At 36.6% G+C, this 72,089-nt stretch overlaps 2 protein-coding genes across 2 annotated transcripts in view; one reads left to right on the forward strand and one right to left on the reverse strand.

The window, feature by feature from the left end:
- Positions 1 to 1,351: 1,351 nt before the first annotated feature.
- Positions 1,352 to 52,064, reverse strand: ANLN (anillin actin binding protein). Its single transcript, XM_032482949.1, has 25 exons — positions 51,729 to 52,064; positions 45,755 to 45,908; positions 43,437 to 43,751; positions 41,095 to 41,243; positions 39,257 to 39,643; positions 37,854 to 38,082; positions 35,753 to 35,943; positions 35,361 to 35,480; positions 29,445 to 29,571; positions 26,930 to 27,040; positions 25,965 to 26,203; positions 25,116 to 25,261; positions 24,689 to 24,836; positions 23,649 to 23,784; positions 22,831 to 23,013; positions 21,409 to 21,535; positions 20,738 to 20,786; positions 20,589 to 20,645; positions 19,947 to 19,985; positions 19,649 to 19,670; positions 18,638 to 18,741; positions 12,150 to 12,236; positions 7,544 to 7,651; positions 3,789 to 3,961; positions 1,352 to 2,708 (listed from the first exon to the last, which is right to left on the reverse strand). Exons 1-25 carry the CDS (start codon positions 51,744 to 51,746, stop codon positions 2,585 to 2,587), a joined length of 3,543 nt encoding a protein of 1,180 aa, XP_032338840.1. The 5' UTR covers positions 51,747 to 52,064; the 3' UTR covers positions 1,352 to 2,584.
- Positions 52,065 to 65,726: 13,662 nt separating this feature from the next.
- Positions 65,727 to 72,089, forward strand: part of KIAA0895 (KIAA0895 ortholog) — a 25,726-nt gene continuing 19,363 nt past the window's right edge. The window contains 1 exon segment of the mRNA XM_032482950.1: positions 65,727 to 66,274. Coding sequence (XP_032338841.1) covers positions 66,250 to 66,274 — 25 coding nt within the window. The 5' untranslated portion in view covers positions 65,727 to 66,249.

Below are 72,089 nucleotides of genomic sequence, written 5' to 3' on the forward strand. Positions count from 1 at the left end.
CCTGGTCTGTCACTTGCCTATGGCCTTAGAAAAGTTACCTAAGTTCTAGGTTTCCTCATTTGATGCCTATTTCATAAGGTCATGTGAAGATTATATGAGACAATGCATGCAAAATACCAAGAGTATCACCTGGTACATAGTAAATGCCCAAAGGATGCCAGCCAGTCATAGGAGCGCTTCATATATTTTACATATTAATTTTTTGATTATTGAATACATTGTGAATATTTTCTCCTAGTCTGGTGATTATGTGTTAACTTTGCCTAAATTTTGTTTAAATTTGTCTGGAAGGAAATCTCTCATGCAATCAAATCCGTCATTCCTTCCCTCTGTAGATTTTGTTATAATTCATTATTCATCCAAATCATTTTATTGATTTGACGACTCCAGATTTCAGTTGTTTTCTTTAACCTGCTTTGTGATTTTTGCAGTCGAATCCTAAGACCCTTCTTTGGTCTCAGCAGACGTGACTCTTGTATTTCTCTCATAGAAGACACTCATCAGCCACTCCTTTTTCACTTTTTCCCTAAAGATCATGTTCTTTCTGTTCTTGCTTCTCTTTCCACATCATACTCCCTGGATGATCTTATCAACTCTAATGGTTCCAACAGTCCCCCTAAGCAGACGACACTGAAATCTTCAGAGCAGTATTTCCCATTGTTTACAAGGTATTTCCAACACATGTTCCACAATCACCTTAAATTTCTTCTAAAACTGAGCTTTACATAAAGCCTCTATACCTATACTAAAATGCAATGTTCGCTAAGGGATACGGTTGTGCTTTTTTTCTTTAACTTACAACAAACAGTATGTATGGAATTTTTTTAATGAACAGACGAGCTGAAATATGTTGATGTAATATGCATAGAATCTCTCTAGGAAGACACCCCAAAACTGGCAAAAGTGGTTGTGACAAGAGGAACACACTTTTGACTTTAACTTCTTTGCTCCGTGTCTTTCGAATTTTATATAACAACATGTAATGCCTGTTCAAAAATAAACACAAAGCTACAAATAGGTAAAAGGGACCCTCTCTCCTCAATCCCGCCAAGAGACCTAGTCCCTATTTTGGTGATGATACTCATCCACTCAGTCTCTGCTAAGCCCTTGGGAACCACCCTCCATCTCCTCAAATGTGCATCCAAGTACCTTATTCTGTTGAAATGCCTTAGAAATGGATGCTTTGTCCACCTCCTCATTTGACAGTGACTCTAAGAACACACAGTGAGCTGAGCGCTGGGCTGGAGGTAAAGAGATGAATGAGACACAAAGTCGTACAGCCCCCTCGAGAAGCCCCTAGGGGTGCAGGGAGGCACAGCGCACATTTTAATACTATTTCTTAAGTAGCTGATTCCTTAGGCCATTTGCAAGTATTTATTTAGGTAAGAGATCATAAAATATACTTCTGTAATACACATACGAAAAAACACATTTGAATGAAAAATAAAATGACAGGAGGTGACAGTATTTAGTGTTTATAAATGAGACCATCAATAACTTTAACAATTCAGAGAAGAAATTCGAAGTGTTCTTAATGTTGAGACCATGCTTTACAATATTTTATAATTAAAAAAAAAGTATTAGGCTTTTAAATGTAATACATGACTTTACAGCTTTTCAAGTGATTTTCTTAATGGGTTTCTAGACACTGTTGTATGTGGATGTGGAAAAAGAAAAGACAAGAACTTTGGCAAGCAAAGTATTAGTCCATAGCAGCTTGGTAAAGTTCAGTTTTCTTACATAACGATTCTTCAGTTTATATTTGTTCTTGTTACAGGAGCAGAAAGAACTAACTTGCCATGTATATTTGAGGAGTCTGTAAGCTATATAGCAAAAATAGTTATTTTTAAAAGCCTGTATTCCATGAAAATGTGCACCACACAGCATCTAAAATAACTGAGTAAATGTAAACCATGTGATTATTAAGTCTTCTAAATAAAATATTCAACCCCAAATCTCACACAATATCCCATATGTCCACATCTCTTATCTGAAGGCAGCCTTAAGCTTTAAACTAATATATATTTGCTATTTTGAAAAAGTTGTTCCCTCCATTACTAAAAATGCTTCTGTGAAGTCCCTTAGAATTTTTTTTTCAGTCCTCTAGTAACAAGATGTATCATGATCAATAAGTGACCACAACCTTAGAAAACAGTACCGAGGCCAGAGAAAGGATGGTCAAGTTGGAGGTTTCTGTCTCCAATCCTGGAAGACTCTTCTACTTTGAGACCCACAGCTCCAAGAAGACAACTCAAAATTCCTTATTTAAAAAAAAAAAATTTTTTTATCATGAATAACTGAATAATTAGATTTCTAGGAAAATGAGGTTTTTAAATTAAAATTTAGCAAAATTGACTACAATAAATTTTTTCTTCCAATCATTTAAGAATAATAACAAAAGAGAAATCAGGTGAAATTTTACATACAAAAGATATAAATACTGCATAAAATGTAGTGAATGAATATTGGCACATACCCTTTCGCATTTAAAGCATAAAATGCAAGTCAGCAAATTTGATGCTCTTAACATACATTTATGACACAGGTCAGAAAACCTCTATGTGACATGGAAGTGTCCCACACTTTAAGGCTTTCCAATAGGTTTATAGCAAGCATCAGGTTGCCAGAGGCGAATATCAACAAGAACTTGATTGAGTTTTTGCATCCAGAGATCCCGCTCTTCTTTGGTATCTGCAGACAGCCAGTTCCTACAGGAATAAACAAAAATGTCAGGAACTTTTCCCCTATCCCATACCTCCATGTATGTTTGCTCAGAGGGAGCCTAAGTAGTAAAATGAGTAACTCATTACTATCTTTCTTTTTTTTTCATTACCGCCTTTTAATGGATGCTTATTAAGCGCCCCATAGTGAGGTGCTTCCCCAATTACAATCAGATTGGTTAGCTGAACCATAATTCACATTGATGATATTTGGGAAATGATGGACTTTCACACCAAAGACAGTACCTATCTTTTACAGGTGATCTGGCTGGGCAATTTGGTGGTGCAGGACAGCCACTGGTGGGCCCTTCCTAGAAAAGCAAGTGTGCCCCAGGCCTGAATGTGGGAGCCCCCCAGGCACCTCAGACTCGGGCTCCCTAAGAGCTGGAATCACAGGCTCATGGACCCTCACCTGGCTTTATAGGTAATACTATTTTGTACTGTCTCGCCTTATTTTTGTCTCACTGTGTTAGCAGAGCAAGGTATTTACGATAAATGATCTGAAGATCCTAAGGTGTCGCCTATCCTAACCTCTCTGTTCACATCAGGACTCTCTTCTTTGTATCCTTATTTAGCTACATCTTATATCTAAGTTTAGGTTTAACCAAAAAAGTGACACTCCCAATAGTTTATTCTGTTCATCTCCAACCATAAATTTGCAGAGAGAATGACATTGTTTTTTATAAGTCACCTGATAAATTGAGAGCATTTTGGGGATGGCAAGGAAGGGATGTGTCAAGTCCTAAGTAATACTTGACTTCTCAATTACACATGAAATCTTCAAACTTAACCCAAAGAATATTAGCTAAACTGCCTTGAAAAAGGCTCCACTGTGAGTATACGGGAAAACAGGATTAGCTAAGATATAACTTGAATGCCATGCTTTTCTTAACTATATTAATATAGATATTAGATTGCTCTCTGACTAATGTGTGTGTGGTTTGTTTTCTCATTCAGACCATACCCTCTTTGAAGACAAGGACCATCTCTGATATTTCTTACAGTGGTTAAGAACATAGTCGGCAATCAGTTACTTAGCTGACAGAAAATGTACAGCCTAATACATACTTGGTGACACAGAGTGTGTCCCTGCATTGGCTGACCAGAGTCTCTCGGTCATCTTCTCTTTGTGGTCGGACAGTAATTAATTCAAAAGTGTTGCGTCTCGCACAAAATTCTCTGTTGGCTGGTTCTATCTGACGACTGGTACAATTGGCCAAATTTAATCTTCCTATGGGATTCTATGAAAACAAATTTTTAAAAAACACAATTAGTAGAAAATAAACAAGACCATTTAAGTCAGTAAGCATCAAGCAGTATTCAAGTTGGCACAAACTGAAAGTTAAAAAGCCATTAATTTAAAAGTTAAAATCTAATTATGTGAGTTTAGAGAAACATATTTAATATTTATTATTGTTCTTTTGCTGGACATAAAAATAAAACCAAAAATGTTAACAGGAGATCTCAGCCAACTTACAAAACAAACTCTTTGTTATGGAAAACTTTAGATTAAAAAAAAACAACAGCATAATGAACTTCTCTATATGCATCACTCACCTCCAAAAATGAGAAACACACATTCAACCACCTGACAGCCCACTCACTTCCTCCCTTTCTATGAACAGAAACCCAGACATCTTATTTCACCTCTAAATATTTTCTATGCATCTCTAAAAGATACGGCCAAGCAATTACTTTGGATTTTCAGAAGCTACATGATTCCTAAGGGACAAGAGTTGAAGATAAAAATTTGAGACTAAATGATCCTGAAAAATGGGAAAAGGGACATGTATGGGCACAAACAATTTAGAGACAGCCAACAGAAGTGTAACTCTGTTAGTAATTTAAAAAAAAATTAGAATGAAATACACCATTTTAAAACCTTAGATTGGCCAAGTCTGGAAAGAATGGTAATAACTTCTGTTGATTGGTTGGGAGGTAACAGAAACTCTCATACACTGCTAGTCAAAGCACAAAATGATCTATTACTGGTAGATAATTTGATAACAACAATCAAAAAACATTAAAAAAATGTGACAATGAATATATGTACGTTCATGTATAACTGAAAAATTTTGCTCTACACTGGAATTTGACACAACATTGTAAAATGACTATAACTCAATAAAAAAGTGTTAAAAAAAAACATTCAAAACGGGCATATTCTGATTCTACAATTTCACGTAAAAGAAACATGCTAAGCAAATATGCAGGTGCACAAAGATGTTTAGATAGGTGTAGTCACTGTTTTTTCATAATAGTAAAAAGTTTGAAACAAATAAACGACAGTAATAGGGGACTATTTAAACAAACAGTAATGTTTCCAGAAAGTACGGCAGACAAACAGCCTGAAAGACCTCCCATAACCCCCCAAATGCTAGATAAGTAAACTCACAAGAACGTAAAAGACACCTTCAAGGGCCAAAATCAGCAAGGAAGAGAGAGTGCAGGGTGGTGAGCTAGCCTGAAACATGGCTTCACAGGGGTATTTACCAGGGTTAGGAAGCAGCAACCTGGACTCATACGGGTGAAATGATATAATATAGTCTGATATCAGCTTTAAAACAGCTCAGCAAAACAAGAACAAAAGAGTATGCATGTTGCGGAGAGATAAATGAAACATGAAAATTAATTATTGTTGAAGCTAGGAGTCTATTATACTATCTCTCTCTGTCTTGTGTACATTTGAACATTTCAATTATAAAAAGTTAAATATATGGGTACATATATTTCCCTACGTGCACACGTGCGCACGTGTGTGTGTAAACAGCAAGGGCCAAGAATAAGTAATATATTATTGAATGAAACTACAAGTTAAGAGACTTGCCTTACCAGACATTAAGATTTATTTTAAAATTATGGTAACTGAGACTGAGAAATAGAGACCAAAGAAAACAGAATAGAAATCTAAACCTAGACCTATATATATAATGATATTTTGATACATGCCAGAAACAGCATATGGATTAGTGGGGAAGGGATGGACCATTCAATGGTGCTGGCATAACTGGGTTTTCAAATGTGGGGGTGGGGGGTTGGGGAAGGATCAATTCCAGGTAAATTAAATGAGAAATGTAAAATTTTATAACTAGAGTAGGGATGGTTTTCTTATGTAAGACTCAAAAAACAAAATGATAAAGCAATAAATTGACAAATTTGATTATCTTAGCATTAAAAAAATCTGTTTATGAAAAGATACTATAAAGATAAATTAAAACCTATGCCAAGCAAAAGAACAGGGAAATAAATGGCCAAAACACATAAGAAAAGATGCTTACTCTTAATTCATAATCAAGGAAAATCAAAATAAAAACATAGTGAGATAACATTTCACACCTATCATATTGACTGAGTTCAAAAGGCTGACACACCAAGTGCTGGTGGGATGTGGAACACTGAGAACTCTCATATACTCCTGGTGGGAATGGAACATCGTACAACCACTTTCCAGAATCACTGGACAAAATCTAGCTAAGTTGAAAATGTGCGAAACTCTACAAACCAGCAATTCTGCTACTACACACAAACCCAAGAAAGAGCTCTAATTCATGTTATGTAAGAAGCTAAGTCATAGCAGAGCTGCTTATAATAGCCACAATTTGGAAATAATCTAAGTGTCCATAAATAGGAGAAGTGGATAAATTAACTGTGACACATTCTTACAGCGGAATACCTGAGTACAGAGAAAGATGGCTGGAGCTCTATGAACTAAAGCTACATGCACCAATCTAGCCTAATTTCACAAACCATGGTGATTCAAAACATGCAAGTTGCAGAACAGCATATGCAGTATGATATTATTTGTAAAATGTTTCAAAATACGCAACTGCAGTAACATATACCACTTAGGAATATGTACATATATAACAAAAATTTAAGGAAATACATGGGAACAAAACTATTTCAGGATAGGAGTTATCTATGAGGGAGAGACAATTACATAGGGAGCATCAACTGCACTGATAACACAAAGGCTGACAGAAATTACTTGTTTTTTAATGTCTTTTTGAATAGTCTAAATATTTCACAATAAATTTTTAAATAAAATTTTACATGGCTACAGTGTAATACACATAGATATTTAATGCAATATCACAGATGAATTTGTATTGATGTGAAAAAATGTCAGGATATATTATCAAGTAAAAATCAAGTTATAAAAAATGATACTTTATTTTTTAAGTTTAAAGAAGATTCATAAATGGATATATAATTATATATTTTAAAAATTTAGAAGGATACACAACCAAAATATAACAGTAATTGTCTCTGTTGTGGATGATTTTACTTTGTAATTCTGCTTACTTCTATTTTCCAGTTTCTGGATTAAAAAAAAAACCACCTGAGCAATAACATTAAATTCTTTAAAAACTAGATGCAATTTGTTACATAAAATCTTATCAAATTTTAGAAACAAAATCAAAACCACTATGTTCCTATGGTAGCTTTCTATTACTGTTTTATCTCAGATTTAGGTAAATCAACTGTTAAAATACAAAAGTGAATGTAACGTATTTCTGACTAAAAATGTCAATTAAAAACATTATGAAACTTCCAGGAAAAAGAAAAATATATGTCTTAAGGTATTTTCAGAGTGGTCAAATCAAAGGAAATGGATAAGATGTAAAATTTTTAAACAAATACACATACATGCACACCCACACTCATTCACTAGTCTTGCAACAAGAATGTTTTTAATGGTTCAGTAAATATACTCAAAGGGGAATTTGGGTGGGTGATGGGGGCCACAGGGAACACTTGCATAAAACATTATCTGAAAGTCAATCAGGGTTTTCACTACTGATCAACAATATTAATATTACCTTTCGTTTCTCATCATCTGGGTAAGTCCAATAAGAAATACAGTTTCCAGAAAGAACACACCATCTTCGATGCCAGGCACCAAAACCACTAACATCTTCAAATATGGTCTGGAAAAGTCAATGAAATACTGACTTCAGAAACTTGAGGATCAATTACATGTTTTCTATACATTAAACTTCAGTATGCTGACATATTTCATACTTCAAAATCTACTTGCATGCTTTTCATCATCTGCTTTACCTTAGTAATGGAAATCACTGGTTGCTCATATGCAGAAATTTGCCTACATTTTCAACATCGTCTATAAGCATACAGCATGTAAGAACTTTCAGATATTAACCAAATAAAGACTTTAGACTTTTTAAAGCATGGTGTCCCTAACCAAATGCTCCTTAAATAAAAGTACTTCAAGTTTTGGAAAGTAAAATATCAGAATATCATACCTTATATATTGGGAAAAAACTAATGATAGCATGTTAAGTTAGACTTATCTTAATATGGAAGATGGTATTTAATTCAGGAGAACAAAACAGGATCAGAAAAGAGTCAACTCATGATTGTAAGCCTTGAGAGAGCACTGTGATAAACATCAGAACTCCCCATCTCCTGCTGAGCCTTCAACCACATGAGGAAGTAGCAGTCAGGTGGTCAGTCAGCTCATGCATCTGGAATGTAAGTTACATTCTAACTAATGGAAGGCGAAGCAATCCTTTTGTTAAGGACAGGATTCTGGAATAGGTAACTAACAACATGTGTTTTTTCCATGGAAGTACTTTTACTTAAGCCATATAAGTAGAAGCTGCTTTTTCCTCCCACTATTTTTTAGTTGTAGTCATAATGGAGCCCTAACTTATATGAAAGTCCTTAGTTTTAATTTAAAAAAAAATTCCTATTAAGAACTGTTATGTTACAGAATGAGGCAAGGTAAAAATGTAACAATGCTATAGATTTGGCGCTGGCAAACTTTCTGTAAAGGGCAAAGATTTGAGACTTTGTGGGCCATACAGGTCCTGTCACGGCTATTCACTTCTGCTGTCACAGTGCAAAAGCAGACAGAGACAATATGGAAACAAACGGGCTCAAGTCCCAGTAAAATTCTGTATAAACAAGCAGCGGGCCATACTTTGCTGACCCCTATCATAGATAATCCAAAGGCATCTTTGTGTTTGGTTTCAGAAAGCATTAAGGCTTTTCCACCTTCCAATGGCTCAACTAAGCCTTACACCAACCCTCTGATGGTGGGAAGTACACTCTTTCTGTGTGAATTTACCACTAGGTGACTTGAGTTAGGAGTGCAATCGCTGGCCATGGGGGAAGTTACTTTGTGTGGAGAAGTGCTTCCACCATAGAATGAAACCTCAAATTTGTTAGCCTGATTAATTAGCTAATGAGCTTATACTCCATGTGTCCTCTTGCCCCACCTTTTTTTTCTCCTCCTGTTCACCCTCTTTCCTCCCCACCAAATGCTTTCTCTAGGCAACATTACTCATAGCCACCCAAGGGAGAAAGATAGGAATCTTGTTACTTCAGGCTCAAGCACAAAGTCAGTATAAATGACTCACCAGCGCCCACATGTGTTTATATTCACCTTTTACATCATACAGATAAATAGAAAAGGAAAAATTTGATGGATAAAGATAATACAAGTTATGATTACACTCTATTATAATCAAAGAAGAATCACAAGAGGATGGTGTTTTCATTTTTACAGCTGAGAAAACTGAGGGCCAAGGAAATTAAATGACAACACACAATCACAAAGCAGAACTGGAATCTTCTAGCTAATCCAGAATGTACTTCTCTTGCTGCTCATCAGTCTTGGCAGAGCTAGACTAGCACCATTTTAGCATCATTTCGCTAGTTTCTCTCGTTGGTCGTCTCCTTTCCAGCTGTTCCTGGCACATCAGGAAGGAAAACTGAACCAAGCGACTTTAATTTCAATGACTACCTCTATTTTTTATAGAGGTTAGAAGTAATTAAAAAGCGTTGGTTAGACAGGGGACAGAAGTCATTCTGGGGAATCCTGAGCAATTTTTTTGCCACATTTCTGTAAGTGTGGATCGTGACAGGAACACTCTATAGGATTCAAGACAGAGTAAACCTGAAGAGATCTCTCTAAACTAGTTAATAGCCCAGCTCAAAAATTAAATAGCTCAAACATTATAGGCAAATGAACCAGCTGCCCTAGGTGCTAAAGGTATCTATGATAAAATACGGAAATACTTACATTAAAAGAAAAGATCAGGTAAACAGTGCCTTCAAGTCAGAAATTTATAAAAATGCTTTTCCAAGAATATCTAGTGCCACCTGCTGGATTTACATGTGAAAAAAGTCTGATTTACAGTCACCTTGGCCACCTGAACTTTCTGTACAGTCTAGCTCTTCTTTCTGTAGCCTTTGACAGCAATGGCAAATTGCTCTGTGGTCTCCTTTGTATAGGTCAAATTCTTGCCTCACAAAGAAAATCAAAGCTATTAGATTTTCTCTACTTCTCGCACCACACCCACAATCTTCTGCGTATTCTGCACACATACCTTTCTCCTCTGATAATGGAAAAGGTAGAATCTGTATAAGATCAACCCCATGAACCATGACACGGGTCTTATTTGTTCTCACTCTCATGACCTTGTTCCACGTATTAGTCCTTAAACCTAACGCTCGTTCCCCTCTACTTTCCTCTCCTTTCAACCTCTTTGGCCCTACTAAAAGCTACCCATTTGAATGTAAAAATGCTCAAGTCTCTGTCTTAAAAGTGTCAACAAAATCCTTCTTTCACCCTACGTGGCTCTGTAAGTACCACACTCTTTACTCCTTTGCGGCCAAACTTTGTTTCAAACAGTTGCTGTACTCCCATTCCTCACCCTCCACTCCGTTTGTAAACATTTGCAATCTAGCTCCTGCTCTCACCAAGACTAGAATGACCACCTCATAAATAGTCTGACAGTCTCTAATAGATCCTTACCTAACCTGACCACTCCCTCTTTCAGACTCTCTTCTCCTGGCAGTCATGACACTGAATTCTCCATTGCCCTCCCTGTAGTCTCCCTCGAGAGCTTCTCCTTCTAGGTCTGTGGCTTAAGTGTTAAGTGTTCTCCTGGTTCTGCTTTACCCAACTTCGCCTAAGCTTCTATTACTGTCTCTCTGCTGCAGATTTCCAAATCTTCATCTTATCTCAAATGTCTATCTTGCGCTCCAAACTCGAACCTTTGAAACATGTCTTTTGGCATCTAAAATTCAAGTTGTTTAAAACTTAACTCATTAAAACTTCCTATCTTTGGTGGGGATTGACTAATGAGAGGCATGAGGGAACTTTCTGGGGTAATTTTCTATATCTTAATAGAAATTTGGGTTACATAGATGTATGCCTGTGTCAAAACTTGGGGGATGTACACTTAAGATTCAAGGGAACATGCTAATGTCTACAGTATACTTTTAAATTCTTCCCCCCAAATATGGTGTTTCAGGATTGGCTAGAAGGATGGCTAGGTAGTAGACACACAATAAAGCAAGGATAGTAAAAAATGTTAAAGGCAAAATCTAGATGCTGGGTATATAGGTGTCCACTGTAAAATTCTATAAACACTGATGTATGTTTGCACTTTTCCACAATAAAATTTTGGGGAAAAACACTTTCCACCCCAAACACAGACACTTGCTCCTCCCCTAAGGTGCCTGATCTCAGCACAATCACTGCCACTCAACAAGTTGTGCAAGGCGGGGATCTGCGTGACATCCTCACTTCTGCTCCTCCACCCCTACAGTCAAACCACTAGGGTCTGCCCTTCTTCATCTCTCCACCCTGACTGCCAGTCCCCATCCCCTCTCTCACGGGGTAACTCAGTCTCCTCACTAGTCTTCTTCAGGGTCACCACTCCTCAATCCACTTCTAAGTGTCAGTCAGAATGACTTCCCTAAACCCCATATTTGATGTTATTCCTCTGCCTAAGATCCTGCAAGAGTATCCAGCTGACTACAAGATAAAGTCCAAATTCCTTAAAAGGCCCTCTAACACTTGGCCCCATTTCCCTCAACCTCACTTTTCTCCCCAGTCACTTCCCTCACTTCCCCACCTCCACGCACAGGCTCAAACTCTAAGCTTAGCTATCTTGAAATGTCTGCCACTATGTAAATGTGTCATCTTTTTCTTCGGTGGGGGTGAGAGAGGGAAGGGCCCCAGGCCATTTGTACATGCTTTCCCCTTCATCTGGAACACCTCTCCCTCCTCTTTCCCTCTGGCTAACTTATTCAGTTAGCAGTTTACAAGTTATTTCCAGTAGCTCTCTTGAAGCCTTCCCACCCATACCGAAGCCCTGGTGTCCCACCAATTTAAACCCATGCACTGCATGCTTTCTCCTATTATAGTACTGTGTTGTATTTACCCGTTCACTTATAATCCTCCTTTTTAAACTAAAAGTTCCTGAGTAGAGGGATTATTTTTCATGGCCTATTATATTTCCAGCACTAGCACAGTGACTGGTATGTAGTGGACATGCAACAAATCTTTACTGAACCAATTTATCACTTAATCACATAGGATTTATTCCTAAGGGAAACAGTCTATACTTCACAAAATGCAAAAAAGAAAATATAGATTTTGTTACTTACTAGAAAACCTCTTTCTTCAACACTTGAATTCACTTGACACTTTATTTTTAAATAAATATGACCTTCCAAAGGAGATAGAAAGGGCACCTGTGAAGAAAGAGAGTAAATTATTTGTAAAACAGTTTCAAGGTGTGATGTTTCTTGATAAAACATATATAAATCATGAATAGAGAATATTATGCCTTGAAAATAAAGTATTTTCTAAAGCTGGAATATAACATAGGTGGCCAAAAAGCCACTAGTTCCTTAGCAACAAATGCTTTTGAAGAATAAATTCAGTCAAGGTAGAGTTTGATTAAAAACAGAACCCTAAGCCCCAAATTAATGTAATAAAGAAAACACAGATTTAAGAAGAGAATACATATGTTTATCCATTTTCTATCAACAGAATATACTTGACAGAAGGTGGGATAAACCAACCGGTATATCAATACAATGTAATATTATTCAGCAATAAAGGACAGGGAACTGCAGAATGGAAAAGTTGATCCTCAAATTCATATGGGATTGCAAGAGGTCCCAAATAACCCACTCTTAAAAAAGAAAAACAAAGTTGAAGGAATCTTACTTCCCAATTCCAAACCAATCCAAAGCTACAGTAATCAGAACAGTGTGGTACTGGCATAAGGAGAGACACAGAGATCGCTGGGATAGAATTGAGAGTCCAGAAATAAACCCATACATATATGCCAGACTGATTTTCAACAAGGGTACCAAGGCCATTCAATGAGGAAAGAGCAATCTTTTCAACAAATGATTCTGGGGAAACTGGAGAGCCACATGCAAAAGAGTGAAGTCGGTTCCCTACTTCATATCACATACAAAAATTAACTCAAAATGGATAAGTGACCTAAATATGAAAGCTAAAACCATACAACTCTTAGAAGAAAACACAGGAGAAGATATTCAATGATTGTGGATTTGGCAATGGACTCTCAGATATAATATCAAAAGTAAGTGAACAAAAGAAAAGATAGACAAACTTCATTAAAATGAAATTTTTTTCAGTATGGAGGTCCCTCAAAAATTAAAAATAGAACTACCATATAATCAAACAATCCCACTACTAAGAATTTATCCAAAAGAATCAAAATCAGGCTCACAAAGGGTTATTTGCACTCCCATGTTCACTGCAACATTCTTCCTAATGGCTAAGAGGTGGAAGCAATCTAAATGCCCATCAACAGCAGAAGAGACAAAGAAAATGTGGAACAGTTTCCTTTCTTTCCACTTCTGCATATGAAAACTACTCTAGGCCATCTGGATCCCGCTCTCCTTAGAGTATCTGTCTTTTAGGCCCTGAAACTCCCGGTATATATTTTCTTACGTGTCCTAACCCGCAGACCAGACACCTCTGCAAAGCAGATCCTTGAGGTCAACTATTGTGTCTTTCTCATGTTTGTTTCCATATCCTATTGCCAAATCATATCTAGATATTCAATAAATGTTTGCTAAAAGAATATTATTTTGTCAAATAATACCCAAATACTCCTATTGAAAAGAAGAGGGTGGAGAATGTGTTACATAGAAACAATAAAATATTATTCAGCCATAAAAAAAGGAAATCCTGTCAAATGTTACAACATGAATGAACCTTGAAGACGTTATGCTAAGTGAAATAATCCAGTCACAAAAGGACAAATACTGCAGGAGTCCACTGGTACGAGGCAACGTGAGTAGCCAACTCATAGAAGCAGGATGTGTAATGGTGTTTCCTGGGGCTGGCAGGAGTGCGGAAAAGGGAGTTGCTATTCAATGAGCACAGAATTTCATTCATGCAAGGTGAAAAACTTCTAGAGATTGGCTACAATATTGTGCTTATAGTTAATAATACTGTACACTTAAAAATTTGTTGAGAGCAGATCTCATGTTATATACTGTTTATCCCAATAAAATGTAAACTTCAGTGTGTCAAAGCATTCTGTCAAGAAAGTAAAAAGACAATGTACAAAATATGTGAAAATATTTGCAAGTCATATATCTGATAATGGTTTAGTACCCAGAATATATTAAAAACTCTTATAGGTCAACAATAAAAAGATAACTCAATTAAGACATTCCAAACAACCTAATTTAAAAATCGGCAAAGGACTTGAGTAGGCATTTCTTCAAAGATACACAAATAGCCAACAAATACCTTATAAAATGCTCAGTATCAATAGTCATGAGGTAGTAACTGTTAGCTTGATGACAATAATGATGAAGATGAAGAGAAGGATGAGGATTCCAATGGAAATCTCAGATTGCCATTGTGCCCAGAGCCATTTAGTGAAGAATGAATAAAAAGGAATTTGACTTTTATTGGAAGCACATTGTTTTGAACCAAAATAAACATAAGCTAAATTACAAAACAAATAATAATTTATTGAAAGCAGACTTTTTAAATTATTTATTTTACAGTTGAATCACTCTGTATCTATAAAGTTTTTCTTATTCGTTAGATACAAGGTGTTTCCAACATTTATAATCCCCAAATTTATGCTATAGATTAAACCACATTGTGGCTGAAATGTGTCCCCTCCCCACCCCTTACCTAATTCACATGTTGAAGTCCTAACTCCACCACAGAAAGTGACTATGTTTGGAGATAAGAGTCTTTAAAGAAGGTTAAATTAGTTCATTAGTATGGGCCCTAATCCAATAGGATTTATGTCCTTATAAAAAGAGAAGATTAGGACAGACACTTACAGAGAAAAGACCATATGAGGACACCTAAGGGAGACAGCCACTTACAAGCTAAGGGTGAGCGTTTAGAAAAAAACCAACCCTACAACACCTTGATCTTGGACTTCTGGCTTCCAAAACTGGGAAAATATAAATTTCTATTGTTTAAGCTCCTCCAAAAAATTAGTCATTAGGGAAATGCAAATCAAAACTACAGTGAGGTATCACTTCACACCCAATATGTATAAATCTACCCCAAAGGAATAAACGTTATCTGAGCAATAATTACCTAGCAGGTTATACATAGATAAAAATAAAGTTGCCCTATGATGTATAAATAGAGAACTAATACATCTCATGATGACAATTTTCATCAAATGTTTGTGCAATTTTACTTCCAGGCAGATTTCTAAAATTAAGGATCCCATATCTAGCACAAGTCTGCATAACAGAGAGGGCAGAAAGCTGCAGACATAGACCTGACAGTGAAAGCCAATGTTGAAATCTATCTGAAGAAGATTTGTTTAAGGTCAATATGAGAAGGTCTGGAAATGTCCTAAATCCCCATGCCAGATGCCATTACTGTCATGATGCACTGACTCTTCACTCCCAACCATGGCTGATGTGCTAGCTACAGAGACATACACAAAAGTAAAGACAAGCTGAAGAGGGGATTCCTGGTCAAAAAGTATACATTTCAATAGACTAATTCTATAAAACAAACCCCCCAACTTTCTGAATTTAAAGGCATCTATAAAGTAGAATCAAAACATCATATGCCTCATTATCATATTTGTTATAAATTCTCTTGCCTTTTTCTTTTCCATACTGTCAGTGTTAAGTTCCTTAGTCTCCCAATGCTAAGTCATGGTAGTCTACTGTTTAGCCCAGAAAATGCTGCTAGTGAAAAGAATCTCATAGAGATGAGAATCTTCCTTCTACATCTACAGCTGTGAAAAGTAGACAGTATTCTTGGTGAGAAGCTTATCCTGATGAAGTGAATTGAGAATATTCACAGAAGAGTCAATGTCACTACCCCCCAGTCCAGTGTAGAGACGTGTGAAAATGTACAATCCTATTCTGTTTTCTGTTTAACGAAAGGTCCTTTTAAGATTATCAGCATCTCAAAAGGTTATTGTTAAGAGCTGTAAAATGTAGTCCCTATAGTCAGGGTGACTATATAATTTTTTATACACCAGGATTTTTCTGATAGAGAATAATTATACCTGTTAATAGTTATACCAGGCTGACAAAATCACGCCTTCTACCTAGCATAAACCAAGATAGCTTTGGACACGCCAGAACACCTACTCACTTTTCCTACAATCTCAAAATTCTTCAGTGTCAACAAAATCGGTTGTTCTACTTCATAATTGTATGCCCTAATACTGTCTAAACTGACATCTCTATTTCCTAGAAGGTATTAATACCCTTGAGGTTTAAGTCAAAAGATGATTGTGGGATATGCTTCTCTCTTTATCCATAAAAGTATAGTAAAACCTATGATTATTTTGGATTCTCTACTCAAAGAAACAATTTAAGAGTCTGTGACTCACTGAGATTCATAATTCAAATTCCAGGATGCCAGACTTTACATCAGATACCTACAACTTCAAATAAGGGAATCCACTATCAGTAGTATCCTAAATTTGTAGAGCAAACAGCCTGGGTTAACCACAAAAGAAACTGCATTCTGGGGATCTCAGAGATAATTCCGAGACTTGTCATTACTGGTCAAGGTACCAATAAAATAAGCAAATGCTCCCTTGCACTGACGTTCTCTGGTAGGATATGAGAGACTTGTCTACTCTCTCAAATTTAATCAAATAGGATTATTATGTGAGTACAGAAGACCATCCATTTTCCCCACCAATTTAAACATCTGAACCTAACTATTTTGAATATTCTCCTACATCAACTACAAGATATTAGAACAAATATTTGTTCCCCTTACCACTCAAAAAAGCACATTTGGGACAAGTTTTACACCTAAATTGTATTGTATTTGACTCAGAAAGAGATTTTAGAGTTTTGGACACAACCAACTAAATTGAGTGATTTGATTTTACACTCAATCATGTGGTTGGAAATATAAGTTATATTTCAAAAAAATTATTAAGAAAATGGATATATCATAATTTATTTTTAACTTATGTGACATTTTAAATTAAAATGGCAGCAAAAAATTTTTAAAGAGCAATCAGTCTATATTTAACATGTCATTGAAATCTCATTCATTTTAGAGATTAATAAAATCTCTTACAAATATAGAAATTGGCTATGTGACAACACTGAGTAAGGAATACAGTTCATAGAACTCCAGTTCTTATGTTTACATAGTTTGCAAATCTTATTTTTGAATTTAAAATAAAACAAAAAGTACTATACAGCATTTCGCAAATTAGCATTTCCATATACCCACAAAATGCTTGAAATGATCTTCACAAAGGTATTAAAAATCCTTTTAAAAACCTTCTAAAATATATTATATTTAGTAGAATTTTAGCATGAAATGAATTTTAATTTTGAAATTAATAAAGCATCACCTACATAGCAACATACCTATTAGCCAATTAAGATCATAAAAGTTTTCTACTTTTATGTAAAATATCATCAGCAGTTTGTTCAATAGACAGGAGGTAAACAATATTGAACAGATTTTAGTTTTAGACATAGTTATTAATTTGGCATTTTGGTACCCAGAAAATCAATGCTGAAATGACTATAGAATCTTAAAGAATTATAACATGAAAAAAAAGAATATAGGAGAAAAGCCCAAATTACCAAACATGCATGAAAAAAACTAGAGAACTTTTAAAGAAAACTTTAAAGAATTATAAAAGTAAAGAAAAAGATGTCCATCTACAAGAGTCTAAAAGAAAGAATAATGCACATAATTCCTTAATTATTCAAAAACAATCAAGAAGCCATGAGAGTGGTTAGTAAAACAAATACGTAAGCGCCAAAAATTAAGGAGTGATTTTTAAGCTCATTAGTTTCAAGCAAAGAAAATGTGGCAACCTTTTCCTGGAACATATAGCCCAGTAGCTCTTGCTCTTTTACATCATAATTTATCTAAAACAAACAAAATAAAAGACAAAGAGAAAAAAAGAGCCAGAATCACTCAATTTGTTAAACTAGCTGAATTACTAAATTAAAAGTTACATGATTTTTTAAAACATGTCTATATTCTGACTACAGAAATCTTTTATTATAATATTTTAAAATACTCTATATTATATATACAGCAGGAACCAACCCTAGGACTAAAGTTTGCCTCTCATTGTCTCACTACTTAAAATGGTCATGTTAGCTATTAAAAGTTAAGTCATATCACATTACGGTGAAAAAGTATTCAACAGTGACATTATACAGATCTAAATTGTGAAGACTTAAATTTGGAGAGGAAAGAATGGGAAGGAAATCCATCAGATTCATGAGTACTTCTCTAAGAAATTAACCTATCTTTCCCTACTCTGTCAAAACTAAATCTATAAAATGTTAGTCATTTCATAATATTAGTTTCAAACAGGCAAGAAACTACATTTAAAACTCGTAAGCTTAACATCTACATGCAAGAAGTAATACTTGTTTAGTCAGAATTGCCATTTAGAATAAACCAGTACGTGCTGCTGTGAAGACTTAACTATTAAGATAAAGAGAGAAATACTTTCAACATCAAAAAATGTATCATGCAAATAAACCTATGTCTAGTTAAAATTTACAATTCTAACAACATACATTTTCAGCCAAAGATTTCAAAGTACTGGGGCATTTCCATTGACCTAATTTTTCAATCAATCAATAAATAAATTTTGGATTACCTTGTCCAGAGCAAATTTCGTGTTTCCTATTGAAGACAATGACAGCATGTAGGATCCAACAAGGGCAAAGTTGCTGGTCCGCACGGCATTAAGACTGGCCATAACTAAAGAAAACAGAAATGAAGTTTAGTTCAGAGTGACTTTGGTAAGTATAAATAATAATTCCTCACCCCACCCAACTGCCATGGAAAAAACTGCTTCATTTTCCTCTATCTCTAAATATGGTGTGGGACGTGGGGTGGGCGGGCAGAATAAAACATCAACATACTTCCTAATGAAAGGAAGCTGTTAGGTACTTTATATTTAACTTAAGTGAGGTACAGGCACTCCTTAATATTTGGGACAGATGTGTTTCTAAAGACACAGAACCTAAAAATGTGTACATATAACGTAGCTATAAGAAGACTTCATTGCTCCAGTCTAGGATGACAATGAGCAGCGGAGACTTCATCTGCACGGTTCTTCTTAGTTACTCTCTTGAGCCAAGGAAAAAGAAATATAACACCCAAAGCTGAGTGAAATCAACTCAATCCTAATCCCCTTTGGAAAATTTAGGCCCAACGCCACTCTGGAAAAGTCCTTTCCTGGCTTACTGGCACTCCAGTTCCCAGTGAACTAGAAACGTGCTTTTCTGACATGATACAATGCCAGTCAGGAGCAGTGAAGTTAAGAGGTAAATTCCGCAGTGTGGTTAGCACAGAGCAAATCTACAGAACAGGAGAGGCAAGGGTGAAGAGTGATGCTGCCTGCGGCAGCTGTCAAGTGACCAGGCACCACAAGTGTCCTGCCTGCTAGAGCCCGAGTAATGTGATGTTTGCTGGCCTTTGCTGGTATCGGATGGCAGGCTATTCCGGCCAACAATCTTAAAAGCTACCAAAAATCATATAGAAAATATTATTCAAAGGAGACTAAGGTAAACACTCATAAATCAAGATGCCCACGTGTACAAGTATGCAATTGCTTAGTTCTTTTCCTTATTCTAGTGTTCCAGAAAGTTCAAGACCCACTTACCTGAAGAATGAAGGGTGCTTTTCTTAAAAAAAAAAAAAAAAAAAGAGAGATGTGAAGAACAGAAGTTATTTTCTTTATTTGATACAAAGATTTAAATATTAACTACAAAACTCTCCAACATTGCAAAGACTACATTTCAGAAAACATGGAAAGTATTTTTTTCTTTTTAGTATATTTTAAAGTATATTTTAGAAATTTCCAAAGCACTAAGGGCTTAGAAATGGTTAACAAACTTACAATCTTATGTGTAAGATGAAGATTTCTCAAGGAAGCTCAGTTTTTTAAAGATTCTACTTACTGTGGTTATAGATGTGAGGAGTCGCTTAGGAGTAATAGCCTAGAAAAAAAGATAACGGTATATTTCCTATTAAACATTATGATTCAGAGCTTAAACCCAACCAAACTTGAGATTCTCCCGCACAGTAATAATTCTTAAATATGAATACATTATAAATGAATCCTTTATTAAGGCTTTATCCATACTGTTATTCCTTTTTCATTAAAGCTAAATACAATTCTTCTAAATGATGATTCAGGAAAAGAACAAAAGAGCAAAGCCTAGGAAGGAGGGAAACCAAGCTCGTTCTGTTCCGCACACTTGTGGTGACCATATTATTCTTATCAGTCAGACTGAGAGGAGTTAGTGAGAAAATTGTTCAGAGGAAAGGCTTGAGAAAAGTTTAAAGAGGTAACAAAAGTTAGTTGTCAAGTAAATATACAGAAAATAGGATTATCCAGCCTGAGTGTATCAGCAGCTTATACTTAGGATCATGATCACTCACTGTAAGTTTACTCTTAATATTCATACCTACTAAATGCAGTAACTAGGAATTTGGGGCATTAAGATGACCCCAAATAATTAAAAATTATACATAAATTAAAACTGACATTATACATGCTATTTTTGATTATATTTTTACTGGGTTTCTTTCATTCTCACCTTTGACTTGTATGCCTTTTTTTTCTTATCAGTGCCTGCGGGATCTTTCTTCTGCACCTACACATAAACCCAAAGCAAAATTAACTTAAAATCTGATACCTTTAAGAAAAAGTCACTATTAGTTATTTTAGAAAGCTTTAACTGCTTACCAAGCTGTAAACTTCAATATTTATTTCAAAGTCATTGGACACATCTTGCCTGGGAAAATAAAAATGTCAAATTATGCCATTAAAAATGATGCCACAAATACTGTTCTAAGACTCAGAGAAAAGGAATTTACTGTGTTTTAGAACTAAAGACAATAGTTATAAACCATTAAAGAATATAAAAATTAATGAGAATGGTCTATTTTTTTCTGTAATACAAGTCAAACATTTTCTTCATTATTTTGCAACTCAAGATTATCAATAATAAAAGTAATTTTTTTTCACACTGGATTTTGACCCTAGTTTCAAAATAAATCTTTGACACTGAATATAAATGTCTTTCACTGAGACTGAATATTAAGTATATATAAGATTTAAAGCATATATTAAAAAATTGTGGTCCAGATTTTATGTGTATGAATAGTAAATAATGTTAAAACACTTCAAAATATTAAACACCTATAGTCACGTGGAAGAAATGCGCTACTCAATTGAAGGAAACATCAGAAACATAAGAGTTAAACCAACAAATTGAAAAATGAATTACCTGTCCATATAAAAAAGGATGAATATACTGCATTTCAAAAACTGTAAATGCTACCTGTATGCTTAGAGTGTATTAACTCTATTAAAAGAAAAATATGTTTGAATCATCAAAAGCCTAATTTACTCACAGAGTAAATGTAGTAGTGAATGTTAGAGCGTCGCCGTTAAGAGAATTTGAAGTACTTGCTAATGGTGTGGCTACCATATTTTCAGCTCCTGCTTTTAGTATAATTAAGAAATAGTAATTCGCTGCATCTGCAAGAAAAAAAATCACATTACATAATAAGCACAAGAAAAATCAGATTTAGATAATCAGCATTCTGGAAGACCAAATGAATAAAGTAATACTGCAAGTGATTTACACAAAATTTATTTAAATTTTCTAAAGTCAACTTTCCAGACACAGAAAGATAAGCCATAAGCAGGTGAGATGCAAATCCTGGATAGCATCACCAAGGTCTCTTCCTACTGTGTGAACTGTAATAACTTCACCCACATCTCTCAACTTCTGCTGACTTCAAATTTTACCTATTGACCCCAAATTCTTTAGCTAATAGTATCTATCTCAAAAGGGTAAATTATGGCTTGTTATTTCAAGACAGATGAAAATACTGTATTTCTGTGAAAGTTACTGGGAGTCTAATAAAAACATAAACTATTTCTTCACTGCCTGTCATTAAATACCCATGTATCTCAGGTATATACTAAATTAACAATAGATTAATGCCCACACCCCACCAAAATCAGACAACAGCACAAATTAGAACTTAAATTACCTCATTCCTACACTAAATGCTCAAACTTTTAAAGATCTCCATTCTTCACTTTCCCCGTATCTCAAATTCACTTCTCACCTAGCCCTCTATTCCCTCAAAGAGAACGTTTCACACAAAAATATAAAGCCATCCATAAAAAAATTATCCAGAATTTAATAAAACTTGTATTTTATTAAGCCTGCTATATGCCCTGCCCTGTTTTCAGATCCTGGTGCCATAGCCTCCGTTACCCACTTTGCTTATATGTGATTTTAAGTAGAATAGTTTAGAAAAGTTTACTTATTCAATCTAGAAAAATAAATGGAATAAAATTTCAATAGAAGTATCTATACTATGGTACTTTTCACTCCTAGAATTCATAGTCTAGTAGTTCAGCATTCATAGAACAAATTTCTATAATGGAGTGAATTTTAAATAGAACATAGTAAGTAAAATAAATTCTGTTAGATGTCCTTCCACAGTAAAGTTAATGAAAGTCGAACGATCTGCTGTGTCAGGATAACTCATCTTGGCCATTTATTTTATGTTCAATATTATGTTTAACTAGCCTTACTTTCAGTTAGAGCCATGTCTGTTATTACGTGGATCAGTAAGCCCATAGATGAAATTCCTTAGTTATTTTTATATACATATCTTCATAAAAGGAACTAAAGGCCCCAGATACAAGCTTTGCATCTTTATGCTCTACTTGTTCACATCTGCTCAATTCCAATCTAGGTGAGGTTCATAATTTAACATATAATCTAGAAGGGATGCAAATAAAAATCACCATACCTGGTTTCTGAACTGTACTGCAGACAAAATCTGCTTTTAGAGGCAAGCGGATTTCTGACAAAGTAACTGATCCCTTGGAAGGGACAAATTCACTTTGGGATATGGGACCAGCCTTATCCTTCCTCTGTGGCCCTTCATTCTTCAATTTATTCAACTCATCAATCAGAAGTGTTCTCTTCTCAGCTATGTAGAAATATGCAAATTAATATTTCAAGTAATAAAACTGTAATTGTTTCTAAATAAAACCAATTTAAGAAAATGCACTGACATGGCAATTGTACACAAGACCAAAGGCAAAATCAGTAACTCTTTCTTTACACAAACAGGTGGTAGGGAGTTGGGTAAAACTTTGATTGCCCATCTGTTCACCAAATCCTTGTAATTCAATAATTCAACTTTTGGTCAGTTTTCTTGTGTGATTAATCTCTCCATCCTTACACACCCTGTCATCCATCACCACACATACACACACACAACAAAATTCATATACATTTTTTAGCTATACATATATACATAGGTGCAGAGACAATGTGTGTGTGCGTGCGTGTAAATATAGTAATACATTCACTCTTAGCATACTCTTTACGACTACATTTCTTCAAATGTATTCCAGGTTCTTTCACCCTTTCATGCAAACTATAGTTTACTTTACATGCAGAGTTTTCACAAATCGTGTAAGAAACAAAAAATAGATCAGCTGAAACACATGATCAAAAAAGCCCTTTCTCTAAAATTCGAAATTTCTGAATATACTAGACCAAATGAGTTTTCCCTGGTTTGAAATTGTGTTGGAATTGCTTCAGGTGTATCACACATACTTGCAATTAGAAGAAGTCTTTCCGCTTCAGCTTCTTCTAGCGACCCTTTTCCATGCTCTTCATCAACACAACAGTTAAGAGCCTGGCTAGCTTGATAGATCACTGTCTGCTGCAAATTTATTTCATTATTGAGTTCCTAGTGAAACCAATGAGAGGAGGGAAAAAAACCCACATTTTTAATCACCATTTTCACCTTCCTTAAATTTTAATTATAACTTATCCAATTAGATAATTTCCAAAACCTCCAGAGAGTTAAGTCAAAATGTTACAGTTTCACTATTCAAGTTTCTAGACTATGTACCAAAAATATCTAACATGCTATAATACATTAAACAATAAACATTCTTCCTTGTGAAAAGACTTTCAACTCATACTTATTCAAATTATACTTTTATTAAGGAGCTATATCTTACAAAGTAGAGATTTAGAAATTAATGATTCATTTTATTTAAATCACATGTATGTTATAGTTTTTCAAATGCTTTCCTTAGCATAAAAGAATGCCTAAGAGCAAAATAAATGTCACATTTCACCATCACCTAATTTATAGTTATACTTTAATGATATTTATGAGAAATATTCTTTTTTAAACACCTTTATTGTGGTATGATTCCTGTACAGTAAACCACACATATTTCAGATGTACAATTTGATGAATTTTGATAAATGTAATATAACACCAATGAAACCACCACCACAATCAAGACAGCTAACATTTCCATCACTCCCTAAGAGGTGCAAATTTCAAATTCCCAATTTATCCCTTCCCACCCCCTTTACCCTCTGGTAACCATAACTTTGTTCTATGAGAAACATTCTTAAAAATAAGTATTTCAGCAATATCAAACAAGCGTCTAACTTTTCCAAAAAAGGGGACCTTTCTCAAACTGAATTTAAGCATAAACTACTGAGCTCCTATGTGTCAGACACTGTTCTAATCACTCAGGATACAGAGATGAATAAGGCGGGCCCTTTTCCTCAAGTAGATCACAGTCTCATGCCATAAACATTCCAAATCCCCTTTCCAAAGAAGTACATACCTGCATTTTCTGTTTGATGTTAACCTGACAAGGAAAGCCATTCTCTTTTTCATCCAATTTTGAAGAAACATCTTCCTTCCGAACAATCACCTGCTTTATTGAAGGACGGTCTGTTTCTTTGACTCTTTGAGATCTATATGCATCAATGCTTCAGAAAATAAGTTATACTCTGTTAGAAATCCAGCAACACACTAAGCAGTATCCCTTATTGAACATATCAGCAGAACTCGATATTGATACTGCAACATATCAGCAGAACACTCCACTAGGATAGAAAATGCCATTGGGTGAAAGCAAGGCTGACCAAAGCTATTCCAAAGTTTTATAAAGATTAACATTAATAACATTATAAGTATAAATAACACAACTTGTTATGGCAATTTAAACCATGACTTTAGTGAGTGAATGTCTTCCGAAATGTTCTTACCTATAAGGAAGATCACGATCTTCAGAACCAAGGCTATCACCAGACTCAGCTCGAGGGACACGGGGTCTCCGGAATTTTCCTGGCTTTGGACTTTCATCACTTATGCTGGTGTCTTTTAATTCCAACCTAGACGAAGAAACTAAATTCTGCAGGAAAGCACATCAGAGATTAGTAGGTTTTATGGATGACATTGATTCTAAATGAGAAATCGGAGGAATTGAATGAATTCTTATCTATTACTAGAAAATAAATATCCAGTAAGTTGACTGATTCATCATAAAAACAAGGCAAACTAAAATAAGTTCCTAAAAAGTGTATGAATAGAAGTTCAAAGTCAGCTGAAGCCTACACTGTAACTCTTTTTAAAAATATTTCTAATTGAATCAATTTCCAAGCAAAGCTACAGTTACTCAATTTAGGGTGATGGCTAATAACAGGAGTTAACTCTCAATAAATATTAGTTATCTGTCAGGTGATAAATACAAATAGGATTTAAGATTCACTTCAACCCCATGATGTAGGTATGTTTTTAACCTCATTTAACAGATGAAGGAACTGTGGCAAAGAAGGTAAATAACCTGAGCAACAAACATCAGTAAATGACAGAGCCAGGATTTGAGCCCAAATGGCTGGCCTTTTAAGCCATGTTACAGTTGGGATTTTACCTAAGGCCAACAGGAAACCACTGAAGAGTTTTAAATTCTCTTTTAAGAGAATTAACATTGGGTTTACAAAGTACCCCTGGCTACAAAGTGTCAAACCCCCACACATCAACTAGAACAAAAGGGGATCCCAACACTACTTAGTTTCCTTATGTCCTGGCCCTGTTAACATTTAGTCTTTTCTTACCTCTGGACTTACCACACCAACTGTCTGTGCTAATGGAGTAAGTAAAGACATTGAGGAGATATTCAGCGCATCCTCCTGTTCTTCGCTGCTTTCTGCGTCTGCTTCATCTATCTCCTCTTGGATCTTTTCCACATCTAGTTCACCTTCCTCTAGGACATCACTGAAGATGTCATTAATTACTTTTGAACTGTTGATATCATCGTCATCATCCACGCTCATCTCAATTTCACGTACCACTTCTGAAAAATATTTCGATAGGTGAATGCTGTGATATAGACCACTATATATGCTAACATTCATATGCTTACTCAATAAACAGGGGAGAAAACGCTAAAAAAAAAAAAAAGTACCTCCTAAACAAAACAAAACAAACAAACAAAAAAAACAAAAAGAAATAGAATACTAATAATATAAAGTTCCAACAACATTTTTAAGTAATGAAGGTGGGAACTATCAAAAGCTGATTCAGTGCTTTGGGTTTAAGAAAGAATATTAAGTACGAACTCAGACTGCAAGATAATGACCAAAAGCTTCAGCTTTACAAAAAACATTTTCAAATAATTCTTTTCCTTTTGTTGGGAACTGCCCTTTCATATTGCACTCAACAACAGGAAACCATTAATATTATTCAGGACGAGTTCACAAATAAGCTCCACGGGTCACTAATTCTTCTAACAGTACACGCAGAGTGTGGAAGGGCAGCGCATTCCTTTCTCTGTGAAAGTGAGCAATAGCCTTTATCAGATTTTCACTGGGGTCCGTCTGGACCTAAGGATAACTGTGAACAGTACTGTATCTTTGTGGAAGCTAGAGTACTTCCTAGTTGGAAAAAAAAAAAAGACTATTATAAAATCACAAGACATTCTGAAATACAGAACACTGTATATTTCAATATGTGTTTCCATTAATATACTATTTCTTATAGTGTGTCCAGAGTTAATAAGAAATAAACAATGAAAACCAACCAGTCTGCTGTTCAATCTTTGGGTCTGATGTTACTTTTAAGGACTTGTCCTCTTCTAAAAACAATGTTATTTTCAAAGGGCTAGACTTCGTCATTTCACATTCAGTAAAACCTAAAAATATTTTAAGAAAAACCATATGAATATATATAAGAACCTAGAAATTTTTGATTAAGGAATCTTATGTATCTTTTTTTTATTATAAAACTATGCATTTCAAATCTAGAGATGTACAAAGAATCCCCCAAAACACCTGCCTTCTCTTAACTTTCCCAACTCTCTCTTCTTCTCCATCAAGAGAAAGGGGACATCAATATTACCAGGTTATTCCTTGTCTTCCAGCTTTCCCCCGTATGCATACATATGTGTATATCCTTTTCTTTTATCAGAAAGTGATACTATACATGGTGTTCTGCACTTTGTTTTTCATTTTAAAAAAAAAGTATCAATACAAACACTTAACTAGCAATAGAAAAAAACTACCTCAACATAATAAAGACCATATATGAAAAGCCTACAGCTAACATTATACTTAATAGTGAAAGACTGAAAGCTTTTCCTCTATGATCAAGAACAAGACAAGCTAGAGATAAGCCCACTCTCACCACTTCTATTCAACATAGCTTTAAAAGTTCTAGTCAGAGCAACAGGCAAGAAAAAGAAATTAAAAGAATCCAAATTTTAAAAGAAGTAATATTATCTCTGTTCACAAATGACATGATCTTCTATATAGAAAACTCTAAGATGCATAATATTTTATGATACCCAAAATGGAGTATAATCTATAAAAATTTTGAATCATGTTATACACCTGAAACTAATACTGTAAATCAATTATAACTCAATTAAAAAAAAAAACTTTTGTGTATCAAAAAAGACAAATGAGGTAACAAGGCAAACTATGGAATGAGAGAAAATATTTGGAAATCATATATCTGATAAGGGGTTAATACTCAGAATGTATAAAAAACTCCTATAGCTCAACAACAACAAAAAAATCAAATAACCTTATTAAAAATTGGCAAAGGACTTGAACAGACATTTCTCCAAGATAATATACAAAAGGCCAACAAGCATGTGAAAAGACACTCAATATCACCAATCATAGGAGAAATACAAATCAAAATCACAGTGAGCTAACAGTTCATACCTATTAGGATAGCTACTATCAAGGAAGCAGAGAATGACAAGTGTTAGCAAGGGTGTGGAGAAACTGGAACACTTGTGCACTGCTGGTGAGATTGTAAATAGTACGACTGCTATGGAAACCAGTAAAATGGCTTGTCAAAAATTTTTTTAACCTTTTTTTTTTTAATGGAGGCACTGGGGATTGAATCCAGGACCTCGTGCATGCTAAGCTCTACCACTGAGCTATACCCATCCTCCTCCAAGCTTCTCAAAATATTAAAAACAGAACTATTACATGATGAAGCAATCTCACTTTTGGGTATACAGCCAAAAGAATTGAAAGCAGGGTCTCAAAGAGATATTTGCATACCCACCCGTGTTCATAATAGCACTATTCACAATAGCCAAGAGGTAGAAGCAACCCATAGGTCCATCAACAGATAACAGATAAACAAATGTGGGAGATATATAGAAGGAAATAGTATTTAGCCTTAAAAAGGAAGGAAATCCTGTCACATGCTTGACATGTGACTTGTCAATATGGATGAACCCCGTCACATTATGCTAAATTAAATATACTAGCCACAAAAAGACAAATATTTTATGATTGCACTTATGTGAGGTATCTAGTCAAGTTCATAGAAACAGAAAGCAGAATGCTGGTTGCCAGGGGCTGAGAAGAGTGGGGGATGGGGCATTGTTGTTCAATGGGTTTTGAGTTTCAGTTTTGCAAGATGAAAAAGTTCTGGAGATCTGTTCCTTAACAATGTGAATATACTTAAAGCTACTGAAGTGTACACTTAAAAATTGTTAAGATGGTAAATTTTAATAAATGCTTTACCACAACTTAAAAAAATTTTTTTTTAACTATGATATGTTTAATGTCATTACATGCAAAGCTACCTTAATCTTTTTAAGCAGCTACATAATATGTGATTACATTGATTTAGCACAGTTTACTTACAGTCTTCTGTGGATGGGCATTTAGGTTGTTTAAATCTTATTACTATTAAAAATGGTGCTACAATTAATATCTTCATACGTACATCTTTGCACATTAGTTCTAAGAACTCAACTTACAGAAACACTTGCAGAGAAGCTGAATTAAAGAGCGTGCACACTTTACAATTCAATAGATATTACTCAATTTTTCTCCAAAAAAAAAGTTACAGTAATTTATACTCCCATCAAGAGTATGAGTCCTCACCCTGGAGAGAGAACTAAGGAAGAAGCATATTGCATGGCTAGATATTTGAACAAGTACATGGAAAAGAAGAAATGAATCTGTCTTTTTACACTAGCACAGCATTTCTGCTTTCTAATCCAATTTCCAAAACCATGGTAGATTGAAATCTACACTTGAAGTGAAGTAGAAATAGAAAATGATTACCTGTAGGTTCTGTACTAGAGGGTTTTGCTGGTATCTGATTTTCTGTCACCTTTTCTGTTACTGGAAGTGATGGAGTATTTGCTCCAACTTGATGTTTTTTGAGAGGAGTGTTCTGAGAGCGAAGTTCCTGCAAAAAGCAAATGAAGAGACAAATTTTACTTCTTAAAACTATAATTTTTTTCTTTATACATGTTATTAAATGAAACAAATAAGAATTATTCTATATAAGCTTCCTCAGAACAAAATCAATAATGCACATGAACGGGTCCAGCCATGTTTAGAACAAAAGCCCGTGCTAGTTTATATTCTTGGTAATTCACAGTATGTAAAACCTTTTTTAAAGATCAGCGAGTAAGAGAATGAAAATTCACATCAGAGGTCAGCTTTAGATAAACCAATTCAAGTGAAAGCCACATATGGGGAAAAAACAATTCCCCCGAGCCACTGATCTCATCCCACACCTATAAAATGTAGTGACAGCTTCTGTATTAGGATGCACTCATCACTTATTCAGTGCGTAAAATGCAAAGAAAACAAAGGACAAAAACTGATCAGAAGGAAAGAAAAGAGAGAAGGGGGGAAAAATCTGAGTCTTTTTTAATCACTTACAAGGCTATGAAGAAAAACATTCATTGTTTGTGTGTTTTTGAAAAGGTTTTATGATTAAAGCAATAATTGCAATAAGCAAATAAAAGTAAGAATAGTAGCAACTAATATTTGGATACAGCTTATTACGTGCCAGTCACCCTTCTAAGCACTTTATATTATAAAAGCCTCACTTAATCCTCCCAATGATCCTGTAAGTTAGGCAATATTATCTCCATTTTACAGAAGAGAAAACTGAGACAAAGGAGTGTGAAATAACTTACACACACAGCTAGTAACAGGTAGAGTCAGTTTACAAATCCAGGAATTCTCGTTCCAGATCTAGTTCCAGACTACACTGTCGCTCAAGTTAGAAGAAGCGTTTGATGTACAAACACAAAGCAAACTAGCAAATGCTGTGCTGGAAACTATTTCAAGGGTAGGTAAGAAGCTTGGGGAGGAGAAGAAAAGATAGGACAAGACCATTACAGAAGAATGGACCGGGCATACCTTGAGAGTACAAAGCTTTTGTGCTTTGTATACAATAGGAACTCAAACATTTGTTGAGAAAATGAAAGAATGACTGTGGTGGTAAGGAAACGCCAACTACCCTCATTCTCAGGCTTAAACCAAAGCTTGAAAACACAATGCTAAATAAAGTCACTAAGCTCCATCTCCTTTTACTGTGGATCACTGCCTGAGGATAAACACAGTGGTGAAAGAAGGAGGCTCTGGGCTCAGGTCTGGTCAGAACCTGTAGCTTCACCACTTACCAACTGTGAATCTTTGGACAAGTGATTTACCCCCTAAATCTTAGTTTCTCACCCAGAAAAGGGGGAATTACGTTACTCCCTGGTTTACAGTGTTCATAGGAGGATTACATGATGCATTAAAAACAAAACAAACAAACAAAAGTACTTACCAGAGGCCCGGCATACTGTAGACGTTGAATAAATATTGTAATAACCTTATTATTTCTGTCTTTTCCATTAGTCTCATCTGCATACTGCTCTGTATTTTTCTCTTCCCTAAGTCAAACTCCCCGCTAACTGGGCTCTCTGAAAGCCCTTTAAAGTGCCCAAACAGCCCTCTTCCCTGATAAACAAACCCCCCTACATCCTCGTCCTCTTCACTAAATATCCCCTCCACTTTCTAGCCCTATCAGAAGCCCAGCTCCCACATACAGACACACCTTACAGCTGACTAACAAAGCTGGTTGTCTCCCTGAACCCTAACAGCATGAGGGCAACGTCCTTTCCAGTCTCTAGCAATACTTCCACATTCTTAGAAATCCTCTTTTAAAAGCTCCTTCTCCTTTGAGGCTCCAGCCATCTGATCACCCTACTTCTCTAGTCCAAGACCTGCCACCGGATGGGTGATGTTAGTACCCACAAGTACTTTCCAAACAATATCTGGGCCCCTCAGTTGCATGAACACTTCAACTCCAAAACTTCCACCACCACTGCAATCCAGCCAGCCACTGAAAATCCGTTTCTTCCCTGAAATCCTAGATGCAAATATCCCACTCTAACAGCACCTCTAATCTCTCTCTCTCACACAGGAATTCCTACCAGATCCTGTTCTTTGGCCTCATGGAGACCTCTGGTCATTTGACGTTTTCCTTCCTCTCACCCCTACCTGTTTCCCTACACTCACATCCACATTAGACCTTATGACCCTTCACTTCAGTTTTACCAATATTTTCAACCCCCCACCTCAACTGGACTTCCATTCCTCTTATCAAATCCCCAACCCTGGAACAACCCAGCTTCTCCATGTCTATACCCAGGCTCTTTGGACATACCTAGGGAAAAACTCACAAGTGTGTAGTCGGGTTCCACTATAAATCTACGCTCTCACACTCCACCTGATTCTCAGCACTACCCCCTAGCCCTTCTCTTTCGGAGTCAGGCCTCTCTTCCATCTTTCAGAGTATTTCACCTGTCACCTTCCCATCACTCAGAATGAACCAAGAGAAGCAATCAGATAGAATATCTACCAGTTTTCTGTCGCCATAGCTCTAGAACTATCAGCCCCCAAATACTGCTTTCCTTCTTCCTTTTTATCACACCAGGAACTGTGCTAATCCTGTCCTTTCACTGTGCTCTGGCATCCATCCACTCTAACCTCGTCAAAGACTCACCCCTTCCCATCAATTATCACCCCCCTCTCCTTCCCATAGACACCAAAAGTGACTTAAGTCTCCTCAGAAAGAAAAAAATGAACACAAACACAAACCATACATCACCTCCTTATCCCTCTCCAGCCCCCACCGACCTTCTCCCTCCCCCGCAGAACTTCTGAGGACTGGCCCACATGCCCGGGCTCTGCTCTTCACTCACTACTACCTGCATCCCACCCTCACCGCTTCCCTAAAACTGCTCCGCCTAGTCACAACAAGCTCCTTCTTTCCAAGCCCAGTGATCTCGGTCCAATCCACACTTGACAACAACGCTTGACAATACCAACCACTCCTCCCTCCTCTGAAAGGCTCTTTCTCCCCTTGCCTTTAGTTACACCACATTCAACTGCTTTTTCTTCCTGCTTTTTGGCTGCTCTTTCTAAGGGTACCACAGATGAGTTTTGAGGCGGGGAACTCCTCAGCTCCCTGTTACGTGTTCAGAATTTTCTTTATGGGCATATGTGAAACAGTCTAGGCAGGGATTTCACAGGTTTATCGGAGATTATTTAACACAAAAGAGTTTAAGAACTGTTGCCCTATATTTTCCAAAGATGTAGAAGGAAAATCATGAGACTGTGAGATAGTGGCAACCAAGTGAAGCAGGTTCTTCAAACAGAAGAGAATGATCAACAATGTCAGATGCTGCTAGTAGGTCACGTTAAACACCTGAAACTTGACTACGGATGATCACTAGTGAATTTGATAAGGGTATGGTCTGTGGAGCAGGTAGTGGTGAGAGTTCGAGTGGAGAGATGAAGAGAGAAGGGAGGGGAAAGACAGTAAAAGTTAAGTAGAGGCAGTGTTTTGAAAGAATTTAGATGAAAAGGAGGCAAAGGAAGGGAGGGCAATGGGGGATCAAAGGAGCTGTTTTTAAGATCATAGATAATAGCTTACTCTATGCTGATGGGAGGGATTAGAACATTCACCCCTTCTTTCAAAGATAAATTTATTGAGCGCCTACTGTGAGCCAAGCACTAAGAACGTAGAGATGAATAAGGCTCTCATAGACAGAGGTGGAAGGCAAATTAAGACAATTACAGGAAGATCAATATTCCAGTGAGGTAAACACAGGATGACATGAACCAAGGGGACGGGGGGAGGACGGCCAAGTAAACACTTGCAGAGGGGATTAAAGTGTGACCTGTTCTCAGTGAAGCAGGAGCTCACCACAGAGATACTTCATCCAGAGAGAAGAGCAAGGCAAAGGCAAAGAGATCTGAAAACATGGGGACATTGGAGAAACTGCAAATAGTCCACATGACAAGACTGAAGCACACATGGGGAGGAGCAGCGAGGAGAAGCCAGATTCTAGATATTAAGTCAAGCACTTCAGACATTTTTCTGAGGATGGCTATGGGATGCTCTCCAGGATTTTAAGCAAGTGAATACATGAATACATGAATATCTGCCTTTTAGAAATATTTTTCTGGCAGCAGTGGTTAGATGGACTGGAGAGCAGCCAGACTAGAAGCAAGGTGTTCAGTACAAAGCTATGCTATTGATTAAGGCAATGGCACAGAAAATACAGAGGACAAGGCAGCTTGGTGACATACTTGGAAAATGTATCACTGGATATGTGTGTGTGTGTACGCAAGCACCAGAGGCCAGGGGGTGGGAAGACACAGCAATAAAAGGAAGGAGCCAAGGAGGAACCCCCAGATGTTTTAGATGATGAGATACTGAGTAAAACTCTAAGCGAAGACATGACTACATGGGGCAGAGACGCCAGCAAAGTGTAGAAAGCTCCACCAGCCAACCAAAGCTCAACTAGAGTTCAGGAGAGAGGTGAGGGCAGCAGAGCATCATTAGCATGTCGGTGAGTGGCTGAAGCTAGATATAAGGATGGGAAAGAGATGTCCCAGGACAAGTGAGATAAAACAAAGGTTGAGATCAGAACCCTGGGAAACACGATTTGTTAAGCAAAGGAACTGATTAAAAACAAAATCAAACAGATCCTTCTCAAAGAATACTGGTTAAACATACTGTTCTATTTCTTGTGTTAAATATAGTTCTATTATTTTTAGCTTAAAAATATATCCTAACACAGGGAAATTAAGATGTATAAATTTCTAGTTACAAAATAAATGAGTCACAGGGATGAAATGTACAGCATGGAGAATACAGTCAATATTAAAATAATATCTTTGCATGGTGACAGATGGTAACCAGACTTATCATAGTGATCATTTTGTAATGTACAGAAATATCAAATCACTATGTTGTGTGCCAGGAACTAACATGGTGTTGTAGGTCAATTATATTTCAAAAAACAAACAAGCAAACTCACAGAAAAAGAGAGTTTTGTGGTTACGAGGCAGGAGTAGGGGAAGGGGGAATTGGATGAAGGTGGTCAAAAGGTACAAATATCCAGTTATAAGATAAATAAGTACTAGAGATATAATATACAACGTGATTAATTAACACTGTGTGTTATATATGAATGCTGTTAAGAGAGTAACTCCTAAGAGTTCTCATCACAAGGAAGAAATATGTTTTCTTTTTATTTTGTATCTATATGAGATGATGGATGTTCACAAAACTTATTGCAGTAATTATTTCACAATGTATTATACTGTATGCCTTAAACTTACACAGTGCTGTGTGTCAATTATATCTCAATAAAACTGGAAGAAAAAAATTTAAATGTATATATATATAGTAGATAGTTTAACACAGTAGAAATTTTGTTGAAGGCTAATCAATGAAATTTAACATAGAGTAGTATGAGTGAAGAGAAATCTGGAAGGTATTTGGTAACTAAAAAGATTACAGATAGTGTTAAAGTATGGTATTGGGGGGAGAGATATATGATCATTGATGAAAAAAGTACATTCTGAGAAACATTTTGAAAACAGCATCTAAGCAGAATGTTAAAAGAAATCTGAAATCAATTGAATGATGAGAATAATTTTGTAGACCTGATTTTAAGTAGGTCATAAGTGAATATGATAAAAAGTTCCATTACATGAGAAAATATGACAAGAGAAAAGCAAAGTTGGTATGAACTTTTAAGGAGTTTATGAATGGAAAGTGGCATAGTTAACAGGAACAAGAAAATGTATAGAGTTATTTTACAGTGAAGAACCAGAAGTTAGATCCCAGCACTACTTTGGTACCCAGTTCACTTTTATATTTCCTGTTTATGTTACCTGTTTGGTTATAGGATTTAATTCTAGCTGTTTGCTTCTTGAGTTTTCGCCTTTTTCTGCACTCCATAAATTGCCCTTGTCAGAACGGCCACGAAGACATGCTAGTTCTTTTTCACGTTCCTAAAACCATCAAAAACTATTTTACACAAGCGCCAACAGTATGTTTAGTAATATCCAAACACTAGTAACTTTACTCGTCTTCAGTTTTAAGATTAAATTCACGATACACATGGAATACAGGATAATAATATTTCTAACTTGAAATAAGTGATACAGAGAATATACATGCTCTTTATCTCAGTCAAAAAGACTGGTGTCAGAATTCATAGTTTGATTTCTAGGTTCTATGCTGAGATCACATAATAAATAATGTTAAAAGCAGTAAGCCATACCTGCTTGAGTTGTTGCGCTAAATGGGTAGTAGATGAAGATGCGTTTTGCCTGAACAATCTTTCTCGTATGGCCTTTGTATTTGGAGTGACAATGGGGGTTCTTTGGGGTGTGCTACGAGCTGGACTTCCTTTGATGTGTTCTTGACAACGCTCTCCAAAGCGTTCCAAGAAAGGCTTAATTCCTGCTCCTCCTACAGAAAACACATACATTTTTGGAGGCTATTCAGAATAAGTAACAATTATGATTTCTATGGGAGAAGTTCTAAAATCCAGTCCAGCTTCAAAATGCTTTAATTTTACTAGGAACATTCAGTCAGAAAGTAAACATTTAGTAAGAAAATAGTTCAAAAAAAATTTTATCGTACTACTTAATTCCATATCCTAAAATTTTCTTATAGGATTTAATTCTTTAAAAAAGAGGAATTTTTAAAAGGTAGAGTGAGAGGAGACTGGGGATTAGAAAATCCTTAAACTAAATAATCAGAACGTAAATGACTGGAAATTGATTGCACATATATTAACAATACACCCTAACCACCACCAAGCGTCCTGACCATAATAACCAACTACTAATATTTCTACAGCCCAATATACTTTATCATGTTTTTAGTAAGTCTAACATGAAAATCTAATGATTAAATCATTTATCACTTCCAAAAAGAAAAATTAAGGATAATTCACTTTATCAATGTTTTGATTTTACAAAAATCTTAAAACAGTACTCATCTGAAATAGTATGAGGTACGTTTAAAATAGGACAAATGGGATATACATCACTTTTATTACAAGGATGCTAGGGTTGTATTATATAAAAGGAAGTTTGTCTATATCAGTAATTGGCAAACATTTTCCTATACAGAACCAGAGAGTAAACATCGTTGGCTTTGCAAGGCATATGGCCATTGTCACAACTACTCAAGTCTGCAATGAAGCATGAAAGCAAAAGCAGTAAATGGGCTTGGCTGTGTTCCAATAAAACTTTATTTGCAAAAATAAGTGAAGGGTAGGATTTGACCTATGACCATAGTTTGAAGACTCCACATGTCACATATTACCACTCCATCCCATATCTCAAACTAGAGTCCATTAAGAATACAAATGAGTGTGTAAATTAAATATCTCTGAGGTCCTGTTAATGTATTCTGGGTATATTCAGTAGCCAAGAATAATAAAAAGAATGCTTCTTATTTATGTCATTCTTATCTATGTCATTAAGTCTAGAAAATTGGGAGTAATAGTCCGATTCCATGTGGGGATTTTGCTACTATTTCCACTTCTCATTTTGGCTCATCTGGAAACTGACTGGTTTCTACTTACTCCATAACTAATGGATTCCCCACTTCCATCTCTCTGTCTGCTTCTCTTTTATGATAAACTATAGTTTCTGGAGAGATTGTATTTTCAAGAAATTAAAATTAAGAATGAAAACAGTCTTTCCAAAAGCAATTCTAATGAAAAAGAATACAGCTCAAAGTAAACTATACTGCCACTTATTTGAACCATATTTTATAGTCCTGTGTTTCTCACTAACAGCATGTGGGGGTATACCAGAAGGTATAAGTCACCACAAGATAAATATGGACTTCCTGGACCATCAATTTACTATACTAAAATTGAACTTGCATACACTTACACACAATATACACACATACAAATAAAATGGGAGTACAGCCATTTGTATACATATTCCCTTCCCTTTGGTATTAGGGGTGCTTTCATAGTGAAGTTTGAGAAACACTGTTCAGCACACTTGGTTACAAGAATGTTTCTCTATTATGTCCTTAAAATGTGATTTCCAGTTGTATGTGCTTTGTCTACATCAAGAAGTACAGAAGAAAGCATCTAGCATAGTCATTCTAGAAAAAAGCATGTTTAAACTATTAAAACGTAACAGGTTAAATTCTTGGACCAGTAACTGGGCTAGTCTACACTAATGAATATTCATTCAATCAATGACAGCTGAATTTGTGGAAGTCTCACTTGATCCATTTGGACATTTGCCCTGGCAACAATGTACCATTCACAACTGGATATTTAAAATGCAGAGAAAAAACACCCTGAAAATGGTCAGCAGTACTTTGGATTTTTAAAAATACATAACCTGGTGTTGTAGATTTGTCCTTAGCTTGAGACTGCAGACAAACGTCTCTATTTAATTCTTCCTTGGGCTGAACTGTTCGGGGTACAGTGGACTTCTCAACTGGTTTCGATACCGCTGTTTTCAGAGGAATAACAGGAGTTTTTTGAAGAAGTTCAGAATTTTGTATCTCACAATTTTTAGCACTGGTGATGGATGTAGTAGAAGATTTCACTGGGGAAGAAGTAGCTTTCTGAAACATGATAATACTTAGGGTAAATAACAACATTCACAGTATCTAAAGGTAGTCCTACGACAAAACACCTCAAATCCTATCTGCTCGGTAGCCCTTCTGTAAGCTCATGAAAAAACATTTCTTGCTAAGAGAGCAAACCGATTTGAAAGGTTTGGAAAAAAATTAACTTAGAAAATGCTATTATTCAAATTATAATATGTAGTTTAGGCTCATAATATATTGACGGGTAATCTAGTATGAGGGACAGGACCACTCGCTATTTAAAAAAACAATTTCTTTATATTACTGCACTAGTACTTTTATACATGTTAACTGTATTAGGTCAAGTTACATATTTATTTGTATTTTAATTAAGTCAATATTAATTTAACAAAACCATATCATGTACTTGATGGGGAACTACAAGTTCTTCAGTACTTACTATGTGCCAAGCACTCTACTAAGTGCATTACACACATTATCTCATTTAAACCTCCCATAACCCTTTCTTTCCCATTTTATAAATGGAAAAATAAGGTTTTGCAAGATTCTCCAAAGCCACACTTCTAATTATGGGGCAGGGCTGGGACTGAATGCAGGTCTGTCTAATTCTAAAACCTGGCTCTACACTTAAAGACAATGCTCAAAAACATATTTTTTTTCTTTTTTGGTTTTTGAATCTTGTTTTTAAAAACCACTGAGATAATATATGTGCAAAGTAATCTTTCAGATATTTCAAAAGGCTATATACTGTGAAAGTTTTGCCCATCCTTGACAATTGCCCTCTGGAGGTAACTACAGCTACTAGTTTTCAGAGATATTTGGTATCTTGTATTTAAACACATACATAAAGTGTTCTAATGAAGAAAGTAATTTCAGTGGTCTCCCTGATGACCAGGAAGAGGTCCCACCATTCCATATTATATTGTTTAGAATTACATTAGATTAGTGTGATTTAGTTGTCAACTACTAATTTATCTTGGGACAGAGTACCAAATTTATGATTTTTTACTTTCTGTGAAACAAATACTCTAAAAATACATATAAACACCCTATATACATGTTATAAAATAAATACCTACACACACACACACACACACACACACACACACACACACATATACACACATTATCACTCATAATAACAACAACAAAAAAAAGGTTTCCAAAGACCAAAATTCTATTTACTCACCACAGAGCTGGAAGTCGCAACATTAATCAAAGATGCATCCACAGCACTCGAGGATGGGGCTTTATTCAAAGAGGCCTGGCCATCCCTTTGGGAACAGCATGTAGCTTCCTGCTCAACACTGCTGCTATTGATCCTAGCAGATGCTCCACTTGCAGAGGAAAATTTGGATAAACAAGTGGTACCAGGCTGTTCTTGTACACTGCTTTGCTTTGCAGATGAGCTTTTTACATCATCTTCCCAGGAGCAAATAGTTGCAGCAAGGTTGGCCAGACGGCCCCTTCTCCCAACGGGAGTTGCTGAAGCATCTGAAAGGGCTGGTTTGGGAGGGGAGGCAGCCTTTTCCTCTGATGGACACTGTTGACATGGGTGAGCTTTCAGGTATATTATCTGAAAATGTTTTCAGAAAAAGAGTTAAAAACCCATAAGTTATGGTCTCATATGCATGAAATTACCAAGCTGCTTAAATTTGACAATATATTTTTAAACCAGACACTTAGTCCAAATTTTAAAAAAAAATTGCTACATCTATTTTTTTCAATTTTTTAATAGATTATAAACCTATAAGATACCATGCATTTAGGTTATATTTTTAGAATTAATTCATGATGTTATAACACTGCAGAATTTAAGGTTACATATTCCATATATTTGTTTTAAAAATGGCTTTGAGCAGTACTATACAATAGAACTTTCTGCAATGATGGAGATGCTCTATATCCATGCTGTCTAATACAGAGCACCTGAAATGTGGCTAGGGCAATAAGAAACTTCACTTCATTTTAATTAATTTGAATTTAAAAGCTACATATGGCTAGTGGTTACAGTACTGAACAGCATAGGGTTAGACTAAAATGTTTTTCCACACAGTTCCTTCATTTGGAGATAAATCTCCAATAAGTAACACTTAACTGACAAAGGCATGTATGCACAAAGAGTACACAAGGAAGTCAAAGTTCACAGCATTTTCTAGTCCACAAAGTCAGTCAATGGAACAGGTATTCTTCCTACTGTCCAAGGCTTATTCCTCTGCCTGAAGTTTTAATTCAACTCCTCCAAAGCCTTCTCAGGGATCTCACTCCAGATAACCCCTTCTTCCTCTCTACAGACTTTCTTTTCTGCACATAAATATGCTCAAGACTCTCGCATTCTAAAACTAAAACCAAACGTCCTCTCATCAACATTCACCCTCTTTTAGCTACTGTCCCTCCTTTCCTGCACAATATTCATTCACTACTCAACTCACTTCAGTCTGCCTTCTGCCTACACCACTGCCCTGAAGTTGCTTTTGCTATTGTCACCAGATGCCTACACACTTTGCAGGCCTTATATTGTATTTCCATTTGTGACATTATCATCTACTAGTTCTGTCTTTATGGGCTTGACTTCATGGTCTCCCTCTAATGATCAACCACGTCCATATGGCTATCCCACCAGCACCCCAAATAATATATTGAGTTCAAATTGCCCCAAACACATTCCTCCTCATCATGGCCTCTTCCTCCATTTTCCCTAATCATCTACCACCCTGTCATCAAGTCCCACAGATCCTTTCTTCTAAATCTCTTAAATCCAGCCTCCTCTGCACTTTCAGACCATTATCATTATGCCTGAATTATAACATTAGCCTTCTAACTGGTCTTTCTGCTTCGAATCTCTTCAGTCCCTCCTCAACGCTGATGCCAGCATGATCTTCCTAAAACATCTGCCTACTTAAACTCTCCTGGTACTTCCCCATCACCTCCTGCTTAAATTCCAAATGCTCTGGACCCTGCTGCTTTCTCCAAGCGTATCTCTTCCTTCTCTACCACATGAACTGTGTACTGGAATACTCTTCATACGGACACTATGTCCTTGGTGCCTCTGTGCTTTTTATACATTCTGTTGTTTCTGCCTAGAATACCTCTACTGTCTGAAGCCAGCCGCCCCTCGAAGTCCAGGTGAATTGCCTCTGCCTCCTCCAGGAAAGCTTCCCTGACCACCAACTCCCCTACAATACCATTTTGCATGCCTTTATCATTTTCCTTAGAATAGGCACTAACCTCTAAGCAGATGACAGTTTTATTACCATGTTTTAGGATTGGGCTTTAAAGACCTCTAGCTCTTCTAGCTATTCTCTATCAGAAAGAAAGGACTTCAGATAAATTACATTTTAGTATAATCCCTCAAACATTTAATCAGCTTATATCCACAGCCTTGTATAGCATTCACTAAATCATTCATCACAAACACTTTATTCACACGTTTCAATGCTTAAAATTAGACAGGCTACGATGCTTTAATGAGATTTCTTTTCAAGGCTGAGGCAGGCATTTGTTAACATTTGCTTTCAAAATATTCAAAATCACTGCTGCAACGTTTTCTTCTCTAGAACGTTTAGGGCCTTGGTTGTTCTTCTGATCACGTGTTAAATCACACCCCTCTTTCTTTTTTCAAAAAAAGAAAATCTGCACTCTGCTGCCCTTGGATACTCCCTACAGAACAAAAACGGGACACCATTCTATTCAGGCAAATCTACTGGTAGCCTCTCCAGGCATCATAAAGAAGCCTGGTTAGCCCCACCCACTACGAAAAGAAATAGGTATAATTGACAACATGGAGTATCAGCACCCTGATATGCACCCAAAAAAATCAGGCAGGTCACAGTTGGTAGAAGTTGAGCCCTAGAGTCAAACTACTGGGTTTGGGGTTTTAGCTGTCAACAGTGGGCAGGTGTCTTAGCCTCTCTGAACCCAGTTTCCTCTTCTACAACATGAGGAAAAAGCAGAGTGTATGTCTTAACGATTGTTGTAAGAATTAAATGCTATACTATTTTAGAATAAAAAAGTGTCTAGCATTTCACACAGTAAGTATTTGCTCTTGAGATTATCATCACTGCCAGAAGGGATAATCTTAAATACTCTGTTATCCAATACTTATCAAAATTTCAGTTAAAAGAGTTGATAATTTATGGAAGACTGCCTGAAATATATGCAGCCCATCCATTTCTTCAGATCACTTGGTCTTAATTCTGGCTCTGCATCAGAATTACCTATAGAGTTTAAAAAAAAAAAAAAGAAGAAGAAAAGAAAGAAAAAAAGAGCACACCCCAGGGCTCCACTGCACTCCTGAGATTCCAATCCAATGGTCTGAGTGATTCTGATACACAGGAGCTGGGTTGAAAGCCAAAGCTTGAGGAACGCTTCCTTGGGGAAGGCCCAGTCGCCACTGAGTGGTCCACTGCACTGTGCTGGCTCATTCTGGAACTCCTTTACTGAAATGAGCTTGGAGCCAGGCTGTCTGCCTACCTTGAGAAATGTTACATACTTGCTAGCTCCCATGCCATTTTTGAGGACCCAGGGAAGAAAGTTCTCTATGGTTCCATTTTTGATCTTATAAACATTAGTCATGTAACTGACAGCGTTTCACCTCTTTGCGTTGGAGGCTAGCAAGTTCAGAATCATCTCCAGCAAGTGAGGAAGACCTGAAGGCTGGGATTTAATAAACCAATTTACCCTTCACTATGTTTTTCCTTCTCTTCACCTTGATTTCCTTATTTTTCTCATTTTTAATACAGGCATTTTTATAAGTCATCCAAGGCTTTTTTGGTAACAAGGTAGGAGATAAATAAAATTTATCGCAGAACAAACGACCCTGCTGCATGACTGCTGATCTGCTCTCAGGCTCTCCATCAGATTCTGGGCCCATGAAAGGCAAAGACCAGGTCACTGTATCTGCCTCCAGCATCTTAGCTTTGTAGGTGCTCAATAAATGTCTTTTGAAGTTTTCTCTCTCCCCTATTGAACAGCATCGCATACCTTGGTCACTCAAGTTTATTTAATTAGTGAATTCATGAAACAGGATTACTTGAATATAGAACCGAAGGTCAGCAGTACTGATAATGCTAATAGTTTAATCTCTACTTCTTTTTATTGCAAATAAAAGATAGTTCCATTGCAAGAGCAGGTTTTTGTGAGTGAGTCTTAAGAACCTCATCATCATCTGCTTCAATGAGAACACAACCAATTGATAAATATATACTGATATATAAGCCACTTGCAAGTATTGCTTGCAAATGGATACTCAGGATATCGACGAAAAAGCATTTACCTTTCATGTGTTAACTGATACATAACATTTTCAACATACCAAGTTGAATCTTACTGAAGCAGATTTAAAGACCACGCCATCCATGTAATTATACCTGTCACATCTTCGTTATCCCAATAGCGCCGTTGCTCGGCCAGCTTTTGCATTCGTGCTTTGACTGAAGAAGCTGCAGTTGCCTCTGATCCTGAGTTCAGGCCTCTCCTCACACCCAGCAGCGCTGCCGGGGCAGCTGTGGAATCACTAACAGGAGCTGGTGCCTGTGGCTGTGCCTGAGGGGACATAGGACTCGGAGAACAAGGTTTTGTAGAAGCTGACTCAACCGGTTTTTCATTTTCCAAGTTAGAAACTTCTACTTCAGTGTTGTCAGAACAACGTTTTTTTGATGGTGATGGTTTTGGACAAGATTTCTCTAGATTAAAAAGGACAAAAAAAATAAAAATAAAAATTCTGTAATTTCTTACATCATGAAAAACTTGCAGTAAGTACTTAACACATTAATAAAACATTACATCTCTCTATTCCTTTAAATAATTTTACTTACAACAAGAAATATGTAAAATTCTACTTTCTTTCAGTAACTTAGAAATCTAATAGGAGAGATTTCTGTTTAAGCAAACATATAATTTACGAGTTAAAAAATCTTAATGAAACAATATACAAATAACATTTTCAAGATATATGCATAAAACTCTATGTGGTCTTAAGACCCTAGGAAATAAAAAGTGCACACGCACAGAATAAGCAAATGTTCTAAGGGATTTTAAAGATCATACAGCCCAGTCATCACATTTTTACGTAAGAAAAATCAGACCCAGAGAAATCAAGTTACCTGCCTAAAGTGATACAGTGAGTTAAGGAAACTTTCTGCTTTTAAAACAATCTCCCACAAACAATAATAAAAAGGGTAGAACGGTACCTGGCTTGAGGTTTAGGAAGCAGAGAATCAAAAAAAAAAAATGACTGAATTATCTGATCGATATCAAACAAATTCATCAGTACAAATATTTAACATTTCACATTTTAAACTTCCATGAACACCTCTAAAATGAATTTAAAAGTTCTAAAAAGAAAAAAGAGCTATCCAAACATAAGGCATATAATTTTTACCCAAGAATGAGTTTTAACATATCTCCTAAAAAATTAAACTTTAAAATGTAGGGCGTAAATTCCACATAAGGTCAGTTTCATTAGCTGCCTGACCAAGCGTTCTTGTTCTGGCAGTAACCGAAGTAACATGAGGGGGAAGTCATGATTGCCCTCATAAACATCAATCTAATTGAATGTACCTCATGAAACTTTCCAATCTCATTCAACTCATTTACGGACAGATTTTCAATGAATTTGTCTAATCATTTTTTTTTTGGAAGTGTTCCTATTTTAACATGGTTCACCACCTGGATGTGCAGAATTCTTCAAGTTTACGTTTCTTATATAAACAGTAAATATTTCTATTTAAGCATCAAAACCTAGTTCCAGTCACTAGTTTTCAAATACACTGTACTCAATATTTGATTGCAGAAACGTGTGCCACAGTGAAAACAGAAGAGCCTGGACTGAAGCCAGGCCTCTATTTTCTTATGTGATATACAGAGCATTCCCTCCCTTCAAAATGTGTAAACACACAAAAGTAAATTCTCATTCTATAATTAGCTTAGAAAATAATTGTGACCAGCACCATGCCCTCATCTTTTTTGTATTGGTTTTGCCCTCTGTAATACTCTTTGTCTATATGTATTTTAAATTTATACTAAGGAAACTTACCATCTCCAGACTATTCCAAATGCTAGGAAAGATTAAATTAGCTGACTCATGCAGGCTGAGGATGCCAAGATTTAGGAAAGAAAAGATAAGATTCTAGGTGTGTTTGGGTTTGTTTCTGTGTGTATGTGGGGGTTTTTTGTTTAATTTTGTTTTTGTTTAATTTCACCATTCTGTAGACTAACAACCTATACTTTGCACCCAGCTCCAGAGAGATAGTTCAGCAGACAGAGGATGAAAAGGCTCATTACGTTTCAAGCATCTGCAAGCAGGTCTGCCTTTTGTTGCCCTGTTCATGCCAGAGACACCATCTGAACCTGGTGGTGAGCTCTTCTGGCATCGTTGGGGTAGAAAAACCACATCCTTGCCAGTAAATGTTCCACTGCTTTATTATGCTTCCCTTAGGGCTTTTAAGGATATTTTGGAATGAGGAAAATAAAGTTCAACCAATTAATCTGAAATACCTGTTAGAAATTCTGCTCTGGCCTGATAGGTTCTAGGCTTAATATAATAGGCCTGAAATATAATAAAAGGCTGATCTTTCCCCCAGAGGCTATTACATTTGTCTCCCAAAGACCCCCATTCTTCTACACGCCCAATACAATGGTTGGGGCTTATCTCCTTTTAAAAAATGCAAAATTTACTTTTCCCCACCTTCACCACCAGATAGGGGTTGCTGGTTACTTGCTTCTGAAAGCGGCTCCCTGACTCGCTTGGTGTGAGTCACAGACCGTGCTGCTGGGATGGGCCGCTCAGCCATCTTTCTCTGAAGATTCTCTCGTCTGGCACGGGTTCGTTCAAGCAGTTTCTACATATATGATACATCAGAGCATTAAAACACAAGTTCAGCCAAAGGTTCACAAAACTTCAGGTACCTTCTAAAATCCCTAATTGCCATCATGCAGGCTAACAGTTAAACACATTTCAAAAGTGAAATCCTAAGTAATTAAGTCAAGATTCACCAAATGAGCACCCCACATGTCAAAATTATTACAAGCATAATATCAACATTAAAGGGGGAATAAAATGTATAAAGTTAGTTGAATGAGATTTTAAATGACTACAGATCTTTTTCTGCCTCCATCAAAAGGTAGAATCTATTTCCACACCTTTGGATTGGGCTGGCCTTATGATTTACTTTGACCATTAAAACATGGCAGAAGTAGTGATACTGTGTGACTTCCAATCCCAGGCCTCACAATGTCTTGCAGTTTCTATTCTCACTCCCTCGGAACACTGCCACCACATGAAGAAGCCCAGTTTAAGCCCGCTAGGCACATGGCCCAGCTAACTGCCAGCATCAACCACCAGACGTGAAAAGAAGGCCATTTTACACCATCCAGTCCCAGTTAACTTGTGTATCACTGCAGACTCCTGCATGACCTCAGGGGACACCAGAAGCCCAGCTCAGCTGAGCCCAAATGCTGAGCCACTGAATCATGAGAAATAACTTGGTAGTTGTTTGAGGCATCATGGTAGGCAGAATAATGGTCCCCCAAAAATGTTCACTGTCCTAATCCCCCAAACCTGTGAATATGTTTATTAACAACCTTGAGATAGAGAGATTATCCTCGATTTTCTGGGTGGGCCCAATGTAATTACAATTGTCCTTATGAGGGAAGAGAGGCCAAAGAGGTCAGAGCCAGAGAAGGCCAGAGTTAGAGCAGATTTGACAAGAGAAGCAGAGGTCCGAATGATGAGATTGCTGACTTTGAAGATGGAGGAAGGGGCCACAAGCCAAAAAATGCAGGTGGCCTCCATCAGCTGGAAAAGGGGAGGAAACACACTCCCCTAAAGCTTCCAAAAGGAACACAATCTTGCTGATACTTTGATCTGAACCCAGTAAAACTCATCAGACTTTGACCTACAGAGTAATAAACATGTGTGATGTTACACCAGTAAATTTGTGGTAACTTGTTATAGCAGCAAACCTAATATAGCCACTAAGATTTGGGGTGATGGTAAACAGCAAGCAATAACTGACACATTAGTCCTCTGAAAACATGACACTAAGAGAAAAAAAAATCCTATGTTTTATTTGATTAAATATCAGTATATAATAAACTAGCTTTAAGTTGAAATCTTAGCCATCCCATAAAATCGTAAATACTACTCTTTTCTAACTCCTTATCAATAGATGCTCCTATTTGAATCAGTGTAGTAAAGCAAACATGAGACCCTGTAACAATTCATTCTCTTCCAAATGAACACAACTGAAGGAGGCACGTGGATTATTGGCTGGAGTTGATACACTGCCCCGCAAACACAGATCTAGCAGTTAGTGCAGACTAAGGAATTAAATTCCATTTGACCTTTTTAAGTGCTTAATTAAAAAACAAAATAATGTTTTCATCCCTCTGAGTATGCAAAAGAAGTATGAGCTAAACTTGGAAGAAGGTACAACTCTCTCCTTTTCTTAGGAATGAATTCTCAGCCAAAGAAGCGACACAATCTAAATGCTGTGTCACTGACAGAGTAATTTATGAGCCAAAGGCCTTCCAAAACACAAGACCTTCACCCTTTAAAGTCTTCAACAAACTCAAAAGTGATAGTATTACACAAATTTATACATGTCTGATCATTTCCCCCACAATAAAATATCTCACTCCCCAGATACAAAACTAGCCTAATGATATTCATTCATGGACACACCCACATTCCATTCTGGTCTGTTAGAATGCCTGAGTCAGTATATCTTCAGTTACTATGACCAATGGGTCACAAAAGAACGTGTTTTGACATTCAAACATACACAAGTGTTCTATTGCTACATTAGATTCAAAAATTTCAAGATTAAAAAAATTAGATATCCAAAAAAGTTCCCTAATCTGTAAAATAAAACTAATTAAGCACCAAAGATTATTAATTTAAAAGAAATGATGTATCTAAAATACATAAACTCAGCTCAAAAAAATGTAAGTCACCCTTCCTTGCAATAGTGTATCAGGAATTTAAGGGTTCTTTTATTTATAAGGTATATTCTTTCATTATCATACCTCCTTATTCAAATAATAGAGGCATTAAAAAAAAAACCACTGCAAATTACTAACGTAATCAGGAAATAAGATATTCCACATGGATGAATCTAACATAACTGAAGCATATAGTCCTTAAGCAATTTCTGCCCCACATGCTCAAATCATTTCCGACAGAAATGTTTTCTAGGCGATGTTACTGATTCCCTTGCCTTCTTAAACAGAGTGGACTCAATAAATTTATTATTTTCAAAATATTGTAGCAGCATTCTCTCAGGTCATCACAGAGATTTCACCTAATTCTGGAAAATTAGAGAAATTCTATTCAAAACAGTAATAGTATGTTTGTCTATTTATACCACAAGAAAAGATGGTTTACATAGTGTTTTAATTGTAGCTTTTTCTTTTTTAAGGTTCCTACATAAAAAGTTATGACTTGGCACACCTAGCTCTGGGCTTCCCTATGCTAATCTTAGACTGGGATGACCATCACCCCAAGCAGATCTTCAGACTAAGAGGCTAATACCAGTATTATGAGTAGTAAGTTTATAGTTTTAAACCCACCTAACAAGTACAACAATCACTAATGATATAGGACTTAATACAAAGTACTTTCAGTGTCTGCACACACGATTTCATTTCATCTTCAAAATCTGATTTGGTAAAATTCTGTTTTTACTACTGTTTTACAGATGAAGAAACTCAGGCACAGGTTAAATAAGAAGCCATAGGTCATATAGCTAAGAAGCGGCAAGGCAAGACTCAGACCCAGGCTCGAGTCTGAACTCTTAACCACTTTGCTATAAGCTACCTTTGGACAAAATCCAATTGCTCTTTTAAAGAATTTATTATCAGCAGAGCTAACCAACTTTATATCATCAACATAACTTTCTTAATGCTATCAGCTAATCATAATAATAAACGTGCCTTAACTGCTTGTTCATCCATGAATCAAGATGGATTTTTTATCTGGTTGGCCCATTAAGAACATTAGGGATACCCTGTTTAGAAGCTGATTCAAACAAATTGTAAAAACATTAGACACTTAGGGAAATCTGAACTCTGACAGAAAGTTCGATGACATTAAGGAACTGCTGCCTATTTTTTAGATGTGATAATAGCATTATGATCAAGTTTTTTTTTTAAGTCTTTAATGTTCAGTAATAAATACTAAAGTATTTATGTATAAAATTATATGATCTTTAGAATTTGATTCCAAATAATTCAGTGGGAGGGATTAGAAGGGAATGCAGTAAAACAATATGGCCATGTGTTGCTGGGAGATGAATGCATGAGGAGCTATTATACTTGTGTAATTTGAAATTTTCTATAATGAAGAAAAGGAACATTGCTAAAGTGTTCTAATAATTACTACTGTATATAATGATCTGTTTGTAAAATAATTTGCACTTAATAGTTCTCCATATCAATTCGGCAGAACATTATTGGATTGTGCTCGATGTTAGGAAAACATTTCTCTGAATACGACAGGAGTCCTACATTCATGAAGCTCACAATCTAACAGGAAATGTGTTCAACAAGTAAATAAATGCAAGTGAGATGGCTATTGTGAAAGGTGACCTCCCCTCGGAAGAAGGGAAATCGAATTATAACCTGGAGGTTAAATCTGAGTTTGCCAGGCAGAAGAGGTAGGTAGAGGAAGAGTGTGCCAGACTGGTACTAGTGACAGCAGGGAGGAGAACCAGTGCACAACAGCCTTGTTTGAGGAAACAAAACTTTAGGACGATTGTAGCCTTTCTCAATCAGAGTTACCAAGAGAATTAATCCCTAATGCCCTGGCATTAATGAACTGACATCTCTCCTATGCCTGTAGGATGGCATGATTAAGAATCATCTTTGGGAAAACTGAGAAAATAGTTCTTGTAAATAATTTTCTGGGTTTTGTGGTTCTGATAAGGAACTCTGGTTGAAAAAGTCATTTGAACTGACTTTCAATTGTTTTTTCAGACAAGGAACTGTACTAGTTAGTTTCACTGTGCAAAAATGTTGTGAATGCTATAATTAAGTACCTAATCTTTGGAACCAATTCAAATAGCTCACTCATTACCAATTAAGGAAAAGATGTCAAAGCTGTTTTTTCCAACTGCAACTGATCTAACTTTTCATAATATAACCCATACATATTTCTGAGCACACTCTAAAAAGAAAGGCTTCTTTTAAATAAAAGTTTCTTTCAAATGAGATTTGTACTAGCTTCAGAATGACATCTTTAAGCAGAATGAAGTATATTTTCAACTTTCCAAATGCTTTGTTCCTGTCAGCTACTTAGGAGAATACAAAGAAGAAACAACACATAGGGCTAAAGTTTTAAGGAATCCTATTCTAAGTTGTAGCATAATATAATCAACGTAAGGGGAAAATATATGGTACATGACTAGCTCTATACAGCTAATGTAAAATGTGTTCTGGATTTTTGTTAGAAGATTTAATTAAGGTTAACAAATTGATGTATTTTCCACAAGATGATAGAGAACTTGAAAAAAATATATACAGTGGTGTTTGAATGCAAGTAAACTCTGTGAAACTTTCAATATCTTAGACTTAACTTATAGAATCGTAACTACATCTCCAAAAAAAAAAAAATTACTACTCTCCATTTAAGTTTTTCAGTCTAGTGTAGAGATATTTTTAGGCTCACTTTGCAACAATTCAAAAAAGTAACTGTTTGAAACTTGCACAACAACCTTAAGAAAGAGGAACTACCGTGGGAGAAAAGGAAGTGGACAACTGGCCACACGAAATTCCTGTCAACGTATATTGCCAACAAGAAGCCAAAGCTAGAGAAATAATCGACAAAATAACGGTGTAATTAATCCACATTCAATTTCCAAAGAACAGATAAGTATTCCTGTGACGTTATGCTTCATAAGCACACACAAAAATGGTTTATTTCTTTACTCTAGTTTTTTAAATTGTGGGCTATTAATTTTGGTTTGCACATTTTCGGCGAGCAATGTTTCCTTTCAATTAGTGTCAGTCCCAGGTATAAAACTTCATCGGTAGTTAGCTGAGCAACAGAATCTGACAGCACTATTGACTATAGGAACAGATGCAATGGTTTCAGGAATCGACTCATTTTAACGTTTTGCTGTCATTTTGTTCACAGCATCCTTAAAGGCATAGCTCCTGTGAGGGCTGCACGAACCCCGCAAATCACATTCCAATCCATTTCCAGGCGGCGGCTGCACACATAGCACTGAGTCACTAAGACATCCGACTCCACCCTGCAAGTCATCCGCGCTTTTACTTCCAACAGGACCTGTTCGGTCAGGCCCCAACTTCAACACTGGAAGAGACAGGGATCCACTCGAGGGGCATAAAATAACCGGGGCTGACGGAGGTTTTTCACTACTGTCTTTGAGGACAGACTCAAAACTTTCCACCCAGAACTTCACCTATCTGCAGGACAAGAAGAAGAACAAAACCGCGGACGAACCGCGGCCGCAGAGCAAGCGGCATCCGCGGTCCCCTCTGGTCCTCCTGGGTCCTCCCCAGCCCGACCCCCGCACGCACACTCTGCGCACGCGCGCGCACGCGCTTTCCCCTCGGTGGGCTCCGAGGCTGACAGAAGGTGGGAAGGAGGGTGGGGGCCAAGAGGGCTCATGGCTGGCTCAGCCCGCAAGTTTTCTCACCTCGGTAAACGGGTCCATCGCCCCGGGCTTCGCGTGTCGATTACGAGACGACGGAAACGGTGGTTCAAATTCAGAAAAAGAAAAGAAGTGAGTGTCGGCTCAGTGTGTCCCTTGGAGAAGTCGAGAAGTCCGGGGCAGGGAACCCTCCCAGCCTACTCTCTTCTCTGCTCGCAGCCTCCAGTGTCGGACTCGGCCTCCAGCGGCGGTTCAAATTTGAATTTCAGCGCCCGGATCCAGGCGCATGCGCGCAGAGTGGGGAGAGTGTCCGGGCACGCCTCTCCCCGCCCCCGGCGCTGGATCACGGGGCCTCGCCGGGGCCCGGTGTTTCCCAAGGGTGGCCTTTCCACCTCTTCTCAGTGACAGCCTAGCCCAGGCTACGAGTGAGGCGGGGTTGCGGCGCCCCGGCCCTTCAACTGCCTCTCTGCTCAAAGCCCCACCCCCAGCGCTCGCGCACCCCACCCTGTTTGAGCCGATCCTTAATGCATCCCGGTGCTTGGGCGTTCCGGATTTCCTTCATTCCTGCATCTAGGATTAAGAGCCTTTATGGACCTTTGACCTTACAAAGCTTTCTCTCCGCCCGCCCCTTCTTCACCCCAGGGGGCACTCAGGCTAGGCCTTCCTGAGGGACAGGTCTGGTGGGCCCCCGGCCACTCGGGGCCGATGACCGGTGACCCCACCTTGAGCACTGGAGGCTTTTCTCATTGGGAAAATAAGGTTAACAGTAACAGACCATGTGTGAAGACTTTACACCCAAAACTCTTGTCCCTTTTTATTTTAATCCCATCAAACTGCATACAGTGTTAGAGCTGGAAGGATTCTGAGAAGCCACCCGCTTTAATCCTTCCTTTTACAGCTGAGAGAAGGGAGACCCTAAGACATTAACTGGTCCAGGAGAAATGGAAGTCCTGTTCTCAGTTCACAGTCCGCTTTCCACCACTGGATCAAGCTGTTTCTCACGATTAATCTTTCTAGTTGACTTAGAATTGTAAGATACGTTGTATAGTTACTGTATCTGACTCATTTCTTATTTAGCAAGTCTGTGCTAGGGCTTGTTATAAAGACAACAAACGAGTTTTGACTTGTTCACCTGTAACGTTGTGTAGATTGTTGAGTGACTGCCCAACAGCTAAACAAACCAAACTATTTCTCCCAGGTAAGACGTTTCCGTATAACGTTTCCATCTTAGCTGACAGTAAACATTATAAAACGTAAATAATATCTCTAATTTGAGTTTTGGTGCTATAGGTAATAATGAAAAGAATTCTGAGTGCCGGATTGGAAGAAATTCTTTAGGTTCCTGGCTCCACCAGGACCATGTGACCTTTGTTAGGTTTTAGACAAAAGATTTACCCTACAATTTTTTAACATTTTGGGGGAGTCATAGATGCCTTTGAAAATATAATTAAAGCTGGCAAATGCCCACTCAGTCATAAAGTCTGTTACATAGGATTCTATGAAGCGAATGGTCACCAGGTTAAGAACCTCTGATTTAGCCTCTTTGGATTTTAGTTTACTCACTTGTAAAACAGAAATAATCAACTGTCCTGCCTCTCTAGGAGTGTTTAGGAGAATGAGATGAAAATTAACAGAGATCCAAAAGTATTCTGTAATGAGAAGTAACGCCCTACCCAAGTGTTTGGTGTATCAAATTATTTAATATTTAACTTAAAATATGCCACTTATGAACCAAAGAGAAAAGATGCTTGAAATTTTTTCGAGTGCTGGACAGGAAAGTGGTGTGTGTATTGGGCCAGTTGTGGGTGAGGGGAGTTAGGGGGAAGTTTACACAACATTGGAAATTGAGTTGTTAGAAATTTATGAAGCCTTGTGCCTTTCGGTTTGGCCTGTGAGCCTTTGATTCTTTATAACTAAATTCCAGTCAAGACTAAGAGATAAATAAGCATGTAGCTCGATATAACTACTCAAAACGTTTAGTTTATCTTTCCTCACAGTCCCCCTGTCCTTACCCTGATAATGATGATTATAGCAACCACCACACAATAGCTGAAATTTGTTAAACACCTGCTACTTGCCAGAGCCGTGCTAGAGGCTGACGTCTGCTCTCTCAGAATCCTGCATCTCCTGTCTCCCTGTTTCCCTTCGTAACCCCACAAGCTCATGCTTCAGTTTATAAGCTAGAATTACTTTTCTTCTTTTAAAAATTGTGTTATGAAATATTTCCAGTTTACCAAAAAAATTAGTGAATAAAACAGGTAACTATGTACCCACCACCAAGCTTAAAAAATATGTAACTTTGAAGTCTCCTGTGGTGTTCCTCCTTAATCCCATTCCCCAGGGGTAGAACTATAGTAATGATGTTTATCATTCTCATGAAATATATGTACTCTTATTACATCTACATACATATCCATATCGATATATAGTGTTTTATGTAAATTTTATTTTTACTGTAAGTAAAAATTTCTGTAATTGGTCTTTTTTCTCAATATTCTGTTTATGAGATTCATCCTCACTAATAGGTAGAGCTGCATTTTATTCATTCTCACTGCTGTATTCTATTGTGTTAATGTACTTGTAATTTATGTATCCATTATCTCATTAGTGGACATTTAGCTCATATCTAATTTTTCTTACCAAAGATCCCATGATGCCATGACAATTTTTATGTCTCCTTATACATATATGCAGAACTCTCTCTAGACTAATATCCTTAGGAATTAGAGGATTATTTCAAAAATATATTCCAATATTATTGCCAGATATTAAAAATTAATTGCACTTCAAAATGATTCTAACAACTTATATTCCAATCAGCAGTATATGAGCATGTCTGCTACTCCAGTGCCTCCTTGATACTTGGATACATTTTAGATTCTGTCATTCTTTTTTCTCTTGTAATTTTTTTAATTGAAGTATAGTTGATTTAGATTCTGTCCTTGTTTGTATGCATTTCTCCTGTTACTCATGAAAGTAAATATTATTTCCTGTGTTTATTGGCCTTTCAGTTTCCTTTCTGTGAATTTCAACTTCATATCCTATGCCAGTTCTTCTGTGTGGTTGTCTTTTTCTTATTGATTTGTAGGCTTTTTGTTGTTTGCTTACTATTTTCCAGGAAAATAACTGTTTTTTTGGCTGGCAAATATCTTTTTATAGTTTATGGGTTGTCTTTTCACTTTAGGATGTCTTGGATGTACAGAAATGTTTACTATTAATGTACTTAAATACATGTATATTTTCCTTTAGTGTTTGTGCTTTTTATGGATCAAGAAATTCTTCCTTATCCTGAGATTATAGGGATATTCTCCCATATTTTCTTCTAAAAAGTACAGGTTCTCATGGTTTTGTCTTTAAATTATCTGGATTGATCTTGTTTTTTATATGGATAAACAATGTCTTAGCAGCAGTTATTTAATTGTCCATCTTTTCCCCACTGACCTGTAATGCCACTTTTCATGCATATATAGGTCTATTTAGTTCTACTGGTTTATTTTTCTATTCCTTTCCTAATATCAGACTGTCTTAATTATGTGTTGATATGTGATAGGGCAAATTTAAAATTGACTTGGTTAATTTTGTCCCCTTGTTCCTCTATATAAATTTTGGGGTCACATTGCCAGGGTCCACAAAGGAAAAAAATTGAGATTTTTAACTGGAACTGTATTGAATTTATCAAATAACTTGGAGGAAATTGACAGCTTTGTGATATCAAGCCATTCCATTCGTGAACATGGTTATATCTTCATTAATTTAGACCTACTTCAATATCTTCCAAAAATATTTATAATATACTTCCATAAAGATCTTTAAGCTCTAATTTATTCCTGTGTATTTTTTTGTTGTTACTGCTTCTATAAATGGTATGTTTTAAATTGTATTTTTAAACTATTATTGATATATAGGAACATGATTATTGCAAACATTCTGAACTATCTTATTAATTTTAGGTATTTATAGAGCAGGAGCTTTTTAAAATGTAAATTATACAATGCCAATATTGTTTAGAGCCAGTTTGTCTTCTGTTGCAATTAGAATAATATCCAAATTCTTTGTCATATCTGCAGGGTTCTACATGATATGGACCTTACTTGCCTCTCCTAGTATCCTCATAACCTCCAAATATCAAAATACTCTCCCTTTTTTCCCGCTAGTCTCCAGCCTCATATACTTTTCTTCTAGTCATAAAAATGTGCCAAAATTTTCCTGCCTCGAGAACTTTCCACCCCCTGGACATTCCTAGATTCTACTCATGGCTGGTTCCTCATTAGTTGGGTCTAAGCTTGAATGTGCTGCCTCCTCAAAGAAGACATCGCTGATCAGGTGGCGACACCCCTCCTCTCTGCCACCAAATCACTTTCTGTCCTATTACTCTATTTTCTTCATTGCATTTACCACTTATGTGGGGTTATTTTTGTTATGTATTTAGGCTTATTATCTACCTCTTATACTAGAGTGTAAGCATGGAATGGCACGGACTTGTGTATAGCTATAACCTAGCAACTTCAGGGCATGGAAGTTCAGAAGGTATTTGTTGAATGAATGAATGTAAGATAACTATTATTCCTTTTGTAGAGATGGGGAAACTAAGATACAAAGAGGCTAAGTGATTGGTCTAAGACCATCACCTAATAATTTGAACCAGATCTGCCTTGTTTATGATCTCAACATTTCAGTTAATTTATTTACTTTGATCACCAAAGACTCAAATAATGAGGTAATATGCTCTTGAGTTATATCTAAAGTGCTGAATAAATAGCAATCAATTGCTTTAGAAGTTTTTTTAACTACTAAGTTAGGAAAGGAAATAAACGTGTTATTTTCACATGATTTTAGCAGTTGGACTATACAATTTGGCCTAAATAATGTTAATACTGTGAAAGTCATCAAAAGTGTCTTCCCTAGTTATTTAAATAAAAAGTTATTTAGGTAAAGATATTTATTTAGGTAGACCACAGTTATTTAGGTAAAGACCACAGCTTATTTTATAATTTAGGTAAAGACCACAGCTTATTATATTAATTTAGAATAGAATTAAGGCTCTGAAGCAGAGATAACTAGAGATTAAATGTGGCCCTAGTAAATGAGTATTTGCTTCTTATGAGATCCTTTCTTTCCAACAAAGAAAATGATAGTCATGTCTTTCACAGATAAAATTGACAGAGGGCTGAAAAAAACATTTACTTCAATAAGACACTCCAAATGCTATGTATTTACAATTAATTTTTCCAAGTATATTTGTACATGTTCTCATTTCATTCACAAAGTAATACAATGATGTAAATATCTTTATTTTTACAGGAATCAAAAAGGCCAAGATCTCACCATAAGGCAGTGACAAGAAGGATTAAAGTCAAGTTCTCTACTTCAGGTTATCTGGCTAAAAGGCCACTTCTTTTACACATTTATTAGAAATAAGAACCATCAAAGATGTTATATATGTTTTACTAAAAGGGCTATTTTATTTGTTACAATCTTTACTGTTCGTGGTCACTAGCATTATATTTTAACAGTTTAAATGGTTTAGCCCTTTTTTTTTTTTTACTTTTCTAATTCAATCAATCAAATGTTTCATATTCCAAAGCGAGGGAAAACAGATTGTGTGTATGCTTTTTAGCATATTGTATTATCTCAAAAATCCAAGGCAACTGCAGTCATATTTCCTTTATTCAATCATCTATTCTCAAAATGTATACAGCTTTAATCTCCTTTTTACTTTATCAAGTGGTTAATAAGGGTATTAAGGGAATTCATATTTAAAGGACCACAATAAATCCTTTCATAAAGGTGAAGAATTCTTTTATGTACTTATCACACTATAATTTACATATTGCTAACTTTAATTTTCTGTACCTAGAGTTCTCAAAGCTATATTCACAGATTCTACTTTTTAATTTTTTCACAAGCCCATATAGAAGAAAGGTAACTCAGTATTTAAAAATAGCAGAAGTCCATGTTTCTTAAACATCAGAGTCTCTTTATTGAACATCAAAAATAAAACCTTTTCCTTAAATTTGAAACAAGAAGGTTCATTATACTCCACTGATATTTGTCATGAACTTCTTTATCTTCCAAACACTTCAAAACTTTCTCCTCACACACTGCTTCCATTCCATGGTACTTCTCCTCGCTCACTAGCCCTTCCAAATGTTGGTGTTCATGACATCCACTTTCATTCTCCTGTTCCTTGCTTCTCACAGCCTGACCCCATCCCTGTCTTCCTTGGCACCATTCATGCCTGGCATGTACTAGGCCCTCAAGAAATGTTTGCTGATGAATTCTTGTAACCACAACCTTCTACACTCTGACCTCAACACTCCTCAAACCTTCCAACTCTACTAATCTCCTCATCTCTTCTACTTGTCCACCATATATATGGCCACACTTGGACACTAATCAATACTAGGAAGTGCTCCATCTCCAAGTTTTCAAATCCCAAAACTGGCCTCCTGATTGTAATCTTGAATCCATAGCTTTTGTCCACTGCTGCTCGTGCCTACTGAACCCGCAGTCCCCCTCCATTGGGGGTTAGAAGGTTAGAATGGACTAACCTTCAGTCTATTATCATTTCCCAACTTTCAGTCAAATTTAAAGTGTTACAGTTTATTTGTAGCCATGCCTGTGTATTAGCCCTCACCTCCCACCTTGCCCTTTTCTATGAGACCACATGCTAAGTAGTACATCTATTCTGAAAAGGAGGCCAAGGGAGTTTTTTTTTTAAAGCAGGATCTGGCAGGGATCACCTAATTCAGCCCCCTAAAATAGTAGATGAGAAAACAAGATTGTGACTAGTCAAAGATTTCCAGAACCTGTCATTGGCCCTTCCCAGGGCTCTTCCCCAAACACTGCCCAGCCTCCTTTATGCCTCACTTGCCAGACCCCAAGGGAAATCACATCTATACCATTCTTCACGGCCCCTTGTCCTTTTTGCTTCATTTCATTTGCCAATATCTAATCTACTTTTTCTGTTTTTCCTGGCTTGCTGAGCATTGAGCCAATTGCATTCCAAATTTATTCCAACTAATTGGACCTTTAATGTTGCTCAGAATCCTTTTATTCTTATCCGTTTGAATCCTTATCAAATTCTGTCCATTTCCCATCACATCTTTACTCTGCAAATGGCTTTACTGCCCACTTTGCTTAATGTTCAATACCAAGGGATGTGCTCAAAGAACAGGTCTCAATCACTTGCTGTTCCCTGAACATACCCTGCTGTGCTACATCCGTGCTTTCTCACCTTGATCCTGCTACCAAATTGCCCTACCAACACCTTTGGTTATCTAATTATGAGTCCAGCTGAATATCATGTCTTGTAAGATTTCCCATTTAGGCCACAGTGAGGTCATTTTCCAACTTACTACTCAATTTGCACCACTTTATTTTGATATGATTTCAAACCTAAAAAAAAGTTGCAAAAGTTTTATACACATACACATAGTAAAACGTTGAAGAATTCCAAGGTGTCCTTCAACTAGATTCCCAATATATTAACATTTTACTATATTTGCTTTATTCTCTCTCTCTCTCTCTCTCTCTCTGTCTCTCTCTAGATAGGTAGGTAGGTAGGATTCTATAGATTTATATATAGATATACACATATACACATACATATGTAAATACATATGTATACAGTTGACCTTTGAATAACATGGGTTTGAACTGCGTAGGTCCATTTACACTCAGATTTTTTTCAATAAATACAATAGTACTACATGATCTGTGGTTAGTCAAATCCATGGATACAGAACCTCAGATACGGAGGGCTGGCTCTTAAGTTATACATGGATCCTCATCAGTGCCGGGGGCAGTGTCCATACCCTCCTGAGTTGTTCAGGGGTCAAGAGTGCATATATATTTACATATATACATACATACTCTAAAGTATTTAAGGGTAGAGGAGCATCCTGTCTGCAAGCTAAACACTTCAGAAAAAAAGCCATATATACACACACACATATATACATAGATATGTAACTGTAGTTACATATACATTTCTCTGTGTGTCTATGTACAGATGGTCCCTGACTTATGATGGTTTGACTTAACAATGATTTGACTTTACAATAATGCAAAAGTGGTATGCTTTCAGTAGAAATGGCATGTCAAATTTTGGTCTTTTCCGGGGATAGCAATAAGCTGTATGATGCTCTGCTGATGCTGGACAGCTGCAGCGAGACTCAGCTCCCAGTCAGCCCTGCAATCAGGAAGGTAACCACTATACTTAAAACCGTCCTGTTTTTCACTTTCAGTATAGTACTCTATAAATTATATGAGAAAGTCATCATTTTATTATAAAATAGGTTTTGTGTTAGATAATTTTGCCCAAGTGTAGTTTAATGTAATTTTTCTGAGCATGTTTAAGGTAGGCTAGGCTAGGCTAAGCTTTAATGTTTGTTAGGTTGAGCACATTAAATGCATCTTTGATTTAGGATGGGTTTATCAGGACATAATTCTATCATAAGTTGAGGAAGGTGTGTGTGTGTGTGTGTGTAACTTTGTTGGCTCCTCTCCCTCTGCCCCACAGCTAAATGACTAAGAACTCTCAATTCTACCCTGAGTGTTCTTGTTTACCTACACAGAGTCCCCAGGTGATCTCATAAGTCCCAATGACTTAAAATACCATCCATATACTGATGGTTCCCAAATTTATTTCTTTAGCATGATCACTTCCTTGAACTCTGAACGGTAATATCCAGCCACCTACTTGAAATCTCGACTTGGACTTCTAACTGGTGTATTTAACTTTTAACAAACACAAAATGAAATTTCCCCACTAAACCTATTCTTCCCCAATCTTCTCCATTTCCATAAATGGCACCACTATCCACCCAGGCCCAAAACCTAGTGTTTTATTCAATTCCTTCTTCCTCTCCTCCTATCCACATAACCAACCTACCGATCAACTCTGCCCCCACAATATATCCTGGGTCTTTTACTTCTCTCCCTCTCTACAGCTTCCATTCCACCTTAAGCCATCATGACCCCCAACTTGACCCACTGTAAGAGTCTCCTGTCTGGTTCTGCTGCTTCCACTTCCACCCTCTCATCCATTGTTTTCAGAGCAGTCAATGCTATCTTTAAAAAAAAAAAAAAAAAGCCACATTATGTCACTGTCCTGTTTTAAATCCACCAGTTGCTGCTGATTGCACTTAGAATAAAGTCCAAACTCCTTTCCCTGCCCCCTTCCGACCTCTGAGATCCTTTCTCCTACCACTTTTCTCCAGCTCACTGGGCTCCAACCATGCTGACCTTCACATAGCCCCAGGATCATGTCAAGATCATTCCCATCTCAGGGCTTTTGCCTTTGCAATTCCCTCTACTTCGAATGCTTGTCCCCCACTTTATTCCAAGTCACCACCAAGTATACTTCCCCAATTTACTCTACTTCCTAACACATGTTTGTGTCTGAGATTACATCATTTGTTAGCTTGATTGTTGTTTCTCTCACTATAAGTTCTGAGAGAACTGGGATTCTATTTGATTTACTCACCACAGCATCCCAGATGTATGTGCGCAAGGACTGCCTGATACATGTATATCAGGTTTACGTATATATGTATGCACTACCGGTAGTAAAATAAAAATGTAATAAATATCTGTGGAAGGAGTAAATTATGCACATCTTGGTTTATTCAGAATATAATGAAGATAGGCAATTTTTTTTGGTCTGATTAAAAAATATCCTTCCTTCCTCAGTCATTTACGACAAATCATCCTATCAAAAAAAAAAAATTACAATGTTCCCCAGGATTTTTGTACTGTTCTGAGCGTTTTCATTGAGGTGAAAAGGCAGAGGCAGTTTCACAGAGCATTCTTTGATTTGGCTTCCACTTCATGCTTTTCATTCTGCTGAAAAAAGACAGGCTGAAAACATTCCATTCTCTCTATACAGACATCCCGAAAGCATTCAAACTGCACTGAAAAACATTTTTTAAAGCTACAGAAACCAACTTTCCCTGGATTTTTTTTTTCTTTTATCGTTTACAACAGCCCTGAGGCTTCTGTTAATGCTTGTTAGAATCTGGGGTGTTGCAACTCCAGTTGCTCTGTTCTTTTTTTGTGGCAGGCTGCAGATTAATTTTCCTAAGTTCATATATTTCCAATGAAATAGAATGTTATAAATTGCTTCCAAGTGAACAGGGAGGAAAGTCAAAAGAATTTTCTAGAAGCTTCCCTCCCCTCATTCTTTTAAGCTCTCATCTGAAATTTAAAAGTAAACATTGTTTTAATGTTCTAATTTTTTTAGTTACTAATATAACATCCCCTTAAGAAATTACACTGTTTATCAGTTTCAAGCATAATACATACCTGATCTGCTCTCAACAAAATGAACTTTTGCTGTAGAAAGTCAAATATTATAGTTAATTGTCTCTCCACTGGCACTAGCAATGCTTACTAACATTACTGACAACCTTTTCCAAGTCTTCACCATCTTTATTTTCCTCTTTCTTGGACTTTACTACCCAGCTTCCCCATTCAAAATTAATGATCAGATGTATTCTAAGCTTTTAAAAAGGAAGATGTTAATCTTTTTTTCCTTAAAAAAGCCTGATCTTCTCTCTACAGAAATGTTTTGATTGACTTTTATTATCCTGGAACTCCACCAGTTATGAATAGCTTGCCATGAAGTTGGTACATGGAATATACAAATTTACATATGAGTTAAACAAAAGTTACTGATAAAATTAGAAAAATATAAGATCTTTATCCATAACATAAAAATCTCACTACACATAAAAGAACAATATTTCTATGATAATAACTGTTTTCCTATCATTTTTGTGTCTAAAATTTAATGGAAATTACCATAAAAGAGATTCAGAAGTCAAAATGATCCACAATATGATGTTGGTCATGAACATAAAAATAACCATAAAAAGGGGAAGGTATAGTTCAAGTGGTAGAGCGCATGCTTAGCATGCACGAGGTCCTGGATTCAATCCCCAGTACCTCCACAAAAAATAAACAAACCTACTTATTCCCCCCCGAAAATAAAATAATTAAGTAATACAATAACAAATAAAAAAATTTTTTTAAATAACCATAAAAAAGTGAAGTATAATGCTTCCATAGGAAAACTGCAGTAGCATTTTTGGCTATTATTGGACAACTTTAATAAAACTTTAAAAAGGGGGGAGGCATATCCTTAGAGACACATAAATTAAGAGCAGTTTTAACAGTTCTTAATTTTATTTTGCAATCAGTGCTTTGAAAATGGAGTTTATATAGAAACAGGTATAAAGGAAGTTTCTCAGAAAGATGGAATTGTTCATTGTTCTGGCAGATATGTAAAAACAAAGCTGACTCAAAAGCAGCCAAGTGGACAGCTGCAGATGCTGTACCCAATGGAAATACTAAGCAGGCGCAGCACGAATCAATAATTAACAAAGCAGATGCACAAAGCTTGATGAGGATGAATAATTGCATAGGCAGGAACGGTAAAAGGAGCCCATAACAGTACTAGTTTTGTAAGAAATTAGATAAACTCTTTGTTTTCATGAATTTGTTAGCAAGAGTACTTCAGTGCCTAATGGTACACAAAGAACATCTTTTTTAAATGCTTTGAAATTAATTGATATGCACCTCTGTATAGGATTTATCACTGAAAATATTCATGAATCAAAATGATACACCAGAAAATATTGGTAGGGTGAACATAAAAATAATTTTTAAAGTAAAGAATAAAATAATATTCCAGATGGGCTAACTACAGGGTGATCAAATTGTTTAATTTTAGAATTCTTAAATTTAACAAAATGCTGAAGAGGGAGGCAAAGCTTTAGTGCACACCATTTTCTAACTTGTATTATGGGTGTGTGTATATATGTATATATAGATATATATCCTCTGTGCTAGAAACTGTCTTGAGGGTAAGCATTGTCTTTTATGTACTCTTAAAGCACTAAGCCTAGTGCCTTGTATATAAATAAATAGCTGTGGAGTTAATAAAATAATTCATCTTGGCTTCTTCAAAATATAATGAAAATGGACAATCTGATTAAGCATGCCTTAGTAAAAGCATTCAGAGTAAATTCTTTACTCAGATGTTGAACATATGAAGTCTTTTTTTTTTTTTTAGATATACAGTTCTTAAACTGCAGAGACTTGAAAAATTAGAAATTTGCAGAGGTAACATATTTATAGCAAACTTGGAAAGTAGGTTTCAAAGTTTTGGGTATATAAGGAAGCTAGGTGTATAGGGTTCATTTACAGCCTTTTTCCTTAAGATATATGTTGCAAGAATAACTGCTCTTCTAAATGCAAAGGATTCATTGCTCATTACTCTAGCAAGTGCTTTAACTTGAAGATTTGTTCTTTACACGCTCATTTTATATCATTCTACTTTCTTTGAGTTATCATTGAAAATGCATACTTTCTATTATCTACTTATTCATTAACTTACAAATAATTTATTAAGTACCGACTTTGTGCCAGACACTGTTCTAGGTGCTGGAAATGTAGCAGTGAACAATCAAAAATCACACTTGTGGAAATTTTGCTCTAGAGATGGAGACAGACAATAATCAAGATAAATCAGTAAAATACATAATAAATTAGATAATGTTAAGTGCTAAAGGGAAAAAAAATAAAGCAGAGAAGGGGGATAGAAAATCTGAGAAAGGAGTGAAATTTTAAATTGAACAGCCAGGAAAGGCCTCACTAACAGGTGACATTTGGATTAAGTCCTGAAAGAAGTGAAGGAGCTAGTCCTGTGGACATAAAGATGGGGTTAGGGAAGGAGGGCAGTATTCCAGGCAGGGGAAATCCGAAATTGCAAAGGTTGTGAGGTGAAGCAGTGCTTGGTATAGTTGAGGAATGTCAAGGAGACCAGCATGTCTGGAGGAGACCAAGGGGGGGAGTAGTGGAAGATGGGACCAAAGAGATGACAGGAGGCTACGTCACTGAAGGACCTCACTGGTAAGAAACGAAGCCACTGAAGTGCTTTTCACAGAGAACTGACATCCGACTTTTTAACAGGATCACGCTGACTGCTGAGTTTTGATAATAAAGTGAAGAGGGCAAGAATGGAAATACAGAGTTCATCTAGGAGGCTACTATAGCTGTAATCCAGACAAATGATAGTGGTGGCTTGAGCCAGAATGGTGGCAGTGGTGATAATGAGAAGTGGCTGGATTCTGGATATAGTCTAAAGACAGTAGTCACAGGATTTTTCTGACAGAATAGGATGTGGGGTTATCCACTGTCAAATTTCCACTGTTCCTCCCTAATTGATGAAAAATATACAGATTCTCACATGTTTTCTGTCATTCTCAGAGTACAATGTTCCTGACATAACTTCACTTTCCTTTTGTTCCTGAGTTGGAAAACACATCCCACGATTATTTCTGTGTCCTGTCTCAACCTTGAGGAAGGATAAAGAGAAAGTGTGGCTCTGAAAATTGACAGTGCCAACAGTATCTTATGAGTTCCTCCTAGACTGGTAGTTCCAGACAATTCATTTTCCTTGTTTACATCCTCAAGGCCTGTCTCAGAAACTCAAAAAATGTTCAGCAAATGGTGTAGTCTCTATATTTCCCATGCCAGTAATAAACAAAAAACATTTAGCCCCTATCAACTGCCCATAAATTAGAATCTGTATTTTAGTATTAAGGATATTATGCCAAGGTACTTAACTAGTAAATGTAGTTGAGCTCCCAGCACTTTCACTATTACCAGCCACAATCTATAGTTTTCAGCTTTTGCACCCGGAAAGGCAACTAAAAGGCGGAAGAGACTCGGTGTGCAATTCACAATTGGGACTGAGTGTCACACCGCCTCTCTCTTGTGAGGCTATAGGAGTTAGGCCCTCTTCAACAACACACAAATAGTAACTACTATATATAAAGTAGGTAAACAAATTTATACTGTGCAGCACAAAAAACTATATTCAATATCTTATAGTAACCTATAGTGAAAAATAGTATGAAAATGAACATGTGTATGTATATATGTCTGAAACATTATGCTGTACACCAGAAATTGACATAACTTTATAAACTGACTATACTTCAATTAAAAGGAATGCAAAAAAAAAAAAAAAAAAAGTCTACGGAGATGATCAGTTAAAATACGAGAATTCCAAAGGCTGGAGACCTGAGCCTCTCCCAGAGCCCAGCCCACCAGCCCCCGCGGCGGGGACCTGCGCTGTGCACGCCGGGAGTTGTAGTTCCTTCTCTCTTCCGGAGCGCCTGTCCGCCGTTGCTCGAGCGCCTCCAGTGGCGCAGGCTCTGTGAAACTCAGCGCACGCGGACGGCGAGAAGCGTTTCCTAGCAACGGGGGAGCGGCAACGTCACGGAGGCGGGTACGAGGGGCAGCTGCACACCGTTGGGCGGCCTTGAGTACCTTCCAGCACCTGAGGGCTGGAGGGAACACTGCTTGCGGCTCTGTGTCCACCCGTTTTTGGCCGTCCTTACCCCCTTTCCGTGCCCCACGTCGCGGAGAGCACCCTCCCGCCACGACCCCGCTTCTGCGGCACGGGCCAGAGGCGAGGGGCGGCCCGCCCGGCTCTTGTCAGTCCCTCGCCCGTAGCGCCCGGGGGCCCGCCGCCCGCGGCCTCAGCGGGACGATGCTGGAGTCCATTCGCGTGACAGGTGAGTGCCGAGAAGGGCTGGCAGCCTGGGCTGGCAGGGGCGGCTAGCGTCCTCCCGGCTGTTTGCTTCGAGTATGGGGAGGGTCCGCCCGGAGGCCGAGGTAAATGTGGGATGTGGGCTCCGGTAACCAAACCGACGCCGGGAACAGTGCGGAGCGCGCTGGAGGTGCACTGGAGAAATGTGCGCAGGGAAGAGAGAAAAACGGTCCTTTTTCCTTTTGTCACTTATTATAAGTAAGCACGTGCTGTGAACTGTAGTGAGGTCGACTATAATAGTTTACTGGCCCTACAAATGTACAGTCTAAATACTGTTAAATTCTGTTTCAAAGCGTATTAGGTATGTAATTGGGCATTATATTGCACCAAGATCTAATTTTCTAGAATGCTCAGAAAAATCAGAGCTAAGCAAAAGAGCACATCTCTGTATATCAGCATTTATACTGTTTCTTTGTATGTATGCTTTTATTGTTAAGTCAGAACGTTTTGAGTTGGTATTAAGAGGTCACTCTATAGCATGTATTTATTATATCAAACGCAAAAAATGGGTATTTAGACCCCAGGTCAGAAAGTTTACTTGCGTTTTGTTATTTTAAAAAAAAAACTGTTGACTATTAACTATTTAAAAATTATCTTGTATAATATTGAAATAATTTCCTAGGCCATTTTCCCGTCATTTGATTCTAACATTACTACAAGACAGGGTTTGTTGTAGTCTAGCATCATGACTAAAAACAACGAAGAACAACAGAGTAAAGGGAAATGTCTCGTCTAGAAATAAGGCCAGGTTTTTTTACTTTAGGGCATTGCAGTACCTAATAGACATTTTTCTGCAAAATTTTAAATTGTGTAACGAAATTAATCTTTAATGAAAATATTTATGGTCTTAATTTTATACTACTTTATTTCATGTTCCATGTTAGAAAATAGGGAGCTGATTTTGTGCAGTCATAACTCCTGTAATTCATCTTGTTGTTATTTATGTTGACAGGAAGCATGGACAATTACAAGATCTAACATTTAAGAGGCAACTTAAATTGGCATTAGATTTTTTTAAAGTAATTTTATATAGATGCTATTCTTTCATCTTAAAATACAATGAAAATATTGAAAGTTACTTAAAAAAAACTATCTTCTTTTTGTCTTGGAGCAGGGTCTCTCAACTTGGGCACTGTTAATATGTAGATAGTAAACCCTCTCGTCCCACCGCACACAGAATTTTAACAACCAAAAATGTCTCCAGATATTGTCAAATGTCTCCTGGAGAGCAGAATTACCATGCCTCCTCCCTCATTTGAGAACCACTGCCTTGATGAAAAATATACTAAATTCTGTCAAAGTGAAGGTTATTAAATGATTAGCATGGCAATCATTATAGAGAAAGAATAATATTAGTTTTAGATAATATTAGATAATAAAGATGATATTAGTTTTAGAAAGAGGATGTTGTGACCAGTCAGTCGGCAATACGAAGTGGATCTCCTGATTTTCAATATGCAGAGTTGGAAGTTTCAGGAGAGAGACTTTATAATAGACTCACTCCTCTTGCCTCAACTCCCTTTCTATAGTTGATTGACAATACACTTATCAATCCAGCTTTGCGTGTTGCATATCCTGAGATAGATAATTCGGCAGTGAATTTCTATAGCTTAGTAAAAATTCAAATAGCCATTTGAGACAATTCAAGCCTCAAATTTAAAACAGCTGACTGATTATTTTTCAAAATCATTTCTCCATTTATTTTATATGGTTCTTGACTAGTTAAAATGATAGTTCTAGAACCCCATGCCCAGCATTTCGCTGACATATCAGAAAGCCCAGTTTTGACTGCTAGAAACTATGAAGAGAGTTTAGCCGAAAGCATGGCCCCTTTCCCCCTTACTATCCCCACACTATTCATTGATTTCTAAGAAGCCCATGCTCTTCTGGTTAGCATTAAGAGCTTGATTGTTGGTGAGAGTACTGATGGAAATGTGTTCATTTCTTTTCAGCTCTAAAATAGCTATAAATATAGAGCAAACTGGTTGTTTTTTATTTCAGGACTAAAGCAGTTACTTGTTTCTGAAATCACTTCCTATGTACCTGCCTATCTTACCCACTTTTGACTTACTCTTCATGGTTTAATAGGATCTAAGTATAACATCCTGGTGGAACTGCTGATTGGAGAAGTAAACTAAAGATGTGTATGCTATGTATACTGTGTGAAATGGAATCAAATCAGAGATTTCTTTGCCACCACATAGCTTTTAAAAGAAGATAGTTTATTATACTAAAGCTACTAAAATGTTGATTCTAGAACGTTGAATTTATTAATGTTAAATTTACCTCAGGAATCCAAATTTTATGATCCTAAATATTTTTCCATTTACATTATTCCTTGGAGTATTTCTCTGGGAGCCGAATATAATAGTGAATATAATAACAATGCTGATAAATAACACGTGCTGCTTAGTGCAGGCCAGCACTGTTCTCAGCACTTCACATATATTAACTTTTTTGATCCTCATACCAATACTGTGAGGTCTATAGTGTTATTATCCCTTTTTACAGATAAGGAAACTGCAGCACAAAGATGGTAAATAACTTGGTCAAGGTCACAGATGCTAATAAACAGCCAAGATTCAAACCGGAGAAGCTCCATTCCAGAGCCCATTATCTCAACCAGTAGGAAAGTCAGAAGGCTGTTCCAATGACTACATGCTGATTTAAGCTGCAAAATTCAACATGAAGATCTCATTTAATATCAGTGGTACATTAGCTGGCAGTTTACTCCAGGTGTTGTTTTTAAGTTTTTATCACAGGCAAATCTGTAGTAATTTTTACCTGAAAGATCACATTTTACTTGACTATAAAATTGTTTTCAGGATAGGAAAGAAGACATCTAGCTCATTCAGTGAGTAACCAAATGCTGTCAGAAGCCATTCAATATAAGACTATGTTAACTTATGAATTCCTACTGCCCATATTTTGTATGTGATATAAGAAGTGATTAATGAATCATCTGGAAATGAAGCTCCTTTGTAACAAAAGTGAATGTTTAAAAATACTGGAGACAAAAGTCTTGACAGCAGTGTTTGGCCATCGGGGATGAATACACTTAGGCACACAGCTCCTGTTTGTCCTGCAGCAGTAACACCTGCCATTAAAACTTGTCCTCAACATCACTGATTGTTTCATTTTAAAAAATGAATGCGTCTGGTATGATATTTTCCTCCACCTTCAGGCATTCAAATCCTATATCCTTTCTCTTCTCTCAAATATTCTCTTTCGTTGGCCACCTCTCAGGGCATTAAGTAAGCAAAACCAAATACAGATGTATGCCATAATGGGACTTATAATTTCAGTGATGGGGAAGGCCATCAAATAAACAAATACAGGACTGCAGCCATGACAAGTGAGTCAAAGAACCTTCAAGGGAAGATTTCCTGAACAAGTGATATTTGAACTGAAGGATGAATAGCAAATAATATAACAGAGAGAGGAAGAAAGGGCTCTCCAAACATAGGGAGCAGAATGTGAAGAGGTTGTGTCTGGAGAGAGAGTGGTGAGTGTGAGGGATTGACAAAATGAAAGGAGGCTAGAAGGGGCTGCCTAAGGGGGAACACTGTGCACGATGAGGCCAGGGAGGCAGAGTGACCTGACCATGAGTGACTTCATGTGCCATGATGAGGAGTTTTGTCTTCCTGGGGAAGTTTGTCTTCTCTCATGTTCACTATTGTTTTAGGTGGTGTTTAATGCTGTTTCTTTTATCACAACCATCATTTTCTGGCATTATCGAATACCCTAAATGTTTCTGACTGCAGACAAACAAACAAAAAGACACACACACACACACACACACACACACACAGCAGATTTTGACCAAAAAAACCCAATAGTGTCACATTATAAGAATCCTTGCTAATAGAGTAACATTAAAGTGCTCCTACCTGGGACTGTGACGTTTTTAAAAATCCTCAGTACAGTTGAGTTTCTCAGTTCTTGAATGATACTAGCCTTTTGATCTCTCTCTTTTTACTTACAGTTGAGAAACTATATTGGATAATGTTGAATTTAGAGATATTGTAATTAATAGACTATCTGTTATAATGCAGACAACTTGGGCAATGAATATGCTTTTAAGGATACTGACTTTTTATATACCTTTTCAAAAATTCTGGTGTAACTTATATTCAGTAAAGTGTGTAAGTCTTAAATGTGCAGCCTGATGAATCTATACCTATGTAACCACTGCCCAGAACAAGATATAGAGCATTGCTAGCCCCAGTACCCTGGTACCTCCTCCCAGGTTATAATTCCTTACTCAAAGGTAACCACTGTCCTGCCTTCTAATTCCATATGTTAGTTTTGCCTGTTTTTGAACTACATATAAATGGAATTATACAGTATGTACTCTCTTGATCTGGCCTTGTTTGCTTAGTATTGTCTGTGACATTCATCTATATTGTTGCTTGCAATCTCAACTTGTTCTTTTTCATTGCAATATAGTATTCACTTGTATGAATATAACACAATTTATTCATCCTTTCTGCTGTTGACAGATATTGTATGAGTTTTAAGTGATGAACATCTTAGTAAAATTAAAGTGTTTATCTTTTGGGGGATTGTTTTGCTTTATTTTGCCTTTTCTTCTGTTTGTAATCAAGCAGCCTATTGTTTTGTGTTATAAAATTATCCCAGATTCTTAGGTTTCATAAGTATTAGTGAACCATATGAAATTGCCATTTTATGGGCCAAAATAGGTTGAATGGTATTCTCCACCAAGCTTTGTTTCGATGATCTAATCTTCCTTTCAACCAGGGACCTTATAATTACTGTGAAACCTCACCTATTCAGTTATGAAACACTAAGAGTTTAGTGAGCAGTGTTCCCCTCTCTCTCCCATTCCTTTCGATGAGGAACATGAGGCACTGATGAGTTTAGTGATTAGGCTGATATTACAGAGAGGTTATTGAAAGAGCTGGGAATGGAAGCCAGGAATACTGGTATTATTTTCTGCTGTTCTAGATACAAATTAAGCTTTCATTGTGTTGGTAATTTCAGTATATTTACCTACTTGTGAATGTACTGAGTATCACTTTTAATGTAATATTATTTCCCCTTTTTCTCTCAATATGGGTAATCAGATTGGGGTGAATGACTTCCTTGATCAACAAATTTTTTTTTTTCCCACAGCTTTAGTGAAGCAAATTGCTGTTAGCTAAAATGTTACATTATATAGTGACTTTTAATATGAGAAAGTATGATTTTTATTTCTTTTATTACTTTTACTAGAAAAAATGAGTTTCAGTCCAAAGAAGCCTGCTTGTGCTTAAAAAAAGTTTTAATTTTTCTGGAAAAAAAAGAGTTAGAATAAGGTGTTCTTCATTGAAATCTTGTCTTTTTATAATGCTTTTATATGTGTTTAAAAGTCTTTTTTTCTTAAAGTAAATGATGGTATTTAAAATTACAAAAACAGTATTTTAGATTCTCTAGTACTTAACAACTAAAATATGATTAGCGTGACTCTGAGGAGTTAATTTATATCCATCTTGTAAGAGTTGTTTGAAGGACCACCTGCCCCACATTCATGAACTTCACAGGATATCAACACTTGGCAGGATAGGCTTTTAGTAAACAAATACACTATCAGCACTCCCAGACTACTTTTCAGCAGATGGAGCTTTGAAAGCACTGTTGCTAAACCTCTCAGGTGGAAATTAGCAGCTGAACTGAAACTGAAAGGCTGCAACTCCTGAGATGGGTGAAGGGGTTTTGTCATACACACGGTCACCTCTCTCCCACCTCCAACTCCTGTTTTGACAGGTGGTTTGGGACTT

This window comes from Camelus ferus, chromosome 7 (genome assembly GCF_009834535.1).
Source record: "Camelus ferus isolate YT-003-E chromosome 7, BCGSAC_Cfer_1.0, whole genome shotgun sequence".
NCBI lineage: Eukaryota > Metazoa > Chordata > Mammalia > Artiodactyla > Camelidae > Camelus > Camelus ferus.

Bases quoted from the DNA above. Each gene is read 5' to 3' on its own strand.
- ANLN (XM_032482949.1), bottom strand. The intron at 35,944-37,853 runs GTTATGTATTTT...TGTTTTCTGTAG, and splicing joins GGACAAATCTACAACACCAG to GAGGAGCAGGAATTAAGCCT. The intron at 19,671-19,946 runs GTAAGTAGAATC...TTTTTTTTTAAG, and splicing joins TCCTCACATCTATAACCACA to AAAAGCACCCTTCATTCTTC.